Source organism: Leopardus geoffroyi, chromosome D3 (genome assembly GCF_018350155.1).
Source record: "Leopardus geoffroyi isolate Oge1 chromosome D3, O.geoffroyi_Oge1_pat1.0, whole genome shotgun sequence".
Taxonomy (NCBI): domain Eukaryota; kingdom Metazoa; phylum Chordata; class Mammalia; order Carnivora; family Felidae; genus Leopardus; species Leopardus geoffroyi.
Genome location: NC_059339.1, coordinates 81,018,669 through 81,079,956, shown reverse-complemented (window position 1 = coordinate 81,079,956; position 61,288 = coordinate 81,018,669). Strand labels below are relative to the sequence as shown.

The window sequence follows — 61,288 nt, the reverse complement described above, 5'->3', positions numbered from 1 at the left end:
TAACAAGAGCCTTGACCCATCTGTATGCCGAGGCCAAAACACATTTGTCCCCTGCTCAATAATTCAAGAAATCTGATCACAATAAGAAATCAAATTCTTTTTGACCTGACTTGTTCTTATTCCACACTGACTAATTTATTTTTAAATCACTTTTTTTGAGCTACAATTGACATACAAAAAAAAAGGCTGTACATATTTAATGTATATAACGTGATGGTCTTGAAGATAAGTACACACTTGGGAACCTATCACTGTAACCTATGCCATAAACGTCTCCACGACCTCCAAAAGTTTCTTCCCGCCCTCCTTGTTTACTAGATTTTGTTCTTAGAAAACTCTTGGGTGACCCAACAACCCACCACTTCCTTTCCTAAAGGCAAACAAACTACAGTCTTTTGCACTTTTTCTGGGAATGTACCTCAGCCTCACTCTTCCCTCATTTCTTCAAGCTTTACTTCATTCTGGCATTAGATTTCTTGGAATTTTTCTCACTAGCTTACACAACATTCAGTTTGGATTATATGCGCTGCCTATTTTCTGTTGCACATGATGCGTTAAAATCTGAGCTCATCACCCAAACTTGTAGCTGTGCATGTTTCCTTAAATGTTGTCTTCTTTCTCCTTTCATCAGATTTCCTGATTCTCATGGAGTCAGAATTTCATTTTTAGTCCTCTGGAGCCACAATCCCTTTTAATGTCTCAGAGCAAAGGATATAATTTTGTTGAGTTTTTAAATATGTATTTAGAAAGTCTGGCTCCATACTCCCGGAGTCCTTGCATTCCTTACCTTTGACCTCTGACTTTTGCCCTCACAAAAGGGCTTGCCCGGGGCTTCCATCATACCAATGAGATCTTTTCTTGTTAGTCAAAACTAAATCCAGAGCATTCCACAAACAGAAGAATGAAGTTGGACCCTGCCTGACACCATACACAAAAATTAATTCAAAATTGATCAGACATAAGTGTAAGGGCTAAAACTAAAAACCTCTTACAAGAGGGGCACTGGGTGGGTCAGTTGGTTGAGACTTTGACTCTTGGTTTCGGCTCAGGTTATCATGATCTCATGGTTCGTGGGTTCTAGCCCTGCTGACAGCACAGAGCCTGCTTGGGATTCTCTGTCTCCCTCTCTCTCTGCCCCTCCCTGACTCATGCGCACTCTTTCTCTCTCTTTCTCTAAATAAGTAAACAAAATAAACTTTTTAAAAAAAAAACCTTTTACAAGAAAAATAGAAATAAATCTTTATGACCTTGGGTTAGGCAGTGGTTTGTTACATGTGACACACACACACACATACACACACACACACACACACACACACACACACACACAAACAGCACCAAAAGGAAAAACAGCTGCACTGGAATTCACCAAAATTAAAAACTTCTGTGTTGCAAAAGACACCATCAAGAAATGGGAAAAAAAAAAGCCACAAAATGGGAGAATATGTCTGCAAATCACTTATCTGGTAAGGGATTTGTACAGAAAGCACTTACAACTCAACAATAACAAAATAAATCACCCAGTTTTTAAATGGGCAAGTGACTTCCACAGAAATTCCTCCAGAGGAGATATGCAAACTGAACAGTAAGCACGTGAAAAGACACCCAACATCACTAGTCATTAGGGAAGGGCAAATGCAAACCCCAGTGACATTACCACTCCATGGCTCATCCCTCTTCTTCACTCAACTCAGCCAAATGGGCTGCCACATGCTCTAAACCTCATCTTTTAAGTGCAAAGATACAATACTATTTTTACATAATAGTAATAAAACATTACTAAAGATTAGTCATTATATATAATTCCACAAATGTAATCTATTTCATGGGTTTTTTTAAAACCACGCACAAGGGGGTTTCGATATGATAATATGTAAATGTAATTCCACAAATGTAATCTATTTTCATGGGCTTTTTTTCTAAACCATGCACAAGGGGGTTTCCATATGATAATATGTAACTCAGATGATGTGGTGACTTGATCGTTTTTAGTTGGCTGTCTAGAAAAGCAGACTTTTGTTGAGTTGCTTTAGTCTCCCAAACTTTTAATGACAGTTTATTGGGCACAGTAGAATAATCCCGCAATCCATCCACATTCCTAGGGAAGTTAGAAGTATGGGCGTAGAACGCAGTCAATCAAAGTGCTTCAGAGCACTAAACTGTTCCAGCGCTCTCATGACCCATCTATGTCACTGGTCTAGGACACGCTGTTGTACCTTCCTGTCATGCTTCTCTGGCCACACCTGAATACCATTCCTTTGTTTCCCCAGTCTCTGAAAACACAGAACAGAATGCACATGGTGGCCCAAGTCAGCACAAGACACCAGGGACACACGGATGAGCAGAATACACAGTTCTTCCCTGGAGGAGCCCAGCATTTGGTAGGAGAGACTCAAGAGTACATTCGATGTCACCCTGCATACCTCAGCATGCTCGTTTTCTAACATCGCCCTAGCTGTTTTCTCCAAATAAGTCCTAGTCGGCAGTCAGTCCATGATGTCGGTAGGTATCGGTTGACCCTGATAAATAGGTCTTTTAATGTGATAAGTGTATCTCTTCCTTGATAATTTCTTGTCGTTTCTATTTATAAAGTCTTTCCCTTTCCAGAGAATAGGTAATAACTTACCTACACTTTCCTGTAGGTTTTTCTCTTCACCTTTTCTTTTTTTTTAACTTTTTTTAAATGTTTATTTGTTTTTGAGAGAGAGAGAGAGTGAAAGAGAGACAGAGCATGAGTGGGGAAGGGGCAGAGAGAGAGGGAGACACAGAATCTGAAGCAGGCTCCAGGCTCTAAGCTGTCAGCACAGACAGGGACCTGAACTCGTGAACTGCGAGATCATGACCTGAGCCAAAGTCAAATGCTTAACCAACTGAGCCACCCAGGCACCCCCCACCTTTTATTTTTAGTCCAAAAGAATTTATTTTGGTCTATGATATAGGGTAGGAATATGAATAAATACTCAAAACCCCTAACTACCTTGCCAGTGTATCCAGCACTATTTGGTAAATTACCAACCCCTTCTCCTGTGGTTGGAATTACTTCTCTTATGGCTAATTAATTTTAATATATGATAAAGCTAAAATATTGATGAAATGGAAATAATAATAGTACCAACTTTATAGAACTGTTTTAAGGGCTGACTGAAATAATGTATGTATATGATGTACTCCACCCTGTGTCTAGCTCATGGGAGCTCACAATGTAATAATATAGTGATTAGCTTAGCCCAATGCAGATCAGGTTCTGTCCAATCTAACCAATCTTCCTTGAGTAGAATGAGTCAGAAGTGGAAAAATATAGAAGTGTTAGTCCATTCGTGCTTTCTTCATGAGAGTAGAAGAAAAAGAAGCCCTGGGGGGGGCACCTGGGCAGCTCAGTTGGTTGAGTGGCTGACTCAATCCTGCATGGGCCACCATGTTAGTGTGGAGCCTGCTTGGGGTCCTCTGTCTCTCCCTCTGCCCCTCTACCCAACTCATGCACTCTTGCCCTCTCTTTCTCTCTCTCTCTCTCTCAAAAATAAAATAAATAAATAAATAAATAAAATAAAGAAGCCTTCAATTTTCCCTAACATAATCAATTTTTATAAATTGGCTAACAGTGGTAAGCATGAAATTACCCTCGTTTTAATTCTTTGATTCGTTATAAATTAAGCATCTATTCACATTCATTGGCATTTATTTTTTTCTGTTAAGTGCATTTTTGTATGCATTACATTTAATATTTGAGTTATTTACATATTTTTAATTTTTTATTGTTTATTATTTATTTTTGAGAGAGAGAGAGAGACAGAACACAAGCGGGGGAGGGACAGAGAAAGAGGGAGACACAGGATCCAAAGCAGGCTCCAGGCTCTGAGCTGTCAGCACAGAGCCCGACATGGGGCTGGAACTCACAAACTGCAAGATCATGACCCGAGCTGAAGTCGGACGCTTAACCGACTGAGCCACCCAAGTGCTCCTATATTTTCTTAATTTACAGATATTCATTTGATATCAGAAACATATATGAACTCTATCTATTGTGTTTTTCCATTGCTGCCATTTGACCTTTAAATTTGATTATACTTTCAAAGTATAGACATTTTTTAATTTTTATTAAATCAAGTCTGTTTTTTCTTTATAACTTTTCTAGGAAAATGGATTTTTTTTTTACTTTCATTTAGAATTAATTTCAAACTTGCAGAAAGTTGTAGGAATGTTCAAAGAATAACTGTATATACTTTACCCAGATTTACCAATCACTAACTTTTCATCTCATTTGCTCTATAATGCTTTCCTCTTGTATATATACTTATATACACACAGACATCTATTTTGAAGTATGGGTGAATAAGCTGCATACATCATGCCCCTTTGCTCCTAAATATTTTGGTACATAATTCTTAAGAAAAATGACATATCTTACAGTTATCATAAAAACAGAAAGGAAAGAGATCTTTTGAAACTATAACTATCTTGGTCTTCACCAAATATTTTCAAATTTTAGCACCCATTAGTGATTCTTGCTTAGATCAATTTTTACAGTAACTGTTTCAAAATAGTGATTTTCTACTCAGTATTTCATCTATATTTATAAGGTGGTGTTCCAAGAAGCCATTCTTAAAATCAGTAAACCATTAGAGAAAAAAAAAAAAAACCTAATTGAGCATAGCTTATCTACATTTTGTTTCAACCTCTCATCCAAAATTTTTTAAGAAAAAGATTGTCATTTCTCTGAGACATTGCCTCTGTTCATAGAAAATCTAAGGGTGTCCCACATGATTATGTGACTCTGGCCTATTCTAGTTTGTTGGTCATAATGTGGTATGGATGAATCTATGTTTTACAGTTTCAGTTTCCAAATCAGCTTGATCAGAGGCACTTACCTTCCCGAGCCACCCGGTCATTATAGTAGGAGAAGCCCAGTAAGACAAATGTGCCATTGCAAAGTCTTAACCGGTCTAGAAAAGAAATTCAAAAGACAAGTACGGATGACTAAGTACAAAGATTCTGTATTAGAATATGAATGAGTACAAATTACTGGAGATTTTACTTGGCTATGTATATCCTCAACATCTATTGTTTGTGCTAGAAGAAAGAGTGGGGAAAGAAAGCTTGTGAATTCCAATAGAGTTAATCCTCAGATTACAAGAGTACAAGAGTACAATCAAAGTCTACAGAGTCCAGCTCTCCTGTGCTGGCCAACATCATGCTTGTTCATGAAAGTTCACAGAACAAAACAATTTTTGTTTTGAGTAGTAAATGATTGGAAAATCTAATCCTTTTGTGTAATTAACAGCACAATAAGGGCAGTGCCTGTGTGGCTCAGGTCTTGATTTCATGGTTCACGAGTTCGAGCCCCATGTTGGGCTCTGTGCTGACAGCTGGAAACCTGGAGCCTGCTTCAGATTCTGTGTCTCCCTCTGTCTCTGACCCTCCCCTACTCTCTCTCTCTCTCTCTCTCTCAAAAAAAATAAATAATTTAAAAAAAATGCACAATAAGGCAGGAGAGCATAGTATGAAAAATTCAGAGTACTCTCACTTGATAAGTCCCTCAGGTCTCCACACTAGTTTTGCTTTCTAATGAGTTATCTCCTTATGAAATAGAGTATAAGTTACTATGAATTTTATAGTTGCTTTTGATGATACAAAGAACCACAAGGTCCTACAAATCAGTTCACCTGCTTCCAGAATTATGTTCAGTCAAATAGGTCTTCAGGTCACTATTTCTCACGTCTCCAATGAGTTTCTCAGTTATATCAAAATATTTTTTCAAAACCATATTTTTACAACTGTAGCATCATTTTTCAAATAGTTTTTGGAAACAAAATGCTTTGAAATTTAAAATTCCAAATCACAATTTAGATGAATGGTTTAAAATGGAAATATAAAGCAAAAGCTTGACCTCAACAATGGCTTTGAGAAAATTAAAACACAAGACAGAATATAAAGGGGCACCTGGGTGGCTCAGTTGGTTAAGCGTCTGGCTCTTGATCACGGCTCAGGTCATGATCTCATGATTCATGGGATCAAGTCCCACATCGAGCTCTGTGCTGACCGTGGAGTCTGCTTGGGATTCTCTCTCTCCTCTCTCTCCCCCATTCACACTCTCACATACATGCTCTCTCTCTCAAAACAAATAAACTAAGAAAGAAAGAGAAAGAAAGAAAGAAAGAAAGAAAGAAAGAAAGAAAGAAAGAAAGAAAGAAAGAAAGAAAGAAAGAAAGAAAGAAAGAAAGAAAGAAAGAAAGAAAGAAAGAAAGAAAGAAAGAAAGAAAGAAAGAAAGAAAGAAAGAAAGAAAGAAAGAAAGAAAGAAAAGGGAGAAAGAGGGGCGCCTGGGTAGCTCAGTCAGTTAAGCGTCCGACTTCGGCTCAGGTCATGATCTCCCAGTTTGTAGGTTTGAGACTCACATCGGGCTCTGTGCTGACAGCTCAGAACCTGGAGTCTGCTTCGGATTATGTGTCTCCTTCTCTCTCTGTCCCTTCCCCACTTGTGCTCTGTCTGTCTCTGTCAAAAATAAATAATAAACAATAAAAAAATTCTTAAAATTATAAATAACTCTCTCTCTCTCTCTCAAAAATAAATAAACATTAAAAAAAAGAATCTAAAAGTCATCAGTAGTTGTGGTTGGTATATTGCAGTCTCTGGAATTTCCCAGAATGAACCTGACAACGAAGCAACTAAGAGGAAAGCAGAGCAGTGAATCTGAAATGGCACTTAGAGGCCTTGCTTTTCCAGTAAGTGTTTACTATATAGATCCAAATAAACCCAAACCTTAGTGTTTCTTTGGTTAAGAAAAAAAAAGACATATGTCACATATGTCATAAGGTGCATAAATATATCTTAAATACATGAAACCACCAATTTTACAGAGGGGAGGTAGGAGGTTCCCAAAGTTATGAATATGCCATTATAGATGGAGTTAGCCAAACTAACCTCTACAACCCCAGCTCTGGGTCAACAGTGAAGACCAGCACCTATTCATTATTAGAGCCATGAGGTATCTGGATTAACATGTCTTCAAAAGGATTAAAACTATGCTTCTATTTTAATTATCTGTGAAATTAAGGGTTTGTGCAATGGGAACTTCAGCCCTGACATTCTGTAATTTCAGACCTGAAATTGAAGTCGGGGTGAAGTATAATAGGGTGTCATATTTGTTTATATGGGAGTGTAATGTGAGGACAATGACTGGATCGACCAGTGATCATACCAAGATGTCAGGGTTGAAAGATCTCATCAAAAGCCATGTTCATGATTCAACCTTCTTACACACCCTCAACCATGAGAACTCAAATTTGCATTCATTCATTTAATAAACATGCATGAAGACTCACTCTATACCAAGAATTTGTGTTATAAGGAGCTTCTGTTACTCCCAAGGTCAACTTTTTCAGGCTCAGGAAGGGTTGGGGGTACACTGCAAACATATCCTGGTAAAAAAGCAAGAATGGTGGTAGGGTTTGCTATTGTTGCTGTTATTTCTGTTGCTGCCATTGTCCTTATTTTGCAATCATCCTCATTTGCAAACATAGCCCAGAAGGCAGAATTTGTGCCACCTTAGAGGTAGCACAGTGTTGTTCGTGGCACCAGCCCTTCAGCAAACTCGTTCATACCAGGCCACAAGAATATTTGCATCTACCGTGGAGATAATCTCTTCAATCTCAAACAACCCTAATCTTGAGGATGAAGACAGGGAGGGGTGAAAGACAAAACTGGAGAGTAAGCAAATATCCGTATCACATGAAACACCATTCCTAAAACCACACTGGCTGGAGGTTCTCAAACTGTGCTCCCACAGTGTCCTGGGTGCCACAAATTGGATCAAAATGTTCCTAAACTGCACTTAAATAACATTTCCCCCATTCAAAGAAATAAAATATTAATAGATACAATTTACATAATTTCTTAAATCTGTCATTTATTGAAGGTTATTTACATCAGAAATAGATAAAATGGTATTTAATTTTGACAAATGAAAGAAGTAACATTTATGTCTTTTATTTTTTATTTGTAAATTTTTTTAAGCTTATTTATTTTGAGAGAGAGAGAGAGACAGAGTATAAGGGGAGGGGGCGAGGGGAGAGAGAGAGAGAGAGAGAGAGGTTCCACGTTGTCAACACAGAACCCAACATAGGGCTCGAACCCACGAACCATGAGGTCATGACCTGAGCAGAAACCGAGAATCGACTCTCAACCCACTGAGCCACCCAGGTACCCCTAACATATTTCTTGAATGTTTCCCAGCCTCAGGCACTAAACGAGGTGTTTTATTCGTTCATCTCATGTAACCCTCCATGAGAGATAGGGAATATTCTCTGTATGTTACAGGTCAGGAAATGATAGGTCAGAGAAGTTAAGGGAGCTGCTAAAGGTCTCTAAATAGTGAGCTCCAAATAGTGTGATTCAAACTCATGTCTTTCTTACTCTAGAGTCTGTCTTGCCTCAAAAACCATATGCCTGCATTATGCATCCATAAAACAGTGTTACTTAATAGTGAAAATCATATACTGTTCAGGAATGAACCATAGACCCAGCCTAGATCTTTGGAAGTTTTTCCTTCTCCTTGTCAAGTCGGCACAAGTTACTAACCTGTGTGTTGACTAGAATTGAAGAAAGGCTTCAGCATCCAAGCTGAAAGATCCCAAGATCTGCCAGGTGAGAGAAAATCGAAGGACAAAGGAGAAATGCTCTTAATCTATTTGTCTGCATGGATTATTATCAACAAACATTGAACTCCCCCCAGTATTTGGGGTTTGGCAAACCCCGTGCAGACCACTGCATATTTGGGCAAGCATGCTATGCCCTTCAGGCTACAATTTTGTAATGAAAGACTTAGGTCTAAAGTGCTTTATGGAACCCCAATGATTATAAAGAATTAGTGGCTCTTTCTGCCAATGGGAAGACTATGAATTCATAAGTATGAATTTTATTCATAGGGACATAAGTAATAATTCTATGTATTTTTTTTTAAGTGTATTTATTTCAGAGAGAGCGTGAGCAGGGGAGGGGCAACGAGAAAGGGCGAGAGAGAATCCCAAGCAGGTTTCCTCCCTGTCAGCGCAGAGCCCGATGCAGGCCTCAAACTCACCAACCGTGAGATCATGACCTGAGCAGAAATCAAGAGTCAGACACTTAACCAGCTGAGCCGCCCGGGCACCCCAGTATCCATTCTATTTCTTAGAACAAAAGCAATGCGTATGGACGTGCCTGGCTCCTAGAGGCTAATCAGCAAATGTTTATTAAATAGGATCTGAGTCTCCGAACTGTTGAGAGTGTATACCTCCATTTTTTTTCCCAACTCATTCTCCCCTTCTCTAACCTACCCCTCCCATTGAAAACTACTGCTCCAATTATTGCCCTTCTGTGAACATAATTCACTTAATTATACACTTGTCTCTGTAAATCCTTGAGGGAGGGCCTGAGTCTAGGAGCGTGATGTGTTACGTCATCTGCAGCAACTTGGTAAGTACTTGCTGACTGACGATACTGACTGATAGAACTTGACACCAGCATCCAGCTGAGGGGAAGATGCTCGTATAGACGACAGAAGGTCCCCAGGACTAGAAGACGGCCCCCTGATGGTCCGCTTGGTGTAGACCACCACTCTTAGGGACCGCGGGGACCCGAGACGCCAGGCGTCTGTGAAGAAGCACCGACCCCACGGGGCTAACACAGCTTCTCCACGCGGGATCCTTGAAACTTGCCTCAGAGTCACTGGTGGTGTTTGTTTCAAAATACTTCTTCTTGACTTTCGCCTTAGATGATAAATCAGAACCCACAGGGATGGCACTCCAACGTGCATTTTCCACGAGGCTCCCAGCAGATTCTGACACACGCAAAACTTCTCATATTCCTAGACGAGCAATAAGGCATCTCACGACAGCGAGTGAAGAGAGAAGCCCACCGACACCCAGCCCTCTGCACCGGATTCCACCCAGGAAGCCCGGTTCCCTGACATAAAGGAGATTCCTTCTTTCCATCACTGAACTGCGATAACGCGCATGGTACGAATCCAGGCAACGAAGCTAGTAACGCCATCCACTGGTTTTTCAAGCTGAAGGAGATAGCAGGGGTGGGGTTGAGGAGGCAAAGGAACTCAAAAGTTCGAGAAGCTGAGCGAGGCTGCAGATGCCCACATCCAACAGGGCTTTTGTGCTGCACACGCACAAAGTAGTGTATGGAAGCATCTGGCACGTGCCTGGTATAGAGCAGATTCTCAACACACATCAGCTGCCCCGGGATTGTTTCCGCCGACTTTTCCTTTCAAGTGCCCTTTGCTGAGTCTGGAGAAGGTTCTGAGGAATTCACCCAGGATGAGCACCGTCCCCAGTGCACACATCTGGTGCCCGCAAGCTATGTACGTCAGGCGACTGGGACTGAGTTCACCGTCTCACCCTTGAGGGGTGTTCTCACAGATAGGGGTGCTCTTGGGGAGAGTGTTGCTCCTACTCATTAGGGCCCCGGGGCCACTGGCCTCTGCAAGCCACTCTACCAAATATTCTGGTCTCCCCGCCCTGAATTGTGGGGAGCACGGGATGCAGGGAGAGGTCCAGAAGGACCAAAAGGGGTGAAGCTCTGAAATTTCACAAGAATTGCATGGAAGGCTAAAGATGATGGTGTTTGTCACAGAACAGGGCCCGGAGCTGTCTTCCGGCTTTCCTCTATGCCAAACGGCTCAAATGTCACAGAAGAGGGTCACAGTAGGTTTTTATCCACTCTTGGTGTTCAGTATCTATTGGCTGGGGCTCCCTTTGACCCCTACAGGGTGACCTGTAGGTCCTTGTAAAGTGGTGCAGAAGTACCTCCGACACAAAATGTCCCCGAGTCAACCCATCTTCTCCCCTAAGCTTGCCCCTTCTCTGGTATTGCCAACTCTGACTGACGGCCTCGCCATCGGGCTACTGGCTCAATGGAAAACCTAAGTCACATTCCACTCTCCTCCTCTTTTCTCCTGCATCCAAAACATCCTGTCAATGTTAACTCTCACTGAATGTTACGGCTCTTTTCTCCTCCCCACCTGCACTATCGCTGACTTAGTTGAGACCTCGACATTGCTCACCCAGAATACTGCCAGAGCCTCCAGGCTATACTTCCCACTTCTAATCTTTCTCCCCTCTGATACATTTGCCACAGGACGATCGTAGTGATTCTTCTTAATAAACGAGATAACCGTACCATACCTCCTATTAAAAAAAAAAAAAAATCTCTACTATTTTCTGCATTGTTTAGTGCATTGCTTTCTTCAGGAAGACACATAAGATGGTCTTTGTATCATGCCTCGGGCAGTATGGAATCCTAGGTTCCTTTCTCTACAAAACAGCTTACTCCTGAAAAGCATACCCTTTAATGCATCGTTGGTCTCCCGTGATGTAGAAGTGATGTTCAAGAACAGCACTGTCCAGGAGGAATGTCTGCAGTGATGATAGTGTTCTCTGCTGTCCAGTGTCTTTGCCACTAGCTACACGTAGCTCTTGATCTCTGGAAACGTGTCTAGTGTGACTGAGAAGCCGTAGGTTTAATTTTACTTCATTTTACTTACCACAAATAGCCTGTGGCTGTCATACTGTGAGCTGAATTCTGAGCTTCAAAGGGTAAGCAAACTCAAGAAGTGGGAAATCTGATTCCTAGACTTCCACATGAAGCCCTGGGTGCTCAAGACCGGGTGCCCAGGCTAGATCAATTATGGCTCAGTAGCGCCCCCTGGCTCTCAGGAAAGGAAAACGCAAATCATTTGAGAATAAATGCCTCCAGTATTCCCACAGATTACTATCAACCAACTATGATTTTATAATACAGTATCACCAAACATACAATAAAACAAGCCACCACGAAATAAGGTCAGCAGAAACAGCAAACAAACAAAAACAGACTTAAAGCCTAAGATTATCAGCTACTGGAATTACCACATACAGAATATAAAATAACCATGGATGAAATATTAAAAAAAAAATTAAGAGTTTCCAAAACGAACAAGTGGTAAGACCATCATATATGACCCAGCCTATTCTAAAAGAAACCAAACAAATTTTAGAGGTGAAATGTGTAAGTATTTCAATTAAAAATTGAACAGAGGGTTAAACAAATTAGACACGACTAACGAGAGAGTTCGTGAGATAAAAGATAGATATGAAGAAGTCGCTGAGAATAAAGTGTAAGGACATGGAAAATATAAAAGGAAGATTAATAGACGCAGAACATAAAATAAGAAATTCTACGTCTATTTTAAGTCTCAGAAGCAGAAAATACAAAAAGTGAATGAGAAGCAAATTTGAAGAGATGTGGCTGAGAAATTCTCAGAGCTTATGAGATACACGAATCCACAGAGTTTGAAAGCAGTCTTATGAGCAGAACGAGATCCACAAAGAATTACAAAATAGATTATCTTCTCGGTCCCTCCTATTCTTGGAAATGTTCTTCTCATTTTCAAGGATCCTCTTCCAAGCTTCCAAATGCCCAGTTTCCCCCACACTGCCCCCAGCCCACTCAAGTTTATTTATTATACACGTGCCCTCATCCAAACAGGCATCTTTCAAGATATGGTAATGAAATAATCAGATAAACCAGCTTGTGCTTATATATGTTCCAGCTAATGGGTTGCCTCTCCCATTAGATAATGCTTTAAAATAACTTTATGTTACAGATGTCCCTTGAGGAGTGACACAATTATTGGAATTCAAGGCACAGTGCCAGAAGATTTGAAAGAGAAAAAGACTCTGAGTATTCTCAGTTTTAGGGCCCTACCCAGCTGGATCACTCCGAAGATGGATGAGTGTCTAACTCACCCACACGTAAAATTAGCCCACCGGGGTAGTGGGTCCTTCATCATCCAAGAGAACTGATTTCATATTTATTATCAAAATTAGGAGGATGGAAATCAATATGTCTTATCTCTCAGAGTATCCCCCAACCCTATAAATGGCATATATGACCAATGTCTAAGACAACTAACACACAACATTTCTCTGGCCACAACTGTTGGTTCAACGGGGAACGCAGCCACTCAACAAATACTTGTTGATCACTTAGCATGCCTCAGGCACTGGAGACACAGCATATAACAAAGTGGACAAGATCTCTGCCCTAATGGACCTTATGCTGGAGTGAGGTGGACACAATATATAAATAAACAAATATGTTTATATACACATCTTTATAAACGTCTCTTCAGGCAGGCATATAGATGTATACATGCATCTGTGTATACGTATACTTATATATGTGCATATATTTGTATACGTGTGTGTGTGGCTGCACTGTGAAGAATGGATGGAGGAAAAGAAAGACAGGATGCACGTTAGGAGTTCTGTTTCTGGTATCCAGAGGAGGGACCATGGAGGATAATGGGTGGATTTGAAAGATACCAGGATGTCGTGTTTGGTCATCCTGATACGGGCAAAGGAAGAAAATCACTGTGGAAAATGATATATGAGTCCCATTTGGACCTCTGGGTAGATGGTATGGCCGTTTTACAAAGACCATAGGAAAAGAGGGGTGGGTGAATTCAGTGCGGAGTGTCTGTGTCACCTGTAGGTGTCCATGGGAGCAGTTGGATATGTGGCTGGAACTCAGCAAGAAGACCCAGGAGATAAAAATTGGAGAGCGGGGCAACAGAGAACTAATAACTGAAGCCAAGTCACTGTTATCGGTAACAAATGGCACCCCGCAAGAAAACTTTAAAGAATGTTAACACTTAAGGGTAGGCAGAGGGAGTGTTGGAGGGTGTTGTGTCTGGGCAGCAAAGAGAAGAAAGCACTTCAAGAACGTCCGCAGAGAAGCAGGGGGAGGGGGTCCAAAGCACCGCTGGAGTTTTAAGTCTTTAAGAAAAGCTGTTAAAACTGCTGGTTTGAGACCGGGAGCAGCAGTGATAGTGTGATGAACAGCGCCATCTCGTGGAAGATAAGATGAACAGCCGGGAGAAGACCGATTTTCTTGCTTGTTGATCATCGGTCACATTGACTTGGAATTGGAAAGAATCTTAAAGATATATTTTCAGAGGAAGCATAGGCCACAAGAACTAAGTTTGGCTTCCCCACGAGTCATGTAAGTTCTCCAGTGAGAGCTAGGACGAGTACCTGGCTTGTGGGCTCCCAAGCCAGTAGCCTCATTACACTGTCCTGCTTCTGAGGGGACTGTAAGTCACTGTTAGTCAGACCCAGACTAACTGTGACCGAGGTGTCCCTGGGGTCTCTCTGCTCCTTCGTGCCTGTACAAGGTTTGGATCAGAAATCCCCGTTCCTCGCCTTGCAGAACGTCCACCACTCTCCCAAGATCTGTGTAAATTCCGGAACACCTCGGGATATCCAGAATCTTCCTCTCACCAGTTCCCATCTTCACCTTTATCTCTGTGTTTGCATCACCCCCAGATTGAAAATAAACCCTGTCGAGGGTCCCAGCGTTGAGAGAACAACCAAGACGAGCCCCACACCACCACAAACCACAACAAGCAAAACACCTCACTCGACGTCAACATGGAGATGAAAACTGGACATTACGAAGCCCTGTCTTGACAGTATTTTGCCAATTCCACCACATTTCATGGGTTTCCTTCTCTCTGCTTTCTCCCCTGACACTTTCAGGAGAAAACCATTTTTTCCACATTGTCTTTCATAAAAAGTGTGATCATACGATTAATCCTCCAAACCAAGACATTTCTGAAAGTAAAAAAAGCACCAAAAATGATTCAAGACAGACAAACAGACAGACAGAGTAGGGCATAGATGTAGATCTATGATGTCTTTCCTTGACTGCCAAACTGGTTTTATTTTATTGGTGGATCCTTAAAGTAGTTCTACACAAAAGCTATTTTCAGCATGCCTGGGTAGCTCAGTAGGTTAAGGGTCCAGCTCTTGATTTTGGCTCAGGTCATGATCTCACAGTTCATGAGTTTGAGCTCCAAGTTGAGCTCTGTGCTGACAGTGCGGACCCACTTGGGGTTCTCTCTCTCTCTGACCCTCCCCCACCTGCTCTCTATCTCTCTCTCAAAATAAATAAAAGTAAACTTAAAAATAAACCATTTTCAAAATTAAAATTATCTTTTAAGATAATATGTGCCGATGCACACTAAGCAAAATGTGAAAAAGGAAAAAAACCCCTTGACTTGATTATCTGAGCGTTAAAAAAATAATAACATAAACACAAGCGGGATAATTACTGTGTACTTTAAACAGTGTTTGAGATGCACTGCTCTCCAAACCTGTGTCACTTGTATTTTTCTGAAGACTATAGTTTTTCAATATGATTTATTTTTAATTCTTTTGTGAAACCGGCAGAAATCTTCTTCAAAGTTGCATCTTATAATTAATAAAATTAATATTATTGAGAAAATCATCTCGCTACAGGTGCCAAGGTAGCTGGTAAGCTCAGAGCTAGTTCTCCTGCGAAGGAATATTTTCAATTCAAACTTTCTGTATCTCAGTACTAGAGTAATCCAGCCCCAATAGTGTCACAGGTACAGTGTCTTTGCCTTGACTCAAAGGACATTTATCCTACAAGCCAAACGTGTCGAATAAGTTATCTCTGTGGATCTCTTTGAACATACCACCAAATTTAGATTATGCAAAACTGAGGGTCTCACCTTTATTCTATCCTGGTATGAAAATATAAATGGATATAGAATTAAAAATCCAAGCTCTATCAAAGGATTCTTCCCACAAGTTGAGATCTTCTAAAGGGCAGTTACAGAATTCTGAATTTAAGTCTTATACACCTTTGAGCAACTCTTGTTCCTAAATGTAGTCAGCTCCCCGTTTCTTCTTCAGTAATTAATTTAAATGCTTTCCTGTCTGCAGGTTTTGTGTTCAGTAATTGCAGTTAGCCAAAAGTATCAAAAGCTGAGGTTTGGGGATGCGCTGTTCCTTAAATGCTTTGATCAGAGACTTCCAGCGAGTAGTGAACAAAACACAACCAAAAGGTAAAGAATCCACTTGCCAAAACCAAGAACAAAACCTTAAGATGCGGACATAAGGAGAACTTGAGTTGGTTTACAACATAGCTCTTCACGGACTCAATGAAAGACGACGTCAACTACCTCCATGTCGACCTCAGTCTGTACTTTCTAACTGATTAAGTTCTGTCCAGCTTATCTCAGGCTGGAAAGGCCAAAGACATGGCGGGCAAAGCATCCCCTGATGGGAGCCGAAACTACCCCCTCAAGCAATTAGGACCACCCTGAGCCTGCAAGACCCCACATGCTTGACCCCAAGACAATGATCAACTTGACTTTTACAGCCCACCTGCATGTAGCCACCAACCTTCATCCCACATTTTCCTTGTATAAACCCGGAAGTATTGTTGGCACTTTGGAGCACAATCTTTGAGACGCTGGTTCACTGTTTCCCAGGTGTTGGCCTCACTGAAATAAATTCCTTTCTGTTTCACCACCCCTCATCTCTCCGCCTTTGGATTTTGTCTGCGGCAAATGGCTGAATCTGGTCTGTTTGGGCCCCCCTAGGCCCAGACGCTCTTACCCCCCTGCACCCCAGTTACATCAAGCTTTTCCAAATTCCCATTGATGATGCTGTCACAAAAATTCTGTAGGTACTCTGTGTGTATTTAAAAATCTATAAATTTTTACAACTGCAACTTCTATTTTGGTAGAGTAACACAGCATATTTGGACACCCTTATGAATTTTATGAACACCACACACAATTCCAAGTCTATTGCTGTTTTAAGAGGCTTTTTTCACTTAGGAGAGAAAGTTGTTTTCATTAAAACATTGAGGTCCACCAAAGTTTCTATTTATGTCATCAGTATAAAAATAATTTTATCTTTAATGCTGAGCCTTTTAACTAAATTTACAGTGGAGTTCATAAGAATGTCAGGAGTTTTTCATTTGGTAAATTGAAATCCGAAAAGCTTATGAACCAGACAAAAGGAAAAGAGAACCGTTGTTGAAATTAACATAAATGATTTTCTATTTGAAGCAGCTGGAGACACTGATATAAAGCTGACATCATTTGGGATGTCCAGATGTCTCAGTCAGTAAGCATCTGACTTCAGCTCAGGTCATGATCTCTTGGTTCGTGGGTTCAAGACCCGCGTCAGGCTCTTTGCTGACAGCTCAGAGCCTAGAGCCTGCTTCGGATTCTGTGCCTCCCTCTCTCTCTGCTCCTCCCCCCACTTGCACTCTATCTCTCTGTCTCTCTCTCTGTCTCTCAAAAATAAATGAACATTAAAAGAATTGTTTTAAGATGACATCATTTAACCGAGGCATTCTTCTGCTAATGGAACCAATACATCCATAGCTATTGCTTCACTTGGCCTCTGCACACAAAAAACATGGAACTGAAAACAAGTTCATTAATTTAGAAAAATAGTCACATGAATATGAATGAAAAAGACATTTCCCGGGGCGCCTGGGTGGCTCAGTCGGTTGGGCGTCCGACTTCGGCTCAGGTCACGATCTCGCGGTCTGTGGGTTCGAGCCCCGCGTCGGGCTCTGGGCTGATGGCTCAGAGCCTGGAGCCTGCTTCCGATTCTGTGTCTCCCTCTCTCTCTGATCCTCCCCCGTTCATGCTCTGTCTCTCTCTGTCTCAAAAATAAATAAACTTAAAAAAAAAATTTTTTTTTAAAAAGACATTTCCCAAAGTGCCCCATAAAAGTGCCTTCTCAATGGGGTGTGTTTATATACAATGGAATACTATTCAGCCATAAGAAGAAGGAAATCTTGCCTTCTGCAACAACATGGATGGCTCTTGAGGGCATTATGCTAAGTGAAGTAAACTGCCAATGTTCTCACGGGTTTTCACACCACTACCACCCAACAACTAGCCTAATCCCCTGCCTCTCTGCTTTGCAAGTACTGTTCCCTCCCTTACTTTCCTCATCTACATAATGCCTACTTGTCCTTTAAAACTCAGTTCGGATTCTGGAGGATCCCTGGGCTGGGCTGGGAGCCCTCCATCTGTGCTCAGAGGTCTCCCTGATTACCTCCTCCTAACCAGTGGCTGCTCATTTCCTGCGTGACTATGGCCTCTGTGTCTTGATTTCCCACATTTTGTCCAGTGTCCAACACAATCAATGTCTATCAAATGAATAATTGAATGATTGAGTTGATGAAAATTTTATTGATAACTTTGTGGACAAGACAGAGATAGGAAATGATCGCCCACTTAGGAAGTTTCGTTAGGGCAGCAAGAGTCTTTGCCTGTTGGATGCTCGAGACAATTTGATTTTAAAAAAAGAAATTCATTATTGAGCCTGGTGCACTTAAAATTATTGACAACAGAAGCATAAAGCTTATTCACTGCCTATTGTAACTCTATCATTAGTGCTTGAATTCCCGCTGGGATTTATTTTATGGCAAGAGAACGACGCTCAGGATGGCCACTTACGCCAGCTCAGGCAGGCTCACTCTCTGGCCAGCAACTTTGCAATGATGCCTCGCCAAGAATGGGAAAACCTGTTCTCTACCTGGAAAGCCATCGACATAATTACCCTACCCATTTAGTTTCTGCTTTTTCCACAGTCAGCAAAGAATAAGAATTAAGGGCAGGAGAACACAGCTCATGTCAGCTCCCCATGACCTGCCTTCGGTGTTTGATCAAACTTAGGGGATCAACACCAGGCTCTTGAAAAAGGAATTTTGAATAGTGCTCCAGTGAACTTAGGAGTGCAACTATCTCTTTGAGATCCTGACTTCAATTCCTGTGGATAAGTCCCCGGCCCCGGCATTGCTGGATCATTACGGTAGTTCTAGTTTTAGTTTTTTGAGGAGCCTCCATCCTGCTTCCCATGGAAGCTGCATCACTTTACCTTCCCACCAACAGCGCACAGGGAAAGTCTATCTACTTCTAATTGGCCTGACTTTACATAAGCGTCGTTATCTTAAGAAAGTAGAATATTAAATTGATGATGATGACATCAACAATGGTAATTATAACAGAAGTAATGATGGTGTGATGATGCTTTTACTTCTTTTGAAAATGTCACCGGGTGCCGAACAGGGCCACCTTTAGCCTGTACAGCACCTTTGTATGAATTCAGAAGAGGTGACTCTTCCTCAGACTGACACAGCCTCACACCCTGGCACACTGCGCTATGAAGGGAATGCCAGCTTGATGTCAGCCCCCTTGCCCTCTCACGAGGTGCCCTTGTGCAGCCAGCAACCCACACAACCACGCACAGTGGCATTGGGGGACATCCAAATAAAGGGGAAAAGACTGGGTGGTCCGTAGGAAAAGAGCCAGGTCTGTGTTATAAGCAGACAAAAAAACAACAACAACTAGATGATGCCAAGGAGAAGAAGCTGGTTTCATTGCCTTGACACTTTCTGGCTGCCTCAGTAACCTCCTTTCTAGGAGTGCTGGGGGAAGACTCATTTGACCACTAACGTGAGGTCCTAGAATCGGCACAGAAGAGGCTCTGCGTCAGGTGTTTCCATCCTCTACCTAAATGAGAGGGCCATGGCAATCATGCCTCTCCATCCTGGAAAGGCCAACCTTGGTTCCCATTGACAAAAAGGAGAGCCAGCTCCTTGACCATGCTCTCAAGGGTGGAGGTGGTGATTGGCTCTGCATAGATGGATGAGTGAGGACTTGCTCAATAGAGAAGACTTGTGTTGGCCTGTGGGGGGGACTTACTGCCATCAGTAGGAATCTAAGAGATCATTGAGATAAAGGTTCTCCCTCATATTTAAGTAGCACGTGAGCCTTTGAAAGGGTGCATGGCTTGGATGCTGGGATCCAGGCTTCCTGCTCCCCATGCCAGCATTCTTTTCACAGCGCCCACCTGGCAAGCTGACAAATCTGGACTTTTCTCCCCAACTTGATGTTCCAGGTAAGTTTACTTTGTCCAAAACTTGCTCCGTGAAACAATAGCCCTCCAAGATAGAGTGTAACTAGCACGTGTAGGGTTCATTGAAATTGAAGCAACAAGGCGGCACCTGGGTGGCTCAGTCAATTAAGTGACCAACTCTTGATTTCTGCTCAGGTCATGATCTCACGGTCCATGGAATCAAGCCCTGAGTTGGGCTCTGTACTGACAGCACAAAGCCTGCTTGGGATTCCTTCTCATCCCTCTCTCTCTCTGCCTTCCTCCCTCAAAATAAATGAATAAACATTTTAAAAATGAATAAATTTAAGAAACAAGGTCCCACATGCTTCCCCAGAGAGTTACAAAGCCCACTGACCTCTCAAAAGCTTAGAAAGTACTGCAGGAACCTCTTTCATCTCATTCAACACAATCTGTGCACGACTCTTTAAGCATGGATTCCTATTTTCATAGCATCGTCTCATCCCCACAGAACTATTGATCCTCCAGACTCATTTCAGAAGTGCTGAATGATTTTTTTTTTAAGTCAGCAAAGAAGGCGTTGTTAGTTCTAAGAGAGAGCAAAACAACTCAAACATGTGGATTACCTGCAGAATCAGATGCTCTTTTCCCATCAATCAGAAGTATGTATTAATATTTACTGTTTGTGGAAGGCACAGAGCTTATGGTAGAGATAGAGAGGACTCAGTCCGACTGCAGGGGTCTGGTAAGGCTCCTAAAAGGCAGCGAGGAGTTCCAGTGACACGGCTGTACCTACCGTGTCTCTAACGGAGAATAGCGCCGTCTACTTATTCTGTTCCAGGACTTGGGTCAGGAAGAGTCATTCCCTATGATCTGCTCACTTGAAAGCCCCCACAGACTGGAGCTGCTATTACAGTCGGGCCAGAGGGTGGAAACAGGGAGAGAAACCTGTGAGCAGGGACACGCCCATCTACTAAATCCTCTGTGGCCGTGGGGTGGGGCTGAGGGCAAGAATGCTGTGGAAGCAGTTTCAGGTCTAAGAGCGAAAAACTAAAACAGGGAAGCCTTTCAAATCCGGTAGGAAGAGCAAATGGCATACAGGTGACTAAATATGACCCCCGAGGAAAGAGCTCTGAACTGTTAAAAAATAGATTACATTTACCCAGAAATGCTTGAAAAGTAAACATTCCTACAAGGTTTGCTTACTGAGGGAAATATTTAGCTAAGGTTTATCTTTACCTACATTCGTTTGTCTTACATTTAACACAATATTTCTTTTTTTTTTTTTTCAACGTTTATTTATTTTTGGGACAGAGAGAGACAGAGCATGAACGGGGGAGGGGCAGAGAGAGAGAGGGAGACACAGAATCGGAAACAGGCTCCAGGCTCTGAGCCATCAGCCCAGAGCCTGACGCGGGGCTCGAACTCACGGACCGCGAGATCGTGACCTGGCTGAAGTCGGACGCTTAACCGACTGCGCCACCCAGGCGCCCCAATATTTCATTTTTTTAATGCTTATTTATTTTTGAGAGAGAAAGAGCGAGCATGAGTGGGGGAGGGGCAGAGACAGAGAGGGACAGAGGATCCGAAGCGGGCTCTGTGCTGTCAGTTCCCAGAGGTTTGTCTCTTCCTGCCAGGTTTTGCTGTCAGCTCAAATGTGCCCAGGTGTAACCAGCTCAGTTGGGTACGTTGATAGAACATCCTCTATGGCCAGGTGTTGTATGCGAAAGTCTTTATGGATGTTACTCATTTGCGTATTCTTACAACAACCCTAGAGTTAGGCGCGATGCCCATATATTTCAGGAGGAAATATGGGCTTAGAGGAATTGGGCAAAGCGTCCAAATCGGTGATTGGCAGAGTATGTCTGCAGCTCTGTCTGACCCCAGAGCCTACGGGCCTTCCGCGGTGACTTACGGCCCTTGAACCACACACTGGGGCAGGCTCCCTCTGGATGGCTTTGCACTAACTCATGCATCACATGGGACCTCTGGCCACCCAGTGTTGCCAAAGCAATGCCTGTCTCTTGTCCTTTAAGGACACAGAACAGAACAAAACTTCTTGGTTAGTCCCTGTGCTGGTCGTCACCAGGACACCAGGAGCACCTCTCCCCTGCCCTGAGGGGCTGCATAGGCTCACTGGCACTCAGTGACAGGGTAGTGTCTCTCTGCTGAGGTGGCTGCACCCAGAAAGCAGTGGGAAGGAGAGGGGATTTCAGAAGGGCCTGGAGCCTTAGTCCAGATGTGGAAAGAGAGAGAGGGCAGGGACCCCACAGAAAGAAGCACGTGCTCGGTGGTCTTGTTAGGAAAATGAAGTGTTGCACACGAGGCTCAGAGTGCATGTGGAACCAGAAGGAAACAGCAAGAGTCCAGATTGAAACTGGCTGGATGGGGGGTCCTGGCACCAGGCGGCCTGATGGTATCTGTGTCCAGGGCTGCGGGGCTGACCCAGAGCTGCCTTGCAATGGCCGTGTATAAGGAGGGCACATACAAATATAACTTACAGGGGCCCCTGGTGGCTCAGTTGAGTAAGCATCCAACTCTTGATTTCTGCTCAAGTCATGATCTCACGGTTGTGGGATCGAGCCCTGCATCAGACTCCACACCATCTCCCAAGTGGATCCTGCTTGGGATTCCCTCTCTCCCTCTCCCTGTGTGCCCCCCACTCGCACACTCTCTCTCTCTCTCAAAAAAAAAAAAAAAAATATATATATATATATAACTTGTATATATTTATACACACACATACTTGGGAAATGGAATTACTGACCCATAGGCAAATATTCAGCCAGTTTTCCAAAGTGGTTCTCCAGGTTCCTCACTGGAGGAACGCACTGGGGCAGGCTCCCTCTGGATGGCTTTGCACTAACTCATGCAAATGAGTTACAATAATGTATATATTATATATATACATGTATATAATGTATAATAATGTATAATTAAATGTATAAAAAAGTACAATTACATTATAATTATTACTGTAATTATAATAGTAATATTTTATAAATAGTGCTAGTGTATTATTACTAGTACCATTATTAGTAAATAATTATTATTAATGAGCATTTTTTCAACTCTTACTTTTATCAACCCCACTGCCAGTTAGGAGCTGGGTACTGTGCTAAGCATAACATGTATTTTAATTCAGCTTCCACAACAATCCTGAGGACCGGCTAGAGGAATTGAGGCTTTAGAGACACGGAAGAAACTTGCTGAGCGCATGTGGCTGCTAGATTGTGTTATGAAGATGGACACCCTCACTCTTGGGCTCAGAACCTGTACTATTAACCTCAGTACATTTGCTTCCATTAACAATTCTTGATGAATTCCATTAAATTTGCTTCAAGGGCCGATCTTGTTCAATTTATGTTAAAAATGAAATTTTGTGGTGCGCCTGGGGGGCTCAGTTAGTTGAGCATCTGACTTTGGCTCAGGTCATGATCTCACAGTTCATGAGTTTGAGCCCCACGTGGCCCCACATGGTCCAAGGACCATAAGTCACCGCGGAAGGCCTGTAGGCTCTGGGGTCAGACAGAGCTGCAGACATACTCTGCCAATCACCGATTTGGATGCTTTGCCCAATTCCTCTAAGCCCATATTTCCTCCTGAAATATATGGGCATCGCGCCTAACTCTAGGGTTGTTGTAAGAATACGCAAATGAGTAACATCCATAAAGACTTTCGCATACAACACCTGGCCATAGAGGATGTTCTATCAACGTACCCAACTGAGCTGGTTACACCTGGGCACATTTGAGCTGACAGCAAAACCTGGCAGGAAGAGACAAACCTCTGGGAACTCCAAAATAGAGAAGGTCCAGAGGAGGGAGGAATTCTTCCAGGCACCTGCAGTGGCCGCTCGCCAGGGGCCAATGCCAGGCAGAAGTTGGTGGCAGCGAGGTCAGAGCCCTGGCTCTGGACTCAGTCTGCAGGAGTTCAAATCTGGCCATCAGCTCTCATCAGCTCTGTGCCCTTGCCCTGGTGATGTACCCATTCCGTGTCTCAGTATCCTCACTTATAAGACGGGATTGTGGTTTCCTCCTCTTACGTCTGTTGCCATGATTAAATGAGGTAATATGCCTGTAACGGGTTTATTGGTGAACCAGGCACTTACTGCTTCCCTTCTGATGCCTTCTCAAGTCCACACTGCTCCATTGTCCTTCGCACCCCCTAAACCAAATGCCCTAGACTGATGCCTCTCCAGTCACTTTCATGTATTAATAAAGACATTTTCAGAAGTGAAAAAGCCCAGAATTCTGCTAAATCAGAACTTCACATTCTTCATCCATCACAGCTTGGGGTCTGTTGGGGCTCACTAACCCACAGGGGACGGAAGTGGAGGGAGGCTTCCCCCCCCCACTTACCCACCCTGCTCTTCTGCTGCTCCTTATAATACACAACTTGTGGGGCGAGGGGAGGAAGGAGAGGGAAGGGGAGAAGGGAAGGACCTCGCCTCACCGGTGCAATTGGACTCTAGGGCGAGAGGTGCCTCTTTGTCACAGGACGCTCCCGTGGGCTCCCGGGAGAACGCACACCTTCACTGGGCGGACCTTTGAGCAGAGTCTTAAAATACTCCAGCGTGGCCCCCTGCACGTGTCACTGCCGCTGACAGCAGGCACCCTCTCTGCATGCCCCCTGCACCTCCCTCTCCCTGCTCTGCCCGGGGGACCCCTCCCCCGCATCTGTTCTTTAGATAGGGTCCCAGCTTCCTCACCCTCAGCAGTGCTCAGTGTTGGCCATTCTCTGCTCTGGGATGTTCTGGGCATGGTAGAATATTGAGAATTCTTGGCCTTTACCCACTAGATGCCAGCAGCACCCCACCCTACTTGTGACAACAAAATGTCCCCTAGAGGACAGAACTGCCCCTCGTTGAAAACCACTGGATTAGAGCATCCCAGGCAAGAGTAAATCTGAAGTTTTGGTGCTTTCCAAATTCCAGGAGACATTTCAAGCTCCCTGAACACTTGGCTTAAAGAGGCATTAATCCCTTCCCTCCTCTAAATACTCACTACACCTTTCTGCATTAACCCATACTTTCTGTTTCATAGCCTAGAGGGGGTAATGAGCCAAGAGTGGCAAAACCTGGTTTGGACCCCCCCCCCCCCAGCAAGCCTGCACAAATGGCTCTTTCTTTTGGGGGGAATGGGGAGCATTTTCCACTTTTTGTGCTCAACCATTCCTGCAGGAGAGGACACATTCTATGTGGGCACAGCACAAGGACAGGAAAAGGACCATGTTGGATGTTAGGTTCAGGGATACTGTAACTGATTGAAAACAAATGTACCTTGAGAAACATGTACTTAATAGCAAATATTTTGAATATATACACCTTACTTAATAAAACTAGATTTTGAGCGGGCACCTGGGTGGCTCAGTCAGTAAAGCATCCAACTCTTGATTTTGGCTCAGGTCATGATCTCACGGTTTGTGGGATTGAGCCCCGTGTCGGGCTCTGCACTGAGTGTGGGTTCCGCTTGGGACCCTCTCTCTCTGCCCCTTCCCCATGCACGTGAGCGCTCTCAGATCTCTCTCTCTCTCTCTCTCTCTCTCTCTCTCAAAATAAATAAATAGACATTAAAAAGAGAGAAAACAAATAAAATTAGATTTTGGGGCTGGGCCTTCAGTACAAACTGCAGGAGAAAAGCTCTGTGTCCTGTTCCCGAGTGCCTCTCATGTCATTGCACACTTTCATGCCGTGGAAATGCATCCCAGATCTCCCCTGGCTGAAGAGGGAGTTAACCCTAACCCTAACCCCACACCCACCCACCCCCCCATGATGAAAGGGAATGGGGGGAGGAAGCAAGCTTGGTGGGCAGGAAGAAAGGAAGACAAGGAATAAGGACAGTAATTATTCTTATTCCTTTTTATTCTACGTTGGCCCCCTCAAAAAGCACTCACATACAGGAATGTTTTCGTAAATGCTGGCTTCGGTCTATTTCAAAATAGGAAACTTGATGTCATGGAAGAAACAAGACACGCAGTTCCATAATATTTTATTGTCCATAGCATCCAAGAAATTAAATATTGAACCTTCGGAGCAAGAAGAAAGTTGAACATATTTACAACGAATGCCAGAGAAGAGATGAGCAAAGGAATATCATGAAACCTTCAGTAAATGCGCTCTCCTTGCCAGTGAATTAATCCGTGTATTTGCAGCATAGATTACTGGACAGGCCACCTTCCCAAATTACGTTCGTGGAAGTTACTGACTAGCCATCCACAGTAACTAAAGCCACAGTCTGGAAACGTGCATGTCACGGCAGTGAGAGCGCTGGGTTGCTTTAGTTCTGTTTCCCAAAGGTTTCCCAAAGGCATTAACTCCTTTCCCCTTCCCACTATCACATCGGACAAACGGAAAAGTTCCTTACTCTCTCATTGGCTCCCTTAAAAGTCCCCTCGGGTTTGAGGTCCCCGGTTGTCAGACACCCAAGACCTTGCCGACTCAGCCGTTCACTGCCAGTCACTCGTCTAACCACCAACCCAGTGACTGGGTGGGTGTCCTGCTTAAAGTGAAAGTGGGCTTTTAGTAAAATCCTGCCTCCCCCCCCCGCAAGGTGCTGTGCTTCAGCTGCTATAGGTCTGCAATCCCTCCTCCAACACTCCAAAATTTCCAAAAGTTCTGAAAACACAGTCTGTTCATAAGCTGCTGGCACACTCATTTGGTGGCAAAACCTGGTACTTACGGGCTGCTCAGAGTCCGTCTGTCCAGCTTGTGTGAATATGTATGGGTCGTGGCAGAAATATTAAGGTGTTGATTTATAGGGTGCTGTCCCAGACTCTATCAGTGGAGTTCCGAAACTTTAGCTTTCTACAATCCCAAAAAGTCAGAGTTTGAGGAAAACACCGGTACCACCGTTTAGCATGAGGAGCTGTGGACCGACAGTAGCCTGAGCGTGTGCCCAAGTTCCAGCGGGGCTAGGAAGGTTTTGTGGATCCCGTGTACCAGTTTCTTTAGTCTTTCGGGGAAGTAAGGATGTCATTCTGATCCCAGTGAAGGAAGGTAAAGCTCTAAAATCCTCCAGATCCCCCTTCCGGGGATTTTCTTTGTGAAAGACTGTATTCCTGCCAACAACCTGAGATAATTTGACACATAATGAATACATATATTTCCTCCAGAGTAACTCCTTTTCATTAAAAGCATTGTGTCTTATGGGGAGGAGCTGAAGGGAGAACAAAACAAAGAATTGGAAAAGAAGGGTCTATTGGTATGAGGGCTACACAGGTCAAGTACCAGCAGCTTCCAGATCCAGCAATATTAACAATTTATTGTATTTAGAAAGTGTTTCTTTGGATGCAGAGTTTACAGAAAAGTCAGGGGGGACTTAACCTGGGCTTTTGCCACCTAAGGGGAACAGAACTTGCCAAAGAAAATGATGTTTCGCGTTTTGTTGTGCCTGACGACGTAAATAAATGGGTGGTCGGCATTGAATTCATCCTTATGCTGCAGGATTCGTGACCCTGGCACCTCCATGGAATCCCCCCCATCTTCAGTTATTTCTAAGCACACCCTGTGAACAACATGGGACAGGGCCACTCCCTTGGTCTCTGACATTCCAGAGAAATCGGATGTATTCTCATTAAAGATATTTTTCAGCCCTAGATTTTCCAGACTAGCTTTGGGATCAACAATCTTTTCCACCTTAAATTTTGGAATGGAGAGTTTGACTTTGGCATTGGCCATGGTGCTGGGATTAGTCCACTGCAAGAGCGTCTCTGAGTTGAGTTGTTGTTCAACCTGAAGGACCAAAAGGAAAGGAAATTATTTTTTCATTCCCAGATGTGAAAGATCCTGCTTGATTGGCAACAGAAAGTGACATCATGAGTCCAGTGCTGAAGCAGGGCACTCAGACCACCGAAAATGGAATCAACCCTGCGGTCTGGGTGTGGGACTGGTTTCCCGTATCAAAGATGCACCCAGCCACCCAGCACTGCTCTCCTCCCCGCCATGCTCCGACCACAGTCCCCTTGCCCTGAAATGTCTCAGGCTATTTCTTTCAAGTTATAGAGTAGAAATGGATGTGTGGCCGATGATGTTGCATAAATGAGAGTAAAATAAACATAAAACTAGGAGGGCTTTTATACATACTATTGCTTGAATGCTTGTTTTAATTTCTCCTCTAGGAAATCCAGAATATTCGGGTACTTGGCCTGGCATCAAAAGTAACTCAAATCAAATGTAAAGTTACTCTTTGTAAACTGAGTTACTCTTTGTTAAGCTGTCTATGGTCATTCTCGAAGACCGGGGGTGATGAATGCATCCGTTTCAGTCGGTTATTTTAAAAATGAGAGCTATGCCATGACACATGAAATGGTGGAGTCACAAAATTCTTCACTGAGCAAATCTGAAATTGCTCCTTGCCCTCCCAACCCCTCACTGGCTGGAGAAGAAACACGAATACAACTGACAATGGTAGTCCCTTGACCGTATTATCATGGGACAATCCCGCACGGAAGGCACTCACATGAAACTCATAAAAATCAGTAACATGGCAAGGTCACAGACTGCTCACAAGTCTGTCTGTTTTGTGTTTAGTGGGGGAAGGTACCGTTGGAACCATTGGATTCTCTTGTTCATCTATGATAATCTGGTTTTCAATGACTACTGTTTTTATCTATGGCACATTATTAGAACCGAAAGATTGCCATAAGTAACTAGAATGTTTCAGCCAGAAGGTATATTCTCTTGCCCATTTATTATCTGAGAACGAAGAGAGGGAAGAATATTCATTCATAATTCAAAAAGACTAGTCAGAAGGGGGAAAAAAAGTTTTCTCCCCTCCTCCATTATATATGTGTTATGGGTCAAATCGTGCCCCCTCCCCACAAAAAACTAAATTTTTATATTGAAGTCTTAACCCACAGTGCCTTAGAATGTGACCTTACGGGGAAACAGAATCCTTGTAGGTGTCATTACTTAAGATGAAGTCATTAGGATGGGCCCTAACTTAATATGACCAGTGTCCTTATAAAAAGGAAAATTTTGGACACAGATACACGCGCATACAGGGAGGAAGCCACGTGAAGACAGAGGCAGAGATTGAAGTGACACATGTATAAGCCAAGGAACACCAAAGATTGGCGGCCAATCTCCAGAAGCTAAGGGGGGAGGCATAGAACAGAGTCTCCTTCACAACCCTCAGCAGGAACCGACACCTGAGCTCAGATTTCTAGCCTCTGGAACTATGAGAGAATAAATTCTTGTTTAAGCTACTCAGTTTGTGGTACTTATTATGGTGGCCCCTGGAGAAGAACACAAAGCGTGTTCTTGAATTTCTCTGAGGCTCAAAAGTTCGGTTTCTCCCATTCTGTACTTTAATCAGAAAAAATAAATGGTATGAGGGTCTTTCACGTAAGTAAGGTAAAGTGCAAAACAGCTGAATAACAACAGCGAGAGAAGGGGAGATAGGGCATGGAGTGGAGTGAAAAAGAAAACGCGCAGTGAATGTGAATAAAAGAATAATGAAGGCCAGGGACGCCTTGGTGGCTCAATCCATTAAGCGTCCGACTCTTGGTTTTGGCTCAGGTCACGATCTCACGGTTTGATCATGGGTTTCAGCCCCACATCAGGGCTTGGGATTCTCTGTCTCCCTCTCTCTCTGCCCCTCCCCTGCTCGAGCTCTAAATAAATAAATAAATAAGCAAACAAACATTAAGGAAAAAGAGTAACGAAGGCCAGTGATGGATAAAGCGTAATGACCATTAAAGCAGCAGGTAGGACGGACGTGGACTGAAACCACTCCCTGGAAAGCCAGGGCGTAACCGAGGCATGACTGGAAATGAAGCAGGTGACCTCTGGGGTCCTCAACGAGTCTGTCCTTCTCCCCGGCCAAGGGCCGAGGCCCCGGTGGAGGGGAGCTAGGGAGCTGGGAACACGGGGCCGAGGGGGGAGCAGGTGGCCCTGGGTGGCTGGATGGGGCTGCCAGAGCAGAGGGGGAGCAAAAGCATCCTTCACAAGGAGATGAACCTCTACTGTTATTTACACCTCGTGCCTCTAATAACCTCCATAAAGGATGAAGCATAATAAAATCTCCTCTGTGTGTACGCATTAAAAGAACTTTTCCGGACCCGTAGAAGGTACAACACAAAGTGAACCCTAAAGCAGGCTGCAGACTTTATGAATAATGTGTGGACAACTGGTTCATCGGTTGTAACAGATGTACCACACTAACGCAAGGTGCTAACAATAGGCACTCGAGGCTAGATTAAGAACACAGATTCCAACTTCCTGGGCTCCAATTCTGATTCTACGTGCCACCGATGAGTTAGGTGACCGCAGACTTGTCACCTCCCCTGCTGTGCCTCAGGTCCCTCAGTCAACAAGAGCACCGTGACAGCTTCTAATAAATAGATAGGCCTGTCCCAAGAAGTCGAGGAGAAGGCGTACATGGGGACGTCACAGCTCCTGGCTCGTCACGAGTGCCAAATACATGCTGGCTGTTTTCATATCAAAGACAAAGGCCCAGAAAGGGCCACGAAACCCTTGGAGACGACTGAGCAAGTGATGTGTAAGGCAGGGCAGCGTCAGAGCCACACACAGTGCCCTCCACACGGCTCCTTGTCACAGCAGGTGGCACCTTTGTGTTGAACACCCCCCTCCCTCCTCACCTTCTCCAGGCCCGTGGACTCATCCTCCACATCCTTGGGGAGCAGAATAAGCAGGCTGAGGTGTTTGTTTTGAAAGGGAAGCTCTATGATCTTACAATTAATACCATCAATGTTGCCCATACAGAACGTGGCGTCCATATTCATCATCTGCACCGGTTTGGTGTCTGTCTGTAAGAGGAGAAGAAATTCGGATCACTTGCTTTTCGATTCACACAAGCATAAATACACACACCCGCACGCACACGCACACACGCGCATTTGTTCTTGTTATGGTTTCAGACCATTGTGGTGTAATCATCCCTCCACTGGGATCCCAACTGTACTGGACCCAGACCATCACCGACTGTCCCCAGACGAGCAATGACTTCCTTTGAAAAGCCATCCACATGCCTTATCATTCCAATATATTTTGGGAACTATACGTAATACGGCACTTGCTTATACAAAACATTGAAAATAAGAAAGTAAGACTGAAAACAGAGGCAGACTTTGAGTCTTTATAGATGCTCATAATTGCCAGCTCTTTATTCCTGGTGGAGTGGAAATAAATTCGAGGGCAAACCACATAGCTACTTAGGCAGCGTTTGCTGATCGAATACGTATGAGGGAACACTCAGCACACAGCAAGACACAAATCACATTTGTTTGGTCCTCTGTTCTCCTTTGTTTTTAATCCCCCTCTCCCTGTATGGCCACCTACTCTGATCTGAGCTGTGAAGAAGTTGGGATTTGAGATAAGAACCTGGGGTTTCGGTCTCAAATGTGACATAAACAGATGGTGTGATCTTAAGGGAATCACTTCACTCCTCGGACCTCAGTTTCCTTGTCAGTAGCAGGAGGGAATTGGACATTTCAGAATGGTCGTTACCTCTGGGGAGGAACCTTGAGACAGGGAAGGAGGGGCTACCCAGGGGAAGTGCTGTTGTTGCTGTATTTTTTTTTTTTTTTCTTTAAAAGATCTGAAATAGAGGTGCCTGGGTGGCTCAGTCGGTTAAGCATCTGACTTCGACTTCGGCTCAGGTCACGATCTCGAGGTTTGTGAGTTCGAGCCCCACATGGGGCTCTGTGCTGACAGCTCGGAGCCTGGAGCCTGCTTTGGATTCTGTGCCTCCCTCTTTCTCTGTCCCACTCCTGCTCATGCTCTGGGTCTCCGTGTCTCTCAATAATAAATAAACGTTAAAAAAAAAATTTAAGATATAAAATAAATACAGCAAAATATAAAGACTGACAAGGCTGACTGTTGAGTACATTGGAGTTTGTTTTATTATTTTCTAGAATACTCTACATGTTTAAAATATTTCATAATTTCTTAAATGAGAATATTAAGTAACCAAATTATCTCTTAAGTCGCTTCTAGTTCCAATGCATTCCACACTCCTCCAAAAGGGTCTTGGTGCCCAGGCTTTTCTCTCTGGGCAGCATCCCAGGCCCTTCCTTCTCTCTGTCCCCACTGATATCTGACTGTGCCTCTGCTACTGACATGACTGATTTTCTGAAGGAAAATTAGTTCATACTAAAGAGTAACAGACTGACAGTAAATTACTATAGCTTATTATTTCGATCTCTACCTCCCTCAGGATATTTGCCTGTTAACTGGATCTCTTTTAGGGGAGATTTTAAGCTTCATATCAGGCCTGGGAGATAATATTTCAGTAAAACTTATATCTGGGATCTTCAAACAGTAAACTGAATTGCCCCCAACACCTCTCAGCAGAGCTAGACTGTACTAATTTTACTTTTTGTAATACCTCTATTTCAATACTTGTCACATGGTTAGAAATGTTTGTTTATGTGACTGTTTCCCACACACACACACCCCTCACCCTAACTAGACTACAGTCAAAGCAGAAACCATGTCTTATTATCTTGATATATCCCATCACGTAGTAGTTGCTCACTAAATATTTGGCCAATAAATAACTAAAGACTTCCATTCTAGGTACAACCAGAAATAGAATTAGGATAGAAAAGCACACTACTTTTGAAATTTACTGCTAATGCTTCCATTTATTTCTCTTAAAGACGCTCTAGATTTGTCTAAAACTCTCCATCAAGTTAGACGGCTAGTCATCTGAATTTGCATATAGCTGTGGCCACCAAATACAGTCGTCTATTTCATTTATCAGCACCGAAGATGGATACAATAATTCCGTTTTCTAGAATATAAATCGAGAGACATATCTTCCGAACACAGGACTAAATACAGACTCTTCCAAAAAACGTGTGTGTGTGTTCACCTTGTCTGAACAGGCACTATTTACACCTCTCATAATATAACTTCCTCAATTTAGTCTACCCTTAAAGAAGACACCATGGGACAGGAGAAAAGGTTTATTTAGTAAGACCTGTGAAAAAGTTCAGAGGCTGACAAAAGTAATGCAACGGAAACAAAGGAAAAGTCCGCATTCAAAAGGAGGGCGTATCCCCACACAGCCTGGAGCAGTGTTTTCCTGCTTGGTTAGAGGCCACGCTGAAAAATCAGTGACATTTCAAATTTTGGGTGACTCTCTTCTAGAGTCTGAGTCTCCAGGATCTGACACCTCCCAGCTTTATGATTTAATGACAGTAAAGGAGTCCCCCGCACTCCCCCTCCCTTCCGTCCATGAACACTTTCTTAAATATAAAAACTACACCTCTGGGTGCAGTGGGGGCGTGCTCACTATTATAAGAGGGGATTATGGTTCTTTGCCCACCCCTCCCCTCCCAACCATTGGTCTCAGGAAAGGCACACTACTTCCTATGCCTCAATTTTCCATAATTTTTCAGATCTGTACTTGGGAGTCTTTGACATGCGGCCTTACGTACCTTGTTGATTCTGAAAGGGCATTCTCTGGTTTCGGATTCAGGAAATTTCTTCATCCACTTTCCAACGAAGTAGGCAGCATTAACCACAAGGATTTGGGTCTGGTCACTGACACTGCTGTCAGACAAAATGTTCTCAAAGCGGCCTGCAAACAATTGTAGGAAACCACAGATTGCACAGGGTTATTCTTCAACACCACATCTGGGCTCCACACCGCATCCGCTCCCTGGGTATTTGTCACGGCTGGAGCCACCCACGCAAGGTTCGATCGATGGCCCGGAATGCCTCACAAGGGTTCCTTTCTCTCCTTTCATCCTGTTGCGAGAAGACTTACCGAAGAGATCTGGCAGCAGGGGTGGGGCGGGCAGAAAGCAGAGGGGAAGGGAGGGAGAAGAACAGGAAGAACAGGAAGAAGAAAAACACGAGCTACCCCTTTTGAATGCCTTGTGTGGGGCAGTGTGCTAGAGATTTCCTATGCACGATATCGTGTATTTCTCCCCATTTTACAGATGAGGACGCTGAGACTTGCTGTTAAGTCACTTGCCCGAGATGACACATGAGCAAGGAGGGATTCGGGATTCAAATGAGTCTTTTGGACTGCAAAGCCTGTGCTCTGGGATGAAAATGCACGAGTGTAATTTTAGCCTTTTCACGCGTATTCCCTCACAATGATCCTGTAAGGCCAGGATCGTCCGCCGCATTTTATACTTGAGGAACCTGGGACTCGGAAAGGCCAAGCAGCCTTCCTCGTGCCCGCAGCTGGAAAGCAGAGCCGCACAGAACCAAGCTGCGCTCTTGGCCAAACAGCTTGGCACCCTCCCCTCCCCCACCCAAAGATTACATTGCTGCAGACACCTGTTTGTGTCAAGGTCAGCACTGTAATTACCGCAGAGATCAAGCTCCCAACAGCCACAACAGTTCAGTGGTGATAATGCCTTGATAGAGCAAAGTCCTCACATTTGAATAGTACTGACATGTTTTGCAAGGGATTCTCACTGACCTAATCCCTCGGATTGTCACCTCTCCACTCAGGACCCGCTTCGTGGACCCGTGGCGGCGTGTGTGCAGGGCCCTGTACTGGCTTTATGCTCCCCTGTCACCACCTTAAAATGCGTAATACCTGTTTTAATAAGGAGCCCCGCATTTTCAGTCCCGCCAACATCACATGATGTGCTGAATCCGTAATCATGTCAAAGACGGAACTTAAAGACCAGAGAAGAAGGGGAGCCAGCAGGTGGTCATTTCAACTGAAACCTCGAATTTCTGATTCTAAACTCAGAGGACTTTTCACTAAGCTATCTTCTCCCATAAAAACCTTAAATTTGGGAAGGTCTTTTAAAGGCCCTTGGAGAGCAAAATACAATTATATGGCAATTCTAGAAGCAAAACAATTACACAGCGATTTAAACGGAGCTGCTTTTGCTTATAAATTTTTAAATTGTGCGCAGCCTGGTGTTACTTATACCTGTTTTTTCTTTACATATGAAGGCAATGAAAAGGTCATTTCAAGGACATATATATATATGTATGAATATGCATGTGTGTCCACGCATAGCTATGGCTACCATATATTATCTTCGCTATCTTGTATTATTCGTTAACCTATATTGTCTAACCTGATTCTCACAACAGCCGTGTAAAAATTAACCAAGTAACATATGCCCCATTTTACAGTTCAGTAAACTGAGGTTCTCTATCCAAGTAACTCAGTGCAAAGTGGCAGTGTCTGGATTTGAACCTGGGTCTTCCATGGCTCTGAGACCACGTTCTCTCCATGGCCTCACTCTGCAGTTACAGCGTGGAACCTGTCATTCCTGAGTCAGCGGCACGACAGGACCCCTCTGGCCATTCCTACAGGGCGACAGGACCCCTCTGGCCATTCCTACAGGAAGCGTGTCTCCCTTGCCGAGAAGCGTGACCTTCCCGGGACCGCAGGTGGGACCTGAAAGGTTCATCTGCACAGTCAGTCCTTCACATTTAAGTGCTGTGTCCCAACAAGTCCACTCTGTGCCACACAAACATGTCCCCGGGAAGGGACACATGGACACTGACCGGCACTCAGACTCATCCCAGCTCCAATTCCTATCTGGGGAGGAAGACTCACCATGGAGGTGGGGTGGGGCGGGGAGGGTCGGTGCAGGAGGAGAGAGAGCACTGAGCCAGGGGCAGGACCAGGCAGATACTGCGGAAGAGACCCTGAGGCTAGCAGAGGGCAGACCAGAACTGGGAGTGGTGGGTCTGAGGACAAGTTTCCTCCTCAGTTCGCTTTGTTTTGTTTTTTTCTGGACGTGTGTTTGATTGCCTAGGAGCTTTTGTCCTTTTTTCCTTCAAAAAATTTGCAGAATTTTTGAGCCGAAGGTGGCCGCAGGGATTAAGTTAAAGCCCAAGCCCTTCGTCTCCGCATCGAGAAACTGGCCAGTGAGTGGCCCAAAGCCACGCTCTGTTGGAGGCAGGGCTGGGGCTCCAGGAGGACCAGCCAGCAGCTCCCTGGGGAGCACAGCAAAGTGGACCAGAACTGAAGCACCAGGAATTCCTGCCAAGCCTTAGATGACAAGGGTGTCGACACGCCCAGGAGTCACGTGGTTGACATGTCTGGCATTTCAAGGGCAAGAATCTAGCCTGTCTACTGAAAGCATCCAAGGAAGCCTCCAGATGTTCAGTCCTCTGCTTAGCAGAAAGAGTCAAGAGAAGGCGGTGTCCAAGTAAGTAAAAGATACTTGCCGTCGGTGAGGTCCTTGATGGACTGGTTGATCTGACTTTTCGTCTCTTCCAATTTATCTTTGAAGTCAACGGTTTCCATTTCCTTCGCGTAGGGTCTCTTTGTAGAGCTGATGAACTCCTGAAAAACGTCCAGCTCATAAAATCACAAAATACCTGAACTCTGCAGTCAAACCATCGTGCCCTTCCATGATTCCAACTAAATTGGGGTTTGTAAAATGTCCAGGTGGGTGAATACCCTTTCAGCATCTGTAAATACTATAAATGGAGGCTTCATGTGGAAATCAATGAAATGCCCTTCGTATAAAGTGTTTCATTTCTTCAATTCTAAGACAATAGCTATTATTAAATGCCTCTCTCAGTGTAGTAGCAGCTTTGGAGGAAAGAAAGAAACATTATGCTACACAAGAGTTATAATATGAATTCCAACTTAGAAACATTAAAGGGTATATTATATAGATATAGATATAGATATAGATATAGATATAGATAGATATCTTAGAACAGAAGAAATGTACAGAAAAGAGAACTCTGTGAGCAGAAAACTCTTACTCACTGAAATTCATACCAACTCTAGAGATTTCTTGCTACTGAAAGTGGAGCTCAAGGACCAAGAGCCACAGCATCACCTGGGATCTTAATAGAAATGCAAATTCTTGGGGCGCCTGGGTGGCTCAGTTGATTAAACATCTGACTTTGGTTCAGGTCATGATCTCAAGGTTCCAGGGTTTGAACCTCGCATGGGACTCTGTGCTGACAGACCAGAGCCTGGAGGCTGCTTCCGATTCTGTGTCTCCCTCTCTCTCTGCCCCTCCCCCCACTCTGTCTCTCTCTCTCAAAAATAAATAAACGGTAAAAAAAAAAAAGAAAAGAAAAGAAATGCAGGCTCTCAGGCCCCACCCCAGACCTACTGAACCAGAATGTGCATTTTAACAAGATTCCCGGGGGACTCTTCTCACCTTTAAGTTTGAAACACGGCTCCCCGGCTCCGGCTCCGTAGTGAACGTGGCAGGGGTTCTATTGTTAAAAATGCCAAACCCCAAGACCCATCCCCATTGAGTGATCTGAGGCCAGGAATTAGCACTTTTCACAAACATCCAGGTAGTTCTGAGGCAGGCAGCCCCCCTCAGGCCGCGCGCTCCTTTGTTCTATTCTTGGTGCATTTGCAAGTGATGTACACCCAACAGAAGGATGGAAAAAATTTCTTTAAACTTCAAAAATTTCTTTAAACCGGCTTTGAAAAAAATCTCTTTCAACTCCAAGTTTGGTTGAAATAATTCAAAATGTTGAACGGAAGTTCAACCAAATGAAACATAGCTGATTAAACGTCCTAAGCACAGGGGGCCCCTTGAATTTCTTCAGAGCAGCGACAGCCTCAGCCACTTTGCATCTGTGAACTACAACCCAACCTTGGGACTGCGTGTTGCCGTTGACTGAGAGAACTGGGGCCACCCCAAAACATCAGAGCCTCACCAACATAAAGACACCTCCACTGTCCTCACTGCTGGCACAAAATGTATTCAGCATCTCCCTAAGGACCACCTGGGGAGCTTTCAAAAAACTTTCCATGCTCCGACCCCAGCTCACATCTCAGTATTTTTTTTTTTTTTTTAATTCTCTGGGTGATTGTCAGCAGAAAAGAATGCTGTGTATATATGTCTTCAAGCAATAAGAATAAAGTTACAACATGGGGCGCCTGGGTGGCTCAGTGGGTCAAGCATCGACTTCGGCTCAGCTCGTGATCTCATGGTTCGTGAGTTTGAGCCCCGCGTCGGGCTCTGGGCTGACAGCTCAGCTCAGAGCCTGGAGCCTGCTTCAGATTCTGTGTCTCCCTCTCTCTCTGCCCCTCCCTGACTCGTGCTCTGTCTCTCTCTCTCCCTCTCAAAAAAATGAATAAACATTAAAAAAATTTTTTTAAGAATGAAGTCACAACAATAATCTAGTGATGGATGTCCTCAAAAGATCTCAACCAGAAAGACAGCTACAGTAGCAAGTAGTAAAACTATGGTAAGCTATTTAACTGACCGTCTACCTTTTAGATTTGGAGAGCTTGCAGTTTCGAACAGGCAACCACAAACTGAATCAATTCTTTATTGTTAAAGTAGAGAAAGAACGTCTATGTGGTAGTCTAGAATGCTGGCTACGTGTTTCAAATACAGACTTGAAAAATATTGTGATATACTCTGGGATCAAATTTAAGGATACTACAGTATACTTTAGATGATTCCTTCAAGAAACAGCTAAAATTAAATACCTAGAGCTACCTTGTACAGATACCCACGCGACCAGCCGAGTAAAGCAAACAAAACCAATTTGTGACAGATGAAAACTATTAATTCATACAGTTGTTATTTTTCTCATTGATTTGGGAAACATCAAGAGAATACTGTATGCAGAAACAGATGAGGCGGAGAACTTTTGAGAACTCAAAATGTTCATCCAGGTCGTTTGCCCTGCTGTTTAAGGAGAACCCTAGCTGACCCAATGGTCACAGATATTAAAAAAGGAGAATTCCATACATTCCCTTACCCCTTCACCTCCCCCCTTAACTAAGCTCCCCACTACTTTCTCAGGGCTGTCCTGTCTGCCCCTCCTGGCGGTGTATCAATAAACTTCTATCTCCTTTGTTCTGCCTCGGGGCCCTCCCCACCCCCCCCACCCCCACTCCCACCCCCAACCCCCCCCCACCCTCCCGCCAGCCTCCATCAGATTGGGCCACACCACACTTGGCGCCCCCCATCTGATCAAGAGACCCCACACTCCCCACCAGGGCTGATTTATTTTAATAAGCTTCAAATCATCAATGAGCATCTTAGAAGTGGATTTCGCTGAAAACGAAGTGGTGGGTGTAACCGCGTGAAAATGCCACTCCTGGTAAAGAGTCGAATGGTGCGAATTGCTTTAACCCACTTACTGTAGAAGGATTCAGAGATTTGTCTACGTAGAGTCGTTTGATCAGTTTCAGGGAGTAAAAGGAACTAAGTTTGTTTACATCCGATGTCACTGTTTGAAATCCAAAGGGTACATCTTTGATGTTTCCAAAATGAAGGACCTGTGAAGAGAAAACAATCCATCATCCACCAAGCTTTGTCTCTTCCCACTGCAGTGGATACAAGGCCATGGTCAGCCGCCTCGGGGGAGCACTATCTTCCTGCTCAACTGTCCTCATAAAGCAAGGCTTCTCAACCTGAGTGTCATTGACATCTGGGGCTGGATAATTCTTGGGGGTGTGTGGGGGTGCAGTCCTGGGTACTGTAGGATGCTTAGCGGCAGACTAACTGCCAGTAGCACACCTTCCTCCATTTGTGACACCAAAAATGTCTGCGGGCCTTGCCAGATGTCCCTGGGATGAGAGGAAGAGGAACCGTCCCCAGCTGAGAAATACTGCCATAATGATACTCTTCCCTTTACTCAACTATTGGGGGGATTTTGCCCTTTGTTCAAAATGATGCCTCTGAGGCTCAGACCAAGGCCTTTCTAAACATGGGAAAGAGTGAAGCTGGGGTATAATTTCTATCCAATTTATTTATTACTTTTTTGATATGTACGTATTTATGTATTTATTTATTTATTTATTCATTTTTGAAAGAGAGAGAGAGAGAGAGCGCGCACGCGCGTGTGCGCACAAGTTGGGGAGGGGCAGAGAGAGAGGGGGAGAGAGGATCCCAAGCAGGGATTCAGCGCTGTCAGTGCAGAGTCCTACATGGGGTTCGAACCCGCAAACGGCAAGATGGTGACCTGAGCCGAAATCAGGGGTCAGACACTCAAGCAACTGAGCCACCCACGTGCCCCCTCCTATCTAGTTTAGACGCAAGCAAAGAGAGATTAACACCAAGAGAGACCATCACTAGGCAGATGTCAGATTCGGGGATAGAGGGTCTCTAGCAAGGTCTATGTGACCCCATCAGTTGCTCCAACAAGTCGCTCTAACCGTGAGCTGCTGCATCACTGGTGGTAGAGTCAGCACAAGTGGTGGCTGCCCTGGGTGGGCTACAGTCAGACACCCTTGCCTTGGAATCCCAGCCTGTACCCGCCAGAAACGTAATCTTGCCCAGCCCTTCAGAGCTGCCCTTTCCCCTCTGTAAAATGGACTGAGAATACCTACTTTTCAGCGTTGCTATGATCATTGCAGACATTATATGGAAACCGTCTAAAACATCATATCGAAACCTTAACGATGAGGGGCGCCTGGGTGGCTCAGTCGGTTAACCTTCTGACTTCGGCTCAGGTCAGGATCCATGGTTCGTGAGTTCGAGCCCCACGTCCAGCTCTGTGGTGACAGCTCGGAACCTGGAGCCTGCTGTGGATTCACTGTCTCCCTGTCTCTCTGTCCCTCCCCGCTTATACTCTGTCTCTCAAAATAAATAAACATTTAAAAATAATTTAAAAGGGGCGCCTGGGTGGCTCAGTCGGTTGAGCGCCCGACTTCGGCTCAGGTCATGATCTCATAGTTTGTGAGTTCGAGCCCCGCATCGGGCTCTGTGCTGGCAGCTCAGAGCCTGGAGCCTGCTTGGGATTCTGCGTCTCTCTCTCTCTCTCTGCCCCTTCCCCACTCATGCTCTGTCTCTCTCTGTCTCTCAAAAATGAATAAACATTAAAAAAATTTTTTTTAATAAATAAATAAATAAAAATAATTTTAAAAGAAAAGAAAAGAAACCTTAATGATGAAATTAGGAAGTGGGGTTCATGAGCAAACGGCTAAGAATTCTTGAGACATTTTTGGTGCAAAAAGGTAATTTTAATATAGCACAGGGACAGGACCTGTGGGCAGAAAGAGCTGCACTGCGGTTGTGAAGGACTGATTGTATACTTTTAAGTTTGTGGTGGGAAGGAGAATAGAGATAAAGTAAGTTTCTAAGGATTTTGAAGCAAGGCTTTCAGGACCTTGTGGGGCTTAGGTGCCATTAAGATAAAGTTACTTTTAGTTTTTAATGACATATAAACATTGAGGCAGCCATGAGTCCCTGAGGAAGGTCACACTCTGGAGGTTTCAGGTGTCAGTGGGCTGCAAGCTGTAAGGAAATTTAATTTCAGCTACGTGTCTCTTGCCTTTGTTTCCCTAGTCAGTTAGTAGTTATTCTTACAGTTATATTCTAAGCTACTTAAAACCACGATGCTATCTTCTGGAAGAAGTCCCCTTCTCTTTTGTTCCTAACTTTTCCTTCATTCCAACCGATAGCCCAGCAGCTCTTGTGTTTCATGGTGCCCCAAAACGATGTCTGCATAAGGTGATTCTCTCCTGACTCTTAAGTCATAATAACTGCCCTGACACCACACCCTAGGTAATGTCACTAAATGGGCACATTGTGCCTGTGACTCACAAAGCCTCAGTACTGCAGGGTTAGATGTCTGATCCAAGGCAGTACGTAGCTCTCCTGCCTAATGACAGGTAAAAAGACCAAAAAATTAAAGAACCCACGTCACCATTACTGGGGGAACCATTGTAGGTACTGAAAAGAGCCTTATTATTATTACTGAGAACAGACCCACCACCAGGAAGGTCTCTTTACCATCCCTTCTCTAGTGGGAGACGAGGAAGGTAAAAGGGGGTAGGAATGGAGGGGTGGGGGGTGAGGAACCAAGGACGGAGAAGAGAGAGACAGCTTTTCTCCACAACTGAAGTTTCTTTTCCAAGCCTCACTCAATTTCAAGTGTAAATTGTTCATCCTGACCAAAATAATACTTTGTGGGTCTTACTTTGTAAGGATTTATGGATATAAAAAGAGGTCCCTATTTTTGAAATGCTTGTGAGTTGATGGAAAAGAAGATTCTACTGAACATAAAACAATCAACCTAAGAAGATAACGGAATGGAATTAGGAGCACATCCACCTATGATCCAAAAGGGGACAAAACTTCCAGGCACAAAAGAAATAATTCATGGGAATGTAATGTACAGCATGAGGACTGTAGTTAATAACACTGTATTATATACTTGAAAGTTGTTGAGGGAGTAGATCTCGAAAGTTCTCCTACAAGAAAAAAAAAGAATTTGTAACAATGTAGAGTGAGAGATGTCAACTAGACTTATCGTGGCGATCATTTCCAATATGTGCAGATATCAAATCATTATATGGTACATCTAGAACAAATATGTTGTATGTCAATTATATCACAGTTGAGAAGAATGATAACCTAAAATAAAGGTAAGTGAGCAAATATGAAACGTAGCAAGATAGAGAAGATCACTCCATTTGGAGGTCTGAGAATTTTACAAAGCTAGATGGTCAGCCATAGCCAAAAAGAAACTCAAACAACACACAAAAAGTAAAATACACGCACATATACATATAACTATATGCATATGTGGGGGAGGGTCGACATCAGTTCATTGCATTCTTCTTAAATAGGATACTCAAGCCCCAGGGAGTATTCTGGAACGTAAGTAAGCACAACGCATCTGCTTCTTTATCCTTGTTACTTGAAGGCAGAAAAAATTTTAAGTTATTTCTATACCAACATAAGCACAGATCGATTTATCTAATACGGACATATTATAGGGTAGAATATATCACAGAGTAGAATGAAGTTGAGCCTGCATCTTAAAATAAAGCATGATGCCATAAATAAACACGCACTGGACGGGGTATCTGCAGGGGCACATTTAACAAACACCATCTTGATTGATTTTCACAAAGTATCAGAGAGACTCGCCAAAGGCTACTCGTTAGTGTAAATATTGTGATTGCCTAGCAAGCAGGTCCCCAGGTTGTCCATCACAACATGGTACTTGTAAATGTGGGTCGCAGGACAGATTAACGACACACTTAAAGATAGATTAAGACGATGCGAGAAATGGCATACTTCTCAATCCTGAGGAATTTTCTCCAAGAGCCCCCATTCATTTTCCCGAGGCACCGCCTCTGTGTTCTGGTAAGTCTGTTCCCACCGAAAGCAGAAACAAGGTATGGAGCTTACCCGTCCAATTTCATTTGCTGTGTCACCTTTGGTGCCTACTTGAGCAAGTGACAGAGAGGTGGAGAGACAGATCGGAGAGAAGAGGACATTGCCCGCTGGCTCCTTTTCACACAGTTGTTTGAACAGGTCAACTGCAAAAGCCGAATTTGCCAGTTGTAGAGCGTCCATTGTGGGCCTGCAGCAAAGGACAAGGATGAGGTTATTTCTAAAGCGTCTCTGAGGTGTTCTCAACGGCATTCTGCCAATGCAAGGGGATTCTATTCAAAGTAACAGTCTTGGGTAGAAGAGAGGAAGGAACTTTCAGTAAATGCAATCTGAAAAGCCAATGGTGAAGAAACTTCTGGGAAAATGTCCTAAGGTCTGAACAGTCCAGCATATGGGATCCTCTGCGTGTCCAGCTCTGCCCATAATCTCCAGATTCAGGCCTACTCGGCCACAAAGGCCATCCTCAGGAGCCTGCACACCTCTTCCTCAGCAGGTGGACAGAACGGTTGATGGCACTGATCAAAATCAGTCGGTCTTAAGGGCGCCCATGTGGTTCAGTCGGTTGAGCCTCCAACTTTGGCTCAGGTCACGATCTCACAGTTTGTGAGTTCGAGCCCCGCGTTGGGATCTCCGCGGCCAGCACCGAGCCTACTTTAGGTCCTCTGTCCCCCTCTCTCTCCTCCCCTCATCCACTGGCTCTCTCTCTCCCTCTCTCAAAAATAAATCAAAAAATCAGAGCAGTTTTGTATGGTTCAATTTAATATTTAGTAAGTGTTATGGGTTGAATAGTGTCTCCCTAAAGGATATGTTGAGGTCGTGAGGGTGGCCCTAATCCAATATGGCCAAGGTCCTTGTAAAAACAGGAGAAAAGACACTGAGACAGACGTGCACAAAGGGAAGATGGTGTGAACGCACCCATGGGGAAGGCCACATGACAACAGAGGTAGAGAGTGAACTGGCGCTTCTACAAGCCAAGGAACACCAAAGATCACTGGCAACACCAGAGCCTAAGAGAAAAACATGGAACAGACTCTCCCTTATGGCTTGCAGAGAGAGCAGGACCCTGCAGGTACCTTGATTTCAGGCCCCTCCAGACGGTGGGAGAATAAATTTCTATTGGTTTAAGCCACGCAATTGGTGGTACTTTGTCATAACAACTCAAGGAGACTCATACAGTCAGTCATACCTTAGTAGGCCACCTAGAACACAGCAATAGTTAATAAATACAGCTGTTAATGTTTTTGTTGTTAGTACACACCTACAGTGTAGAAGACACTACACAAAGTATTAGAAGGATCAACTGAGTCCCTCCTCTTCTGAGCCTGCCATCTCTGGGGGCAGATACGTAGACAAGTAAGGGGAATGTGCGGCTGCCCGTGCCGTGCGAGCGGTGTGACAAATCATATAGGAGTTAATGAAAAGAGAGAGAAGGTGGATTCAGCTAAAAATACGGGGCCCGGGGAATTGGAGACAACAGCAAGCGGGCACCTAGTCCTGTCTGAGGACTCTTATTCTCATGTAGGTTCTCTAAGTCCCTGAGACCCTTTTGGTGGGTCCGTGAGGTCAAAACCACTTTCAGGGGCACCTGGCTGGCTCCGTCGGTGGGAAATGCAACTCTTGATCTCGGAGTCGAGGTCAAGCCCCTCGAGGGGCATGGAGATTTTTTTAACGTCATAAAAGTTTTTAGACAGGGGCGCCTGGGTGGCGCAGTCGGTTGGGCGTCCGACTTCAGCCAGGTCACGATCTCGCGGTCCGTGAGTTCGAGCCCCGCGTCGGGCTCTGGGCTGATGGCTCAGAGCCTGGAGCCTGTTTCCGATTCTGTGTCTCCCTCTCTCTCTGCCCCTCCCCCGTTCATGCTCTGTCTCTCTCTGTCCCAAAAATAAATAAACGTTGGAAAAAAAAAAAATTAAAAAAAAAAAAAGTTTTTAGACATTGTTTATCTTTCCATTGTCAATCTGTCACAAATATGCAGCAGAGTTCCCAGAGTCTGCGTGATGTGTCTTCTATTAAACCAAATATTAAAGAGATTCGAGGAAATGAAGAGACAGTGCTACTTTTCTTTCTGCACCTCTTTTCCTTTAGAAAACAGTGGTTTTTCATAGAAATACGTTATTCGTGTTAATATGTAAGGGTCACGTGATTGGTATCTTCAATAAATGAGTAAATATTTTAAAATTTCTCCAGTTTTAATTTCTGATTTGGTCAATACCAATAGATATAATTGACATCAAAAAAAAAAAAAAAAAGAAAGAAAGGAAAAGAAAAGAAAAACAACTCTTTGGGATCCTTGGTAATTTTTAAGAGTTCAAAGGCATCTTGGAATTGAAAATTTTGAGAACTGTTATTCTAAGAAAAGGTCGACCTTTCTGTTCAATCCAGTCATTACTGACCAAGCCTGAAGGCACCTAACTGAAGGAGTCAGGGCATAACACTCTCTTGAACAGAACTGGGCTGCATAGACTCTTCAGCCCCTGCCTGAGCCCAGGATAGGAATCCGCCTTTTATGGGACGTGTGGCTTGTGTGCAAGATGGATTCGAGTAGGTTATAATGTATCTCAGAGTCTATAAAAGCAAATCCATTACCAAAAAGAATGTTTTGTTGACCCATTCATACTCGCTGGTCATCTCCAATGACTTCTTCCTCCTTTGTTTTATGCCCCCAATAAGAACAGCTAAGTGAGCTTAGGTCATTGTTCTGAAAACCTACCACAAGGTAACCTTAAATCTCACATTTCTTTGGGGCCCGAGACCTTCTCCTCTCTCTGGGGCGGGATCTGCTTGGGATGACTGTGTACTCCCAGGCAAAGCCACCCAACATCAAGGGTACAGAAGGCCATGAGACAGAAACGGAAGCACACAGGGTGTTTTGACCAGTACGTCCACCACGAAGAAATTAAAAGAAACTTCACAAAAGGTTTGGGGGATCCCTGTAACAGACTTTCAGGACTTGAAGTCTGGCTTTCTCCAACAGCAAATTTAACACGGATGGGGCTGAGTTCATCAACAACTAAAATTCAACATGAGTCATTTCTCCACCAAATAAAGAGGCCTAAATGAGCTATTTCTTCACCAAAGAGAGAGGCCTAAAACCCAAGCCACTGCCAACTTCTCGAAGCTTTTACAACTTGAGGCCTGATCACATCAATCATAAGATGAAAACATACCAACTCTGCTTGAACAAACGTCAGTAGTCCTTCCCAGCATGTACTTCCTACCCTTCAAGAAGAGAAATTAGAGTAACTTTGCATAATCGATACAAACTTTACTTTTAAAGTTTGATTTCCTCTGTGTATTCAAGGCCTCGGAGTAATCTGCTCAGGGAATTTTGACTGCAAACACCTAGACGCGGATCAAAGGGTAAGGAAATGCTCATTTTACCACATTGTTCAAGCGAAGCACTCTTCATTCATCCTTTAACGCATCTGAGGGTAAATTTAGTCTAAATGGTTCCATGCGATACAAGATAATGGTGGTTTTTAGGACAGCTGATTACACAATCCAGTTAACGCTGTGTCGCAATTCAAGGCTTGGATTTCCAGTCCCTGATGGAAAATGTAAATCAGTACACGTCTATCGGCTGATGCTTTCCCGACAGGGGCAGACCCTCCCTTTCAAGAGTCTGTTCCTTTGCATGAAAGTCCTCAGGGTAGGCGTCCAAACAGGTGTGCCTTCTTATCTGTGTGCTGACTGGCTCCTTTCTCAGAAAATTGTCCCACGAGTCAGGGAAGGTCATACGGCCTTAATATCTGAGGTCCTAGAGATAACAATATTGTTGGATGCCTGACGAAGGAAGCAGAAAATGGGTGCACACAGAAATCTGTGTAGAGGCAAGCAATCACCAACCAAGTAATCCACCAGATATCGCATGGCAGACCTCATCACCTGCTTGGTGATTAATACCAGCAGACCTAAAAACACTTAAAGCCGGTCTGGTCTGAGGTGGTTCCAAGGGATGACTTTGGCCATAGCCCATCGCCACCTCAAGGTGCTGCAAGACAAAGCATGCAAACAAATCCCAGCAACGTAGCAATACAAGCCCAGGAAAATGCATCCGGTCCTACACAGGCCATTTTGTGCAGCTAGTGCTATACAAATTATGGGTCCAAGGGTAGAGGTTAGCAAGTCCTCCATCATAATTGTACATGCCTAATGACCTGTGTTCAGAGTGCGAAAAATCACTGCAAGTTTTTTTTTATTTGTTTTACTTTTCACTTGGTCACAGAGAGAACTTCTGTCCTTTTCATGAAAACCCTCTGACAATTATAACGAAAAGAGAGAATTTCCATTACAGCTCCAACGTAGGAAACGCTACATGTTTTAGTCACTTAAATGTTTCAAAGGCACTGTTATTTCAACCAGGGAAAAGTGAGATGGAAACGTAAGTCACAAGTACAGACGCAACAAACAAAAACTTGTAAGAACGTATTGCGAAGTCGCCTGCCGTTTGCGTTATGTCCTAAAATCGTAAACCTTGGAAGTGCAGACAGATCTTGGAATGGATCTAGTCTGGCTCCTCCTGTTCATGTCCCAGTGAGGAAAGTGAAGTGGGCAGAGATGAAGTGATTGTCCCAGGCCACCCACACAGGGAGGTGAAAGTGGCAAAACCAGACTTTCATTTCCACCAGCTGCCAGCCGGGTACTCCCGACCACACCTCATCATAATCGTGTCTTGGCTGGTATGTGTTCTCTCGCCTGTCTTCGGAGCTCCAAAAATTCTACACATCCTGAATTACCCCTTTAGAGATACCAAGAGACTTTGCCTATTTTGTTAAATCAACACAAAACTTTGTTTCCCATTTTTGAAGGAGTTCTTGTTCTCTCTCTGCTATTTACATCGCAAGCTATTAATTTGATATTGCTCTCATTTAATAAGTATGGCCTGAGCACCTAATTTGTGTCAGGCACTGAGCTAGACATTAAGGAACCACAGGGGAACACACACTTGGTTCCTGCCTCTGAGGAGCTGTCGTGTGGCCTCACACGTGTGATAGTGCGATTAGTGTTTGGATGGGGGCACAAGTTACTTGTGGGGGGCACAAGTACTTCGGGAGAGGCAGTTCACTCATAGGAAAATCTCAGTGAGGGGCACCTGGATGGCTCCGTCGGTTAAGCGTCCGACTTCAGCCAGGTCATGATCTCGCGGTCCGCGAGTTCAAGCCCCGCGTTGGTCTCTGTGCTGACAGCTCAGAGCCTGGAGCCTGCTTCAGATTCTGTGTCTCCCTCTCTCTGACCCTCCCTTGTTCATGCTCTGTCTCCCTCTGTCTCAAAAATAAATAAACGTTAAAAAAAAAATTTTTTTAAAAAAGAAACATCTCAGTGAGGTCCCCTCAGAATCCGTTCCATCCAAGTAAGTCCCACCAAAGACGGGTCCTAAAGGATAAGTAAGGAGATAGTCATGCAAAAGTGTGTGCCGGAGAGAACAGACCCAATTCAGAGAGTGCAGGTGACTCCCAAATGAGAGCAGGCACATGTACTAGGATGTAAGCTGGGTCACTGAGCTCAGTTCTCTAGACCTAGAGCTGGTCACTGGCCCCTGCATAAAGATTCCTAAAGGTTCTTTTTTTTAAATTTTTGTTAATGTTTATTCATTTTTGAGAGAGACAGAGAGACAGAGCATGAGTGGGGGAGGGGCAAAGACGATGGAGACAGAATCTGAAGCAGGCTCTGGGGATCTGAGCTGTCGGCACAGAGACCAACATGGGGTTTGAACCCACAACCCGTGAGATCACAACCTGAGCCCAAGTCAGACACTTAATAGCCGATCGAGCCACCCAGGCACCCCAAGATTCCTAAAGTTTTTAATGCATCTAAGCCAATGGTCCTCAAACTTTTCATCTGTAGACCATCTGGCTGAGATAAAGACCTTATGGACAGGTCTACCATACGTCCCGTTTTGCCTGGGACAGTCCTGGTTTATCTGTGTTGTCCTAACATTAGCAAGAGTGCCCCTTTCCCTCTCAAACATGCTGTATTTGAACCAGATAAGTTCACGCTACCAAAAGATCCATTCTTCTATGCACAAATGTGCACACACACACACACACACACAGCTATGTACATAAGCTTTTTCATTCCTTACCAACTAACTTTTCACTGTGTCAGGTTATTGTGGAAATCATTTAGCATAGCCTGCCTCAGTTTACAGATGAAGAAAAATGTGGTGAATAAAAAACCTCTAAGTATTCGGTATAGCCAGTCCCTAGGCAATGTGTCGAGAAACCTTGCCTCTAATAATAATAACTACAGTGGAGAATGCCGAAAACCCCAGTCTCTGCTGTCTGCACTCCCGAGAAGAAAAAGTCAGAGCCGGATTAAGAAAATAGGAGTTCTTGCAGCTTCTGCAGCGTGAAAGAGTTATCATGAGGATTAAACAAAGTCATGAAATGAGTAGATGCGTGTGAAAAGTGCTTCGTTAGCAGGAAAGGATAACGCAGCTATTAGTAATAAGGCCAATGGCTTGATTGCCGGTGGCAGGGGTGCTGCTGTGCTCAGATACTCTGTTTGGAAGCCTGATCTTGACCCCTGAGCCCTCCCACTGCTGCTTAACACTAGAGTCAGGCTTGCCACACCAGAATGACCAAAATTGCTCTGACTGCATACTTTCAAAGTCAAGCAGAGGGATCGAAGGGACAGAATTGAACGCATTAGGAAGCGAAGAAATAAACCGGCTGAGTCATCTGGAGAATGCCTTTCTTCAGGCCGGCTGCCATCTCTCCACCCGTCAAGGAACCCATCCAACTTGCACAGACTGGTGAGGACTGAGATTTGGGACACATCTGATTCTATTCGAAACCTCTTTGGTGACGTTGGGGTGAAAAAGTCAAGGGTACCTGTGGAGTCGTGGAAAAGTCTACAAGCTATGAGTTTGAAGGCCTGCAATCTCCTTCATCTCCCCACTTAGAAGTCGTGTGACTGCGGACAGTGCTTTGCCTCTGTGAACCTCCACTCCTCATCCACAAGCAAAGGGCCGAGCTGTAGTCTGGCTAAACCCCTCAGCTCCGCAAATCTGTGTGTAATCTGATTACGAGCCAACTGAACAGCCTGGCTTGTTAAGTTGATCTTTAGTATGATACACTTAAATAAACCACAAAAACCATAGTGTCTATCAGGAAGAAACCATGAACCAGCCCATTTGAAAGAACACACACTGGAGGGGCCCCTGGGTGGCTCAGTCAGTGAAACGCCCGACTCTTGATTTCGGCTCAGGTCATGATCTCATGGTCGTGGGTTTGAGCCCCGTGTCAGGCTCCATGGAGCCTACTTAGGATTCTCTCTGTCCCTCCCTCTCTCTGCCCCTCCCCTGCTCTCACACGCACATGCTCTCTCTCTCTCTCCCTCTCAAAAATAAAGAAACATTAAAAAAAAAAAAGAACATATATTTGAAATATGTAAATTGTTTCAACTGTCCTGAAACCCATAAACAGGGAGGGAGAATAGTCTCCGCCCGGAAGAATGCGGTTGCTAGTAAAGTGAACGGTGACTGGTTGCTTTAAATTGCCAAAAAGAAGAGTGGTTCCAAAACTGAACTCTCACCCAACCAGGAAGGTGGGCCAGACTCTCAAACGCCTTCGCAGTCTCTCCGGTTTTCAGCACCTGGCCCTTCCTGAAATTAGCGTCACAAAATCCATTCTGAATTCCCAGGCACGGCTGAAGATGTCCTCAGGAATACTTTCTCCTCCGGGAATCACTGTGGTGCTGCCCGCCCCCCACCACCCCCCGAACCCCCTAGCCAGGTTACGCCTTCACAGTTGGATGTGATTTGGCTCCCTACCTGGCATTCCTGGTTCCCAAAGGACCCAGAGCTCAAAGTGCCGCCCATGTGGCAACACTACAGCCCACAGCCTATCCTTGACAGTAACCATCATGGCGACCGACTCCACCATCTTGAAACGGCTCAAATAATTATTGTGTTTCAAGAATCTCCCTGAAAAATCGCCCTGCTACCGCGCTTTGCTCACCTGGAGTCACAGTTGTCCTGGAAAGCGCACAGCAAGGGAAAAGGAACACGAGAGCCTCCCAAGGACCTTGATGGAGGAGCAACCCTCTGTGGGGCGGAGGCAGGGCTGGCTCCCCTGAGCAGGCACCACTCCCTCTGTGACCACTCCCAGCCTGCGCTCCCGGCTCTTACTCATGCCTCTTGGCAGCAGGTCCATGACTGGAAAAAAAAAAGATTCAGGTTGAAGTTGCTGTTGTCTGCACAGCCTCCAAAGGCCTCCGACATGCTCGGGCAGGAAGGGCTTCGGTGGATCCTGCCTTGGGCTAAATATGTACATACATTCATCAGGGCAACCCTGATAGGCCACGTGGGACCGGAAGGTGAAATATGATATGAAATAGCAGGAATATGTGACGGTCGTAATGATTCAGACTTGTCAAATAGGGTGGTGCCCGAAAAGCTCCCTAACCCCCACCTTTCCACGTAAACTGGGGCAGCTCTTTCTGCTAGGTGCGAAAGAGGTACTCCCTATTAAACAGGATGGCGATCACAAAGGAAGAGGGCCTAGAAATTAAATGAAGTATGCTCAGCAAAATACGTAATCCCAAACTGATAGGAGAAAGTGCTTGATGAAGTTCCCAATGATTAAGATACACAGCTTTGCTCTCTGTGGAGCCTGCTCTTTGCAGGTTCCAGAGTTCCTGCCATCCTGTGGCTCCTTCATTCAGTGGGACCTACACGCTTCCTACCAAATCTGTTCTCAGGAAAGTCCCTGAAACTAAGCCATTCATTTTTCTGCTCTGCTCCCATTACCATCTATATATTATACAGTCTTTTCTATCTGACCACAAGATGGTAACGATAAAGACGAAGAATCCTACAGATGAAAGACCGAGCCCCATTCATTTTTGTAACACCAGCTCGGTATGGGCTTGAGAGACAGCGTGCATGCAGTCGATAAACGCTGGTCTAAATGAATGAGAGCGCCTCATTTTGCCAAACTAAGATTGACTGATCGCTTCCCTTCCCCCGATGCCTGGTTATTATTAACCAGGATCAAAGTCATAAACCAAATGAGTTGAACTCTGAAAGGAGACTCTCAGGAGCAAGTGGAGGCAAAAAGGTCCTGAGAGGGTGATGTGGGCAGGCTGCCTCTCAAAACTTACATCCCCAGCTGGAGTGGGGAGATGTGGGTTTAGGGGCAGAGTCATACGTTTAGAAACCTACTGTACCATTCGATGCTTGAGATATCCTAGTCCAAGCGCTTAACCTCTCTAGCCTCAGTGTCCTCATCTGTGAAATGAGACACACATATTCATGAAGACAGAAAACATATGAAGTGTTGGCATATGCGTGTGCCTCCTAACTACGGTGGATATTATTTTACCACTTTGTCTATTCCTCAGGCAGGCACGGGCTCAGGGGATAATCATAATGGCCAAAAGCCTGGTGCAGAATATTCACACCCTAGTCTCTACAATAACTTATTGAGCAGCTGCTGCCTGCTTGCCCCTGTGACCCAAAGATTTTAAGAGACGTGCACTTGAATCAGAGAGCTTTGTCCATTCCCCCTTCTGGTATTTGAATTCCCTCTGTAATACTCTTGCTCAGTGCTTGTCAAACCTGAACAGAAATGTTTCCAGTGAGGGGCACCTGGGTGGCTCAGTTGGTTAAGCCTTCGACTTGGGCTCAGGTCATGATCGCACGGCTCGTGAGTTCGAGCCCCGCATCGGGCTCTGTGCTGACAGCTAGGAGCCTGGAGCCTGCTTCGGTTTCTGTGTCCTCCTCTCCCCCTCTGCCCCTCCCTCATTCATGCTCTGTCTCTCTGTCTCTCAAAAATAAATAAACATTAGGGGCGCCTGGGTGGCGCAGTTGGTTAAGTGTCCGACTTCAGCCAGGTCACGATCTCGCGGTCTGTGAGTTCGAGCCCCGCGTCAGGCTCTGGGCTGATGGCTCAGAGCCTGGAGCCTGTTTCCGATTCTGTGTCTCCCTCTCTCTCTGCCCCTCCCCCGTTCATGCTCTGTCTCTCTCTGTCCCAAAAAATAAATAAACGTTGAAAAAAAAAATTAAAAAAAAAAAATAAAATAAATAAATAAATAAATAAACATTAAAAAAAAATTTTTTTTTTTTAAGGAAATGCTTCCAGTGACAGGAATTTAGCAATGCCCGAGGAAGCCCGACCGTAATTCTGACTGTCGGAAATAAATACTCCATTGAAGATATTTAGTGGAAAATGCCACACCGGTTTGTAAGAAGCGCCATTTGCTTTCTAATTCCCCCAAATAATCGACAATTTTCTTCCCTTTCTCTTTCATTTGCCACAAAAACCATGTTATTTGCTGTCCATTGAAGGGTACATATTTGCAGGGGGGGAGAAGAAACACAGCTTAAAGAATGAATTATCCATTCAGTCATCATACAATTTTATCAAACATAATTTTCTCTAGTTCAACGAAAGCAATCATCGGCCCAAATATTTAATAACCTAGGAGACTGGTAGGTTGGTGTGCCTTTTCTTACCTATAGGCTGAAACCCTGCGAACATTATTAACTTGATGACTCAGCATTCTGGCTGAGGGCTGGCTTACCACACCCCGCCACTCCCAGGAGCTTCTCAAAGGAGCTTTGTTATAGCATGCTTAAAATTACTCTGTCTGTCTGTCTCTCCCTCTTTCTTCTCTTCCAAGAAGACAACTTTCAGCCACAAACTCTTGAGTATGCTCCCCAGATACCTACAAATCATCCAGTGTTTTGTTTTGCTTTTTCACCGCTGGTGGGTAGGATTCCCACCGATGGGCACGACAGTTCTCGCGTACAGCAGAGGAATACAGAGAAGCGTGCTCGTTTCCAACTACTCACAGAATCGCACAATAAGGCCCCCAGCTACTCACTGAGGACTGTCACCTCCTTTTCACATGTGGAGAAACTGAATCAGGATGGTTAAGGCAACTTTACCTTAGAGTTTCTGACTGAGATACAAAACCATGTGTTCAAAACCCCAGATGTATAATCCTTCACCCAAACTATGTCCATTTCAAGAGTCCAACAGCTTTAACATGCTTTCGGGCTCAACTTACCGATATCTGGCATTTGAGAAGCCTAAAATTCTGTCTAGAAGGAATTTTATATTAAATGATGGCCTGTAATGGAAAATCACTCACATGAAATTTCTACTAAGATGCAGACTTACAGGAAAAAAAACAAAAAACAAAAAACCTAACACTGAAAAAAGGGAAGGGAAATAGTATAAGTGACATAATCCTTAATCCTGAGCGTCAAGGTATATCCAAGCAGAAAATTCAATATCAAATCACTTGCATTTGGTTGATGGATGTAGAGGAAAAGAAGGTGACAGTGTGGGAAAGAGAAGTCAATTCATCTTAGAGTCGAGTCTGAGCCACACTCATGGCTCAGTAAGTATTAATCATCAGCGAGAAATTTAGCTTCTCTGGACCTCAGGCTCCTGCAGTGTAAAAAAGAGGCAAAGGTTGGACCTGTTGTCCTAATGTTCCTTTTAGATGTAAAGTCAGAGAGTAAAACTTCCCTTTACCTACACGGGGCTCAGGATGTTATCTTTTTAATACTTTTAATGTCCATCTCCTTTGACCCAATAATACAGCCTTTAGAAAATTTTCTCAGGAAATAATTACAGGGGCGCCTGAGGCTCAGTCAGTTGAGGGCCCAACTCTTGATTTCAGCTCAGGTCATGATCCCAGGATCATGGGATCGAGCTCCAAATTGAGCTCGGCACTGAGTGTGGTGCCTGCTTACGGTTCTCTCTCTCTCTCTCTCTCTCTCTCTCTCTCCCCCCCCCCTTCTGCCCCTTTCCCCTGCTCCTGCTTTCACTCTCTCTCTCAAAACAAAAAAAGAAAGAATTACAGATAAAGTCGATGATTAATGTACAGAAATATCCACAATAATATTATTTCTAACAGAAAAACAGAAACCAGCTGAGTGTCCATCTTCAAGGAAAATAACTACATGTTTTTGAAGGGAACTGGTCACAAGATTAAGTCACGTAACAGTAAGTTAAGAAATATATAGATACATACACGTATTTAGAGACTTTTGGGTCTTGCTGTAATGCACTTAAGGGTTGCTTGATTTCATGTTGACAAATTATGTCTGTGCATATACTCAGAAGACTTAAACACTGCGCATAAAATAATTTATCAGTAAGGGGTGCCTGGGTGGCTCAGTCAGTTGAGCCACCAACTCTTGATTTCGGCTCAGGTCATGATCCCAGGGTCATGGGATTGAGCCCCCCATCGGGCTCCACGTTGAGCATGGAGCCTGCTTGGGATTCTTTCTCTCTCCCTCTCCCTCTGTCCCTCTCCCCTGCTTGTGCTCTCTCTCTCTCTCTCTCTAAAATTAAAAAAAAATTTTTTTTTAAATAATCTAACAGTAATGACTTCTGGCTGATGAAATTGCAAGTGACTTTTATTTTCTTTCCATACTTCCCTGTGTCTGCCAAACTTTCTAAAATCATCATATATTATTTCTTGTGATTAGCAAGTTATGTTTTTGACAAGTTGTTTTCAAAAAAAGCTCTCTGCCACCACTGGGCCTTTGCATAACAAATCTCTAGCCGTGGCCAACAATTACCTGGGCTGTCCGATAAAGGCTATGCAACTCAAAACGAAAATTGTGTTTCTTAAGAAGTAGAAATTTCAGACTTTCCTTTGATGAGGTCCAGGACCTCTCACCGGCCCAGCAGAAGCTGGTGTCACAGCTGAGCCAAGCAACCAGCACCAACCCCTCCCTAGATGAGCCAGACCAAGGAGAACAGGAGCCCAAGGCCCTGGGGCCCAGGAACACCTCCAGGAGGATCCCTGCCCCAGGCCCCGGGAGGGGATTGCAAGTGGAAACTGGCCTGACCCTCTTTCTCCCTCCTCCTGCCTCCTCCCTCTCCTCCTCCACAGCATCAGCTGCCGTGCTGACTCAGTTGCGGGCTTTGCTCTCCGCCTTCCTACACGATGCAACTAAATCCTGTCCAGGAGAAGCTGACACTTCAGAAGGAGGGACCAAGTCCAAGTCCCTTGTGTCCAAATGGTGAAACTTAAGCCCACACAGTGCCTCCTGCACACATTTTTTTTTAACGTTTTTTATTTATTTTTGAGAGAACGCAAGCAGGGGTGGGGCAGAGAGACAGAGGGACAGAGGATCTGATGCAGGCTCCGTGCTGACAGCAGCAAGCCCGATGTGGGGCTTGAACTCGCAAACTGCAAGATCACAACCTGAGCCTAAGTCGGGCACTCAACCCACTGAGCCACCCAGGTGCCCCTGCGTACGCACTTTTAAAGGTGATGCAAGATTCTTTACTGCATGCCTTGTAACAATCATTTTTTTTTTACATTCTGTTTTTATTCCATTTTCATTAATGAAAAAGAAAAAACTACAGAGGCACGGGGCTGTTGCATAACTTCCCCCAGGTCACAACATTAGTAAATGGTGGAAAGAGATTCCAGATTTAAATCCAGGTGGTGTTCTTAACAAATACACTATGCTTTTTTTGTTTTTTAAGTTTATTTACTTATTTTGAGAGAAATGGAGAACGTGTCAAGGGGGAGGGGCAGAGAAAGAGGGAGACAGAGAATCCCCAATAGGCTCCACACCATCGGGGCAGAGCCCTACGCGGGGCTCAAACTCACGAATTTGGGGGGAGGGGGAGAAACGTATGAATCAACCCATACTATGCATGCTAGGCTCTTCATATGAGAATTCTAGTTCCGGTCTCTGCCTCCGAAGATGGGATTTAAAGGTAAAACGTTCTACCCGATGCCGTCATCTCCCTGGACCTGGGCGACTCCAGGATTCGCTTACTGTGCCTCCAAATCCTCCCAATGTGGACACTTGAAACCTGGCATTTCTTCACTGAGCCCCATTCTGGACACGTACTTCTTCACTCACACCCACATTATTATGTGCATTTGAGCCCGGTCCCTCCCTGGGCCCCAGGCCCCATGAGAGCAGGGCCGCTTTATTTATCTACACATTCCTTCTCCCCCTCCTAGAACTCACACGGTGCTTTGCACAATAATATTAAATAAGCATCTCTTAAATTTGTAAAACAACACATGAGCCGAAATGGAGCAGTAGAAAGCAGTAAGTTATTTGTAGCAATGGCGGGTGCAGACGATGGTCGCCATGAAAGCAACTGGTGTCCAACTCCAAGAAAGAGAGTTGCTTTTCTAGTGTTTTGAAACATAAAGAATTGAAAATTGTAGTAAACAAATCAAATTGTCTTTTTTTATCTAATTAGATCAAAATACTTACCTTACTGGTTCTTTGATGCCATTGTGCATTAGAATCTTGGGGGGGCGGGAGGCAGGAAGTGGGGGGGGGGGTGGGGAGGGGGACAAGAAAAGAAGTACAGTCAAATTACAGATTCCCCGATCCAAATCTCCTGACATTGTGACTCAATATGCCTAAGCCTTGGAATCTGAATTCCTTTCAGTGGTTCAGGGCTGGTTGTTCACAGATCAACCCTTCAAAATCACAGGCTTCTGTCGGGTTCCTCGCCAACACAGACCATCCAATGGTTAGCGCTGATTCTGAAAGGAGATTGGCTGGTTCCCAGCTCCGCTATATACTGACTCCGTGGCCTTGGACAAAGTACTAAACTCACGCTGCCTCAGTCTCCTCATCTGTAAAATGGGGTGATGTTAGCAACTCTTTCTAGGGTTATAATGAGAACTGAATGAGATAACACAGGTCAAGTGCTTCGAATAGTGCCTGCCACCAATAAAAGTCCAATAAATGTTAACCATCATGATTCTTCCTTGCTAAAAGCTGTCGCGAGGTTACAAACCTCAGAGAGATTAGTTTTACCTATATAGTAGATATAGAGAAAAAAGAGGAGGTTCTTTTTTTTAATGGAAGAAGATTTAATAGTCTATAAAGCTTGAGAAGAATTAAGAATCTTTGGCTGTATCCCACACTTGCACAGACAGACACACACTCACATGCACACATACACCCAAATATACATGCCCAATTTATATGAGGTTTTCTCTTCCTACATTTAGGCCTGGTTTTTTTATAAATAGCAAAAAGTAACAACCAAAGAATAAATATGAAAAACAAAAATAAAAGTGGAATTTACTGGTAGTAAGAGAGGAAGATTAAGACTTTGAAGAGGGGAGTATATAATTAATATTTCATATTGAATTTTATATCAGATAATAGACATTTATTGTGACTATCCCTGACAGCCTATAATACTTTGCAATTTATAAGTTTTTATTGCACACCCAGTCTTTTCCCCAAAGCAATTTTGTGTATATTATTTCTTTCAACTCAGTTATGTATCATGATTCCAATTTTACAAATGAGAAAAGTGATATTAGAAATCTAAGTAATTACTGGGGCGCCTGAGTGGTTCAGTCGGTTAACATCGGACTCTTGGTTTCTTCTCAGGTCATGATCTCAGGGTTCATGGGTTCAAGCCCTGCATCGGGCTCTGTGCTGACATCACAGAGCCTGCTTGGGATTCTCTCTCTCCTCTCTTTGCCTCTTCCACTCTCTCTCTCTCTCCTACTCTCTTTCTTTCTCTCTCAGAATAAATAAATAAACTCTAAAAAGGAAGGAAGGAAGGAAGGAAGGAAGGAAGGAAGGAAGGAAAGAAAGGAAGGAAGGAAGAAAGAAAGAAAGAAAGAAAGAAAGAAAGAAAGAAAGAAAGAAAGAAAGAAGTTTAAGTAATACTAGTGAGAGATAGAGTCAAGCTCACACCCAGAACTCAGACTCCAGAGCCCAAGCCTGTACAAAGACCATATCACCTCCACTCCTTAAGAAAAAAAAAAGAAAAAAAAGGGGGGGGGGTAATAAGTATAGAGTCCTAAGGGCCCATACCTCAAGAATGGAAGAAAATAAATTAATCAAAGATAATTCTCTTGACATGTATTATCAGTTTTCTTTCCAAAAGCAGTTTTGAAAATGAAGCCCAAAGACTCACCACAAAGCCAAACCGCCATCCTGACTCATTTGGTTAGAATTGAGTTGCCTCCCACCCACTGCGCAAAGCTCCATCCATTGGCGGGCCTCATGGCTCCCTCCATAATGGTTGTCTCCCACACATCCCTCTCTAATAGAGTCATGATTCTTGCACACCCCAAAACTGAATTATATTGTCAGTCCCACCACTTGTTAGTACTTACAAAGATGATATATTCACTCTCCTTGTGTAAAACAATGTGTCTTTGATGTTAGTTTTCAACCTACTTTCTTCAAGCTTCTTGTATTCCCGGATTCAACGAGCAAACCGGTGTTAGCATCCTGTTAGCAGTCCTGACTTCACAGGAAGATACCATTAGCCACAGAAGGAAGAGCCTGAGGAAAGTTGAGCCAGGCTTTGAGTAGCTCTGGAGGAGGAGGAGGCCGTGTTAGACCGGCAGAACCCCTCCTCTTTCCTGTTTACCTGTCCAGAAGATTACAAGGATGCCTTTGAATAGCTGAGCAGCCATAACATGAAAGCTAGCTTTAGGTTAGAGAAGGAGAAAAGCCAAGAAAAGCTAATGCAGTTCCGTAAAAAACCCTGGATGAACTAGCACACGTAGGCCATGATCATCAATGGTAGATACCATCACAAAAAGAGACACAGTCGAATCTTGTGTATTTCTTGATGGAAGTTCACAATAAACAGCTTTATTGACGCACAAACTGAGGATTAAAAATAGAGAAGAGGGACGCCTGGGTGGCTCAGTCTCTTGAGCATCTAACTCTTGATTTTGGCCCAAGTCATGATCCCAGTGTTGTGGGATCAACATTGGGCTCCACGCTGTGTGTGGAGCCTACTTAAGATTCTCTCTCTCTCTCTTTCTCTCTCTCTCTTCCTCTGCCCCTCTCCCCCACTTGCTCTTTTTAGAGCGAGAGATTTCCTTTTAGAAATTTAGATTTAGATTTCTTGTTAGAAATCTCTTTTTAGAGAGAGAGAGAGAGAAGAAATGTGAAGTGTAAATTAAACAGAGATTTCTCACCCAGGAAGTCTTACACGTAGCATTTGATTCCTGAACTAAAATCTTCAGTACATGGAATATATGCTAATATATTTATTTTCTTTTCAAAGAGGAGATGAACTCCCAGGTCATCATTAAACTCGCCAGATGGCTTTTAGGTTAGGGGGTGTTGTTAAGCAACTAATAAGACAAGCCTAATGTCAGAAAGAGGCTCCTGGGTTTCTTCCTTTTGAAAAATGCCTTCTGCTGCCTTGCTTTTCACCTCACTCTCCTACCACTGGCAGCTGTGTTTGTGCTGATGAGGCAAGCTCACCAGAGATCTAAGCAATTACGAGCTGGAGGGGCAATTAGTCTGGGTGGAGAACACAAATTTTGGATGCTCCAGCTCCAAAGTATTGGGATTATTTTAACTTCATCATCTCTGTGGTGAAAACTCTGAGTGCCAACCCTGGTGTTGAAAAGACTGAGTCCGAAGGATTATATCATGTCTTGCTTGATCCAGCTCACGATGACATGTGATCTCGCAGCAGGAACTGTGTTCAAAGTGTAACACAAATACTATCTTTCCTTCACACAGAAAATCGTCAGTGTAGACTAAACAATTCCAACTTAGAGAAAAACAATCATCGTCTTGCAAATGCTGGGTGTACAATCAGTGAGGAATCTGGATCTAGTGGAGAGTTTCCCTGTCCTTGTATACTCTAAGGATATTCACAGCGGCAACATGTAGCAAGTTATTTGTTTTTAGTGATCTGACAAACATTTGCTCATTACCTGCCATGTATCAGGCGTTATGATATATACTCCTCTGATAATACCCACGGCACAGCCAACACTCAAATTTCTGCACCCTACACAGTACATGGTGTCAGAACTGATTCAGTGGTCTCTACTCCTTTTTCCTCTGACGCTCCCTGTATCTCTCTTCCCAGCATGACATTCTCAATTAAGCCATATATAAATTATATTATCTCTCATGATGCCCTGTTAGCTTGGGGCAAGTTGCTCTCACATCTTCTTCAAGTCTCTATTTTCTTATCTTTAAAATGAGGTTAATAACACCTACCTGTTGGGGAGATGAGAGAAATAATTATCCCTGAAATGCTTTGAAGATGAAAAGTGCCACATTGCTCTTTGTGCTCAATGCCTGGCAAAAGATGCCGAATTTTCCACTTGCATTGGCATGTTCTTTAGGAAAACCAAAGATGAGACTGTCATAAAGAGGCTGTATGGTCAATTCTTGGCCAATGAGCAAACATAGTCTATAATTACCTTCTTCTACTGTCTTAAAGAATACACTCTCCCAACCAGTTTACTGTTTTGAGAATGGATACAAAAGGGAAAGAACCCAACATTTATTTTGCCTTTCCTGTGCAATCTTGGATAACCAAGCAGCTGATAAAGAGTTTTCTCTTTACAAATGTTTTCCAGCCGGGCACCTCGGTGCCTTAGTTGGTTCAGCGTCTGGCTTCAGCTCAGGTTATGATCTCACGGCTCATGAGTTCGAGCCCCGCGTCGGGCTCTGTACTGACAGCTCAGAGCCTGGAGCCTCTTCAGATTCTGTGTCTCCCTCTCTCCCTGCTCCTCCCCCACTTACACTCTGTCTCTCTCTCAAAAATTAGCAATAACATAAACACACAAAAAAATTTGAACAAAT

The 61,288-nt window shown here is 44.1% G+C and overlaps 1 protein-coding gene across 1 annotated transcript; it reads right to left on the bottom strand.

Annotated features, from left to right (window-relative positions):
- Window positions 1-26,958: 26,958 nt before the first annotated feature.
- On the bottom strand, window positions 26,959-50,838 carry SERPINB5 (serpin family B member 5). The gene is made up of 7 exons (XM_045457560.1): window positions 50,700-50,838; window positions 42,757-42,931; window positions 38,754-38,891; window positions 35,843-35,960; window positions 33,124-33,266; window positions 30,319-30,486; window positions 26,959-27,448 (listed from the first exon to the last, which is right to left on the bottom strand). Exons 2-7 carry the CDS (start codon window positions 42,922-42,924, stop codon window positions 27,056-27,058), a joined length of 1,128 nt encoding a protein of 375 aa, XP_045313516.1. The 5' UTR covers window positions 42,925-42,931; window positions 50,700-50,838; the 3' UTR covers window positions 26,959-27,055.
- Between the last annotated feature and the right edge of the window lie 10,450 nt (window positions 50,839-61,288).

What these genes read in the sequence shown, in the direction of transcription:
- SERPINB5 (XM_045457560.1), bottom strand. Translation starts at nt 42,924, where the DNA reads ATGGACGCTCTACAACTGGCAAATTCGGCTTTTGCAGTTGACCTGTTC. An exon ending in GCCCTTTCAGAATCAACAAG is followed by an intron (nt 30,487 to 33,123) that starts GTACGTAAGGCC and finishes CTCCTCTTACAG; the next exon opens with ACAGACACCAAACCGGTGCA. An exon ending in AGTCCACGGGCCTGGAGAAG is followed by an intron (nt 27,449 to 30,318) that starts GTGAGGAGGGAG and finishes TTGGTCCTTCAG; the next exon opens with GTTGAACAACAACTCAACTC.